The 72089-nt window shown below is 30.5% G+C and overlaps 4 protein-coding genes and 1 pseudogene across 13 annotated transcripts; 3 read left to right on the top strand and 2 right to left on the bottom strand.

The window, feature by feature from the left end:
* The first annotated feature begins 16340 nt into the window (after positions 1-16340).
* Positions 16341-17123, top strand: LOC149877957 (uncharacterized). Its single transcript, XM_090073566.1, has one exon. The coding sequence runs from the start codon at positions 16341-16343 to the stop codon at positions 17121-17123; it is 783 nt and encodes a 260-aa protein (XP_089929692.1).
* Positions 17124-21135: 4012 nt separating this feature from the next.
* On the top strand, positions 21136-22978 carry LOC149877956 (uncharacterized; annotated as a pseudogene). Its single transcript, XR_016447947.1, has 3 exons — positions 21136-21229; positions 21400-22146; positions 22473-22978. The product of XR_016447947.1 is annotated as an uncharacterized LOC149877956 (transcript).
* Positions 22979-28371: 5393 nt separating this feature from the next.
* Positions 28372-30727, bottom strand: LOC149877955 (uncharacterized). Of its 7 annotated transcripts, none has more exons than XM_090074247.1 (6): positions 30268-30726; positions 29830-29994; positions 29430-29678; positions 29195-29272; positions 28664-28965; positions 28372-28537 (listed from the first exon to the last, which is right to left on the bottom strand). In XM_090074247.1, exons 1-6 carry the CDS (start codon positions 30341-30343, stop codon positions 28517-28519), a joined length of 891 nt encoding a protein of 296 aa, XP_089930373.1. In that variant the 5' UTR covers positions 30344-30726; the 3' UTR covers positions 28372-28516. The 7 variants fall into 7 exon arrangements, 6 of the variants coding, with proteins under 6 accessions (XP_089930373.1, XP_089930374.1, XP_089930375.1 ...); XM_090074248.1 differs by having other exon boundaries at positions 29195-29236; XM_090074249.1 differs by having other exon boundaries at positions 29496-29678; positions 30268-30725.
* Positions 30728-36176: 5449 nt separating this feature from the next.
* LOC145191664 (integrator complex subunit 10-like) lies at positions 36177-51694 on the bottom strand. Of its 2 annotated transcripts, none has more exons than XR_016447945.1 (21): positions 51380-51694; positions 48536-48603; positions 47247-47350; positions 47027-47083; positions 46785-46867; positions 45359-45440; positions 45125-45198; positions 44687-44943; positions 43940-44079; positions 43477-43564; positions 43317-43353; positions 41408-41462; positions 41011-41100; positions 40713-40795; positions 39581-39619; positions 39383-39442; positions 38813-38920; positions 37922-38001; positions 37627-37795; positions 37068-37152; positions 36177-36779 (listed from the first exon to the last, which is right to left on the bottom strand). XR_016447945.1 is itself a non-coding variant. In XM_090073973.1 (21 exons), exons 1-21 carry the CDS (start codon positions 51515-51517, stop codon positions 36629-36631), a joined length of 2037 nt encoding a protein of 678 aa, XP_089930099.1. In that variant the 5' UTR covers positions 51518-51694; the 3' UTR covers positions 36177-36628. The 2 variants fall into 2 exon arrangements, 1 of the variants encoding a protein (XP_089930099.1); XM_090073973.1 differs by having other exon boundaries at positions 38824-38920.
* An 11029-nt stretch (positions 51695-62723) lies between these two features.
* LOC149877954 (angiotensin-converting enzyme-like) lies at positions 62724-70530 on the top strand. 2 transcript variants are annotated; one of them, XM_090073841.1, is made up of 6 exons: positions 62724-63651; positions 65547-65769; positions 68809-69032; positions 69394-69637; positions 69829-69951; positions 70158-70530. In XM_090073841.1, the coding sequence occupies exons 1-6, from the start codon at positions 62826-62828 to the stop codon at positions 70456-70458; spliced, it is 1941 nt and encodes a 646-aa protein (XP_089929967.1). In that variant the 5' UTR covers positions 62724-62825; the 3' UTR covers positions 70459-70530. The 2 variants fall into 2 exon arrangements, with proteins under 2 accessions (XP_089929967.1, XP_089929968.1); XM_090073842.1 differs by lacking the exon at positions 62724-63651 and adding an exon at positions 64449-65115.
* Positions 70531-72089: the final 1559 nt, after the last annotated feature.

The raw sequence follows: 72089 nt of genomic DNA, 5'->3' as shown, positions 1-72089 counted from the left end.
CGAATATTTTATCGATGATCTGATCTCCTAGATTAAGGTCGAGCTCGAAGTTAATATTTTATTTTAGTAAGAAAAGAAAGAATTTTTTAGAAAGAAAAGAAGAAAAGTTGAAGAAAAGAAGAAAAGTTTATTGAGAAAGAAGAGAAGAATCTTACTAAGCTCATAAACCCTCCAAATTTTTTACATAAACCAAATTTTTTCACTTACAAAACATTAATCCTTCTATCATATGTTTTTAAAATTGATTTTCCATTACAAGTTGAAAGATCTAGAAGAGTTAAATCATCTTATCTAGAAGAGAAAAATCATCTTTTGTCATCGAACTCCTCCGCAACCAATTGATCTTTAATATCCAATAAATAACAAGGTCATTAAATGTGTTAACGCAGCACTTATTTTAAATAAACTAGGCTTAGGGTAAACGTGTTTTTATATGAAACGCTGTTGGAATGTTATTGGTTTCAGAAAAAGAACTTTAAATTTATTTTCATTTTAAATGTTTTTTTCAAGCCATTTATTTAATCGCTTAATAGATATTTTCAAGGCATTTATTTAATCGCTTAATGGATGATATTTAATCGCTTGATATTTTGGCAGCCTTAATATTTGGATTTCTTTCTATTAGTAGCTTGAACTTTCATTTCATGTTCATTTTTAAATCGTTTTTCTAAAACACAAGGAATAGAGTTAACTGACCAACATCCCAGTGGGCATGCATCGTCCGCAAGACGTCCCACGGACGTCCCTAGGACGTCTGGACGTCTTATGGACGTCCTACGGACGCCGCGTGGACGATGCATGCCCACTGGGATCTAGCCACATCGTACTTATTGTTCAAATATAAAAATTCATGTATTGTTACATGAATAAATAAATAGGAATAAATAGGCTTATAAATAGGAATATTTAGGGATGGATATAATTCATAAAATTTTTAACAAAATCAAGCTTGATGTGTTTTAGCATCAGTTTTTGAGATACTAGCTAAAAGACTTATTTTTGGCCGCTGAGACTTAATTCTAGCCGCTTCTTACCTAATTCTAGCCATCGGTTAGACTTAGGCATAATTTCTTTCATAAATTTCATGTTTTTGCACAGAAAAAAATTCAACTGAAAGAAGAAACATGACATAAGCAGGAAACTAAAACAACAATATTCAAGTTAAAATAAAAACAGCAAAATAAAAACAAAAATATATTAAATTGTTCACATTTTTTATTTTTTTAATTTTTTTTTTCAGTTTGGAAGTTTTAAGTTTTTTTCTTCCTGTTTTTTTCTTTTTAGAATAACATTTTCATTTTTTAACAAGCATTTTCAAAATAAAAAAAATGCAGTTTTCGTTTTTTTATTGATTTTAGTGGGATATTTTAAAACATTAGAATCTGGATTTACTGGAATTTTATATATCTTAATTCATTTCCTGGAATTTTATTTATCTTAGTTGATTTTTAAATGGAAATTTTTGATAGACGCTTGAACCTGTTATTTCTATTTCTTTCATGGCACCATTTCCAGTATTAATATTACCTGAAGCTACATTTTTTACTGAGGATGGATCAGGAATATTATATGTATAGTCAAAACACAATATTAAAAAATAGAAATAGAAGCCACCGTTTTGCCTTCGCTTTACAAATTAGTTAACAATTATAAACATAGAGAATGAAGTGCAACATTTTATTCATTGATTTTATACATCTGTTTATAAACTAAATGATGATAAGCGAATAACTAAAATCCATAGAAACTAATTAAATGTACTTGCTGAAATACATTTTTTAATTAAATATTTCATAACGTGAAATGTTAAAAATTAGGCGTCAATATGGTATCTCAAGTTTCAGTCTCCAGAACGCTGTTAAGAACCTTGGTTTGTTTCACTTAGAACTCTTATAAGGCTATGAATGAAAGCGAATGCTGATCAAACGATGGTTGAAGTTTATGGAAAGTTGCTGAGGGGGAGAGGGGGGAGGGAGGAGGGCTGATGAAATTACCTATTTGGTTGAATTTGCATACAAGATAAAAATTTATTTACAGAATCTACGTGAAAAAATAATTACCCATCATCATTTTTCAGTATTGTATCTCGATGTATAATGCCGCTATATGCCAGCATGCGCCGCTAATCTGAAGAGGAATCGTCACCATTCTGGCGCATCACTTGCCAGTATGTATTATTTTTCAATTTAAATAGTAAGAGCGCTCTCAAAAAAAACTATTAATAGTAAAAACATTTGGAAACAACGTAATAGAAAAGATAAACGTCTCGCTTATCCAAGTTTTAAAACATAAAAAAGAAAATACTATAGAATGAAATGTCTTAAGATAGAAGCAACTGAATACATGTGAAACTTTACTTTTCAGAAATTTTACTGAAAGTAGAAACATGACATAAGCAAGAAACTAGAACACCAATATTCCAGTGATATTTTCATTAACGTGAAGTAAAATTTGAAGTAAAAATAATTGATTTCGTTAATGTGAATAAAAATTTAAAATTAGGATATAACTGAAGAACGAAAACTGAAATAGAATTGAATATAAGCATCAAAGAACGAAAATAGGAATAGAATTAAGAATTATTAACGAACGAAAATTATCGAATATTAAAAAAGTTTTGATGCAATAATACTACTAAGACTTGCCGATTCTGGCGCATTTCCATTTTCTATAGAAAAAATGACATATCGGGTTCTGACGCATTGACATTTTTATAATTCTGCATCCTGATTTTCTGCAATCATGAATTGTGTATTCTGTCACATTGTGATTTATAAAAATACCGCATTAGTATTTTTATAATATAGTGATTTGCTATAGTTAATGAATTCAAGATGGCGTCGTGTTTTTAATTTTTTAATTTTTTAATTTCTGCAATCATTTTTGTTGACTTACCTTTTTTGTGTCCTCGTGTTCTAGACCAAAGAGTTGATCATAGTCCATAAATGTAAAGCACGGTTTTAGTTTGTAATGCCCAATAGCCAAGGTGTGAATTCCGTCTTGCAAGATGTGTCTTTTGTCATCGTTAGCGCTGAGTGCGACTTTGTTGATCTCTTCGGTGTAAATGTTATGCTGATGAGATCGGATAACGTTCATAGCTGCAAGCTTTTCATTTCCACTGAATAAGCAGTCTTTATAATCTTGATGAGTGATGCGTTTATCAACGACTTTCTTTTTAACCCCTTTGCATTTTTTGTGTTCATCTTTAGCGATCTTGTAAGAGTAGAGCTTAGGACGAAGTCCTACAAACTCTTTAATTAGTTTTCCACCAGCCTCGTCTTTGAACATACCGATAATCTTATTATTTAACCCTACTTTAAACCCAACGTTTTCAATAGCAGGATGGTCTTTAGAAAAGTTGCTCGTGTCAAATTTGGTTTCAAGATCGTCAGAAATGTCTTGATAAAAATCATCCGTTTCGATTTCATAGATGAGCGAGTCAGTATCGGTCATGAGTAGTTTCGCGCGATCTCCGTATTTAGGTTTGATATAGTTGTAATTGAAATCAAACATCAAAGTTTTGCTTATGTCTAGAACGCTTAGTCCTAAGTAAACAGGCTTGTTGTAAAAGAGTTTTGTTCTTTTCATATGAACTGCAGTAAGGTTTTCATCAAAAATGGTATTTCTATCATAATTAGACTTTCTTGACAATTTCAAGACTTCTTTTCTTGTGGTGATGAGTTTAATATCAACATGCTTTCGAATATTCTCCATGGTTTTTCCAAAGACAGAGTTATTCATGAGTTTAAAAAATTCTTTTTCAAACTCGTTTTTAGCTTTTGCTCTTAATCCAGTGTTGAGATCGATGTATTGTTTCATGAAGGATTCTTCTTCAAAGGTGACACCTCGATGAATTTTAGTAGTGACCAATCCAAGTCGTTCATAGAGCTTTAGGTTTTCATGATGAATGACGTATTTTTCTTTGTTGTTTAAATTGGGAACCAGCTTGTCCACTTTATTAATTTTTAGTCTTTCAGGAGCTAAAGGATAGTCGTTGTGTAAATCGTGTAGGCTTTCGGGATAGGTTAAATCGACTTCGAGAATGCAAGGCATGGATTTCCAATTAGCGAGCTCCTCTTCAGTCATCCATCTGAATCCTCTAAAAGGAAGAGGCTTACACATAGCCCATCCATATAAATTATTTGCGTCTAAATACTGAATGAATTTCGATGGTTGTGAAGGATCATAATCACTCATGTATTTGTTATTAGCAGTTCCATGTCGTTTGCTGATCATGCAAATTCCACCGCGTATCCCTTTTTCTATCATATGAAGCATATCAATATCAGACAGAAGCTCTAACCGAATTCCAGTGAGTTTCAACATACCATCCCAACCCAAACCAGGTGAGGTATAATACCAAGCAGGATCAAGCTTGTAATAGGTACGGCACACGTCTCTGAAATTTTCAAAGATATCAGCAAGTATCAACACGTCTGACTTGTTGTACAGTTCTTGATAATCTTTAAACGTTTTACATCCAAATACATCCCAAACGTTTTGCGCATGCGTATAGTCTTCACAGCTTATCCCCTCATCATTTAGTTTGGAATAGAATGCTTCAATAGGAGGTAATTGCGTTTCGGAGAACTTTTCAATCGAGTTCACCCAGTCATAAGGGTAAACTCCTTTTTTTCTTAATAAATCAAACTTTTCTCCAGAGTAATATTGAGCAACGTTTTTGCATTGGTCGTTGTTTAGATTTTTAGCTAGATCTTCTAACTTGAAACTCATGAACCTGTAGCTGTCAATAAACCTTAATTCTTTCCATACTTCACGAAGTTTACCCTTCTTATCAGTAAATTCTCTCACTTTGATGCTTTTTGTGAAGCTGATATATTTTTCTTCATTGTTGGGTATGCAATTGAGCTTTCCACCTAATTTCTTGATGAACAAATGGCTGTCATAGCCAGACAAATTATGGAAAATGATGGGTATGAATTTTGGAAGTTTATAATTCAAGTTGCATTTGTTATGAGCAGCACCACGATACTTTCCGGTTAAATGACAGTGATCCCACACTTTGTCACTGTTAAGATCATCTTCGCAAATATGACACAGGGTTGCAGTCTCAAAATTCTTTTCATCCTCATCCGTTACCACTTTCTTTTTTACTATATCAATCTTGTCAAGAATCTTTATAAGGTCAGCTTCAAGCATGGTTATAAACTTTTGAGCTACGTCATCCTCTTCGCTTTCAGCTGTGTACATGACTGGTTCTCCTTTGTAAAGGCTATCGTCAAAGCATTTGATATAATAGCAGAAGGAGCTTGGAACGTGCTTTTGATATTGTCTGGTGTACGACTCTTTAGAATTCGGTGTGCAAGTGTTAAGAGGTTGGATGAAACTTTCAAAGTCGGCATAGACAACGTATGGAACTTTCATACTCCTTTGATAGTTTTTAAACCGAACCGTCGTCCCTTCTTTAGGAAGTTCGATTCTTACTGCATCGTTGTCATAACAATAAGGTTGATGCTGTTGAAGCTTTTCTTCCTGGTCATAGCCTTGCAAGCAATTTCTGCAATAATACATTTTGTGCTGATGATTTGATGTTTGTGTAGATAATAACCGACTCAAACTTTTAATGAGACAGTAATGGTCAGTGTCTTCGTTTGAAATAAGCAACAAATCAATGCAGTGCTTTCGATCTACAAAGTCAGATATTTTCAAAGGGTAAAGTTTTTTATTTTCATACCCAAAGACGTTGATGCTAATCGTTGGGTTATTCTTTTCAAACTTATTGATTTTATTAAGCTTGACAGGAAACTCCATTCCTTCCCAATTCAGTTCTTCTGATTTTAAAATAAGATCATTGTCGATTCTTTCGTTGTCTCTATTTTTTAAATTCAACGCTCGAGTGACTGACCATTTAAAGCATTGATCATCCTTGTTTTCCATGTTGATGATCGCCTTTTTGTCTTTCAGCTCTTTAGGCAGCTCCATATAGGAAGAACCGCTGATAGGTTCGTAATCAGTAAAGTTAATGTCCATCCTTATAATCTTAGACAGGATACTATTAGATCCTAAAGCATTGTATTTAACACTATTTTCCAAGACTTTTCCTTCCATTTCACCCATGAGCTCTCTTACATCCGTAGTCGCTAGAACAATCTCTGATCTTGATGAAAAGCTCGCTTCTCGAGTCACTTCTTCACCAGTCATCATGCTTACAGATTTCATTTCACACGTTAAAATAATTCTTACTCTGGTGTTTCTTTCCCCCTCCATGGTTTGAATGGCAGACTCTCTCACCAAATTAAAAAAGGATGCGAGGTCTTGGTATTGAGAAGAAGGTCTATAAGAAAATTGTCTTACAGAACTCTCTGCTGAATGTTCAGTCATTTTAAACTTTACTTTAATTGGTTTTGGCAAGGGCTGTTTATACTCTGTTTTTAATACAAGCGATTTGATAGACTTTATTTTTTCATCGATTTTGGCCGCTGCTTTGCTTACCTGATTCTTGACTACTTCAGGAACGTAAGGCTCCACCCATTCTTTAACATCATTAAACTTAGTTTTAACATACGACGCCACACTTTTTACAGCCGACGTCAGACTTGAAAAAAATGAAGGTCTAGGTGGAATGACTGGTTTTGGTGTTATAGCAGGTGTTAAATCTGAAACAGGTTCGTCAAGGATAGGTCTTTGCAAATGAGCTGGTTTTGGAGCAATAGGAGGCTTTACCACAGGTCTTGGTGGAATGATTGCTGGTTTCGGAGCAATAGGAGGCTTTTGCACTGCGGAAGGAACAATCCTTACTTTTGTTGGCTTTATTGAAACTTTTGTAGGTTTTACAGAAACTTTTACAGCTGGCTGAACAAACCTCACCACAGTAGGTCTACGAAAAGCAGCAGGAGGTTGTAAAACCATTAAAAGATCACCCTTTCTCATTTTAGAATACCCTCTTATTTTTTGCTCTTTAGCAATTTCTTTTAATTCTTTCAACGTTTTGTTTTCCATTTTATTAACACAAGATTTTTTATTTAAACCATTTTCAATTTTTAAATTTGACATATATCAAATTTAAAATTTTCTACCTCCAGAAATCTCATATTTGTAACCATCTATCACTTTTCCATTTCTGCATTCAAAGTACTGCCAGCTATGTCCTGTCTTTTTATGAGTCTCGTAAGCAGACTTGTACTCAGCCACCTCACCAGTATCCACATGAGTTATTTTCAAATGTAAAGGATTATTTCTAATTAAACCAAGTCTAGCATATTTTGGATCGAGAGGTTTCTTTTCTTTTTTCTCATGTATTCTAGGTCTTCCCACTGGTCTCACCTCTTTTGAGTTTTCCAAAATGACATCTTTATCAATCAAGTTGTTCTCAACAGCAATCATCATGAGCGACATTTTATTGTTTGACGTTTTGGAAACCCCATTTTCTTTCAGCAATTTTTTCAAAAGTTTTCTTGTGTATGTCATCTTTTTTATTTGTAAAGATTTTTTTTAAATCAAATTCGATTTTTTAAAATTTATGTCATTGATGAAAATTATTCTAAAGTTTTCATACACAATGTCATTGGAACCAAGCGAATGATTTAAAATTGCGCTTTTTAGATTTCCAGAAATCTTTTTCTTCTCCTCGAAATCACAATCCAAACCAAGCACATACTTGTCAATCATTCTTAACTTTTCTTCTTTAGGCAAGCCTTTCCAAGTACTGAGATGATCTTTGATTTTCTTTTCCATTCGTGAATATTCAGTCTCACCACTCCATACAAGTCGGTAAAGCTTGTCTCTCTCTCCATCACTGTACTCTTTTGGAATATTAAAATCTCCGTTTTCAGTGACGTAAACAGATTCGCGAAACACACCTGTTTTTCCAAATGCAAGAAGCTCAAGATGTCTTTTTTTATTTATGTCAGTCTCTTTGATACTACATTCTAGAAAAAATGGAAAAAACTGTATCATTTTATTCTTCTTTTAACAGATTTAGATCCTTTTTCGGTCTACCCACAGGTCGATCTTCCTTCACGTCTTTAATCAATATGTTTTTATCAATCAAGTTGTTTTCAATCGCAAGCATCATGAGAGACATTTTATTGTTTGACGTTTTGGAAATTCCGTTTTCTTTCAGTAATTTTTTCAAATCCTTTTTCGTATATCTCATTTTTTATTTAAAAAAAAATATTATTTTGAAAACATTTCAATAAACAACATTCATTCTGCTTCCATCTGATTTAAGTCTGAGCAATTTATCGGAAATGAGAACGGCAAAGGCTTGAGTGTTTGCAGGAACGTTTGCATTGAATGTCGCTTTTATTTGTACATCTATCACTGAAGTTTTTAACCTCTCAGCTTGCTTGCTTACGTCAAAAACAAAAAGAGGACAAATGTATCTATAATTCATAGCAGATATATTGGGTTGAGCTATAATTTCGTTTGTTCCATAAAGTCTATTGTCAAACTTAGAAGCATCTCTATAAGCTCTTGAGTATTTGTTGTTATTAAAGTCTAAATTGTAATCCACAGCGGGATACCTTTCACTGTTTAAAGTGACATATATGTTCTTCAAGTCGCAGTGATTAAAGACTGCAGGATTCTCTGTTTGACTTCCAGATTTATTGGTTTGAAATCCGACAACAACATACCTAGGCCTTTCACTAGCAGATCTTGCGCTTAGCCTCCAACTAAAGTTGTTGGATACAGGAACAGCGATGGTGTCGCATTGTCTAGATCTGAACGAAAATGGAACATCTACTTTTGATTCAATGATTTTGTAAAGATTGTTGCTAGCTGCCACAGAGGGTGTGACATGAGGCATAAACAAAGATAATTTAGTTAGATCTACTTTTCCTGCAGCTGTTGCTTCTGTTCTAAAAATAACATCACTATCGCTTTTTCTCACAAGAGCAAGTGTATGCTTAAATCCATAGAGCACTTTATCGTAATCGTCGCAAAATCCAAAAATGTGTTTTAAAGGGATGCAAAACGAAAACGTTCCTTTTTCTTCAGTTTGCTTGATGATGTAGTCTTGTCTAGCTTTAAATCCAGAGTTGTTGACAAGATCTGCTAAAGCTGTTGTGTCTCTTTGCCACAGCTGATTCATTCCTTCAGACACTGGGAACTCTACTGGATATTTAAGGTATCCAATCATGGTGGTAGCTTGTCCAGGTTCGTAAACGGTCTCCACCTCTTGATTCGACAACTGATAAGAAATCTGACTGAACATAAACATGATACCGTTGTTAACAAGAGTAACGACATCTGCATCAGCGTAGGAAGTTCCATCCGCTTTTAAAAGTCTTCCTTCAACCAAAAGGTATGCCTCAGATGGAAGCGTGAACAAATCTTGCTGCTCAATATTGATTCTTATTTCTCCATCCACGTTTAGATTCTTATTCACTGGCTCGTATTCGTGAAACTCGAATCTCTCAATTTCTTCATCCACAATAATCTCTTCTGTAAAATTTAAAACATCGGAATTTGCCATTTTTTATACATCAAAGAAAAAAAATTTTTACATCCTCATGCAATCAAAAGCCCATTTCCTCTTTTTACCAAGTCTTGTATTCTAATCGCGTTGTTCTTCGACAATCCTGATCCAAACATAGAATATTCATCTATAACTGGTGGTGCTGCTACCGCTGCTTTGTTAACAATGCTTGAAATAATTTCCTTGCTTTTAAGACTGAGATCATTCTTTGCAGCTGGCTTTGGAGTTCCAGTCTTGGCATACAATTTCTCAATGGTTTTTTTACCTTTATCAATAGCAACATCTTTAGCAGTGGAAATGGCTGTTGAAGCTAGCTCTTTCCCTGCAGATTTAGTAGCCATGATGGCTTCTCTCCCCAGTTCAGTTTTTGCAATTTTATTAGCCAAAGTAGATGCTGCTCTTGAAGCGCTTGAAGATGCTGCTCTTCTCAAGAAATTCTTAAGCGTGTCCATGATTCCACTTCCACCCACAATATGCTTCTTAACATATCTATTTCTATAAACGATCATTTTTTATTTCCAAAGATTTTTTTTTATTTCATATCGATATACGCCATGATAGCCTTGTACTCGTCTTTATTAATCCTATTCTGTCTCAACAGCTCATCGCAAATGGAAACAGCTACATTTCTTGACCCTTTATTTCCAGCATGCCATGCAGCGATGCTCAATTCAAGCTTTTCCACAAGAGCATTTGGATCGCTCGGAAGAATAATCACGCCATTACCTTTTTTGACTTTGGTTTCACTTTTAAATTTTTCCCAAATAGGCTTTATAATCGTGCCGTATTTTTCAGCTCTCGAAGCTCTTGGTTTGTTTGGATTTACATCAGACTCTATTGCTCGAGTTTTAATAAGTATATCTTCATAATTTTCAAGGTCGTCATCAGTGTACTTGGTTTTATCAGGCTTGGATCTTGAGATCAGCTCCCAAAGTCCTATTGTTCCATTATACTTTTCTCCATCAATAATGACATCGTTTTCATCGATGGTTACTTCTTCTTTACCGATATACAATTTTCCACCTTCTGCATGAATTCCAAAAACTCTATCGCATAATTCTTTTTTCGATGCATATTTAGCCATGTAGTAACTCGCAATACCTCCTAAATTCATTCTTTTAATTGACGACGGCTCGCTTTCTGGATAAGTCAAAGCCAGTGGAGTGTTTTCAACCTCTTTGTATGCGATGCTCTTTAGTTCGTTTTGCATCTTTTCATTGCTTTCAATTAGAGGCTTGTAAAGCTTGCTCAAATCAGTCTGAAGATTAGCATCATAAATATTTTCATTCAAACTATCTTGATAGATTCTTTTTCTTCTTTCAACAAGTTCTTTCACAATTTCATCCCTCTTGTTAGGGTCTAGTATTTTAAAAAAGGACATTTTTTAAAATACAAGAAAAAAAAACGTAAAACACAAACTTATCTGTGTTTTTTTAAATTAGTTTTTTTTAGATTCTTTGAATCCGTGGAAATCTACGATTTTTTAAACAAATTGTTAAACGCTTTTATCGCATCTTCTCTTCCTTTTTGGATCAACGACTCTTTGGTTATCTCGTCAATGTTGATTTTTGTTTTAGTTCTTATTTCTTTCATCAGACTCTTAAACTTTTGAAGCTCGTCTAAAATCAATTCATACTCTGAATCGCTCACAATGTTGTCTACTAATGCCTTTGAAATGTGACTGTTGATGGTGTTCAATTTCGACTCGGCCAACACTTTAATCTTTTCATGCTTCTCCGCTTTTAGTGCTAGTTTTTTGTTGACTTGTCCTCCTACAATGGATAAAAACCCCATTCCAATAGCCACACCTTCACACGCAATCGCAATAGGAGCAGCAGCGATGGTGCTCAAAGTTCCAATTCCAACAACTCCAAGTGCAACGCCACCTGCTTGCAACGTAGAGTCTACAAAAGAAATGATTCTGAAAGCGCGATGATACTTTTTGCTGAGATGCACTCTCTTTTTCCTCTCGTTGTCCATCTCTTTTTGGACTTCGCTTATTTTTTGAAGACGGTAAATATGCCCTCCATCATCTGCAGGAGCTGTTGGAAGACCTGGATAAAGTTTAGATTTAGCATCGTAATTGTATTCCATTTTTATTACAAAAAAAAATATTTTTTTTTCACTCATTTATGAAAATGACAAAGCCTAAACTTTCCCCTTTTTTAATAATGACGTCTTTATCGCTTCTGTTATAAATTTCCATGATCGCATTATCCACCGACTCTGAAAAAATTAAAAAGTTACTGAAATAATTCAGCTTTAAATTGTGTGCATGTCTCAAATTCAATAAAGCTAATCCGCTTTTAAGTTTTATTCCAAACACAAATTCAATCACCTTCTTGGATAAACGGTTCAACGTGATTTCTTTTTGAGCAAATACTTCATACTTACTTCCCACTTTTACAGGAGGATGCTTCAAATACTTGTCGAAAAAAAGATATGATTTATGACGAGCCTTTCGGTCGTTAATAAATAATTTTTTATGCACATGATTCTCCATTTTTATTATCACAAAAAAATTAATTTTTAATACACCATTTTATTCTTTGTATGTGAGGAATAAAATGATTATTGTTTTTAAGCAGCATAAGCACACACTCTATATTCATCCTTTTGAAAACCTTCAATCAACGTTTCAGTCTTTAATCTATTTATTCCATCCTCATCTGTAGTTCTGAGTCGTCTAATAATTATTTCACGTGGTCCAACAATATATTCTCTCTCATCATCATCATCATCATCATCTCCATTGTAAATGGTGAAGTTGTTTGCTCTCGTTTCATTACGCATATCTTGTAAAAATTCATTATATATATAATCATCATATTCATTTTGTTCTTCAACACTCATCGAATTGTAATCTAAAACTACAGGGTCATCCAACATAGACTCATCATCATCTTCAGCGTCAACAAATATAAGTCTGTTTGCACTCGCTTCAATATTATTGTTAGGTCTATCCTCTGGATCATCATCTTCAGGGTCAACCAACATATACCAATTGCTAGGTCTATCCTCAGCAACAAAACTATCATCGTCTTCGCTTTTATAGAGATCTTCTAAAAATTCATTATCTGACATACTCATTGTTATTTTTTATATGAAAAGAAATTTATTTAACTCATTTTCAATTTTTTTTCTTTTATCTGTACATTAGACTCATGGAAATCACTAGTGATTTTTTAAGCGTAATAATAGGCTTGTCCTAGAAGAAGGTAAAAGCTTCCGGATTGACCAACTTGAGCATCACCAGAGTTGAGCGTGACAACGAGTCTTCTTCCAGCTGCAACAGTAGGCATAGAATCTGCTTCTCCAAAATTTCTGTAAAAAGAGATGGTGGTGGTGGAACCGATGGAGGATGTGGATTGATACAAAAGTCCAGTCGATTTGTTGTTGAAGGAAGTTAAATTTGAGCCGTTCCATGAGGACAAATAAAAATCTTCCAGTCCAGAAGAGGAAAAGATGCATGTGCTGTCACCGTCATATCCTGGAAAATACGTGTAATTGTTGGTGTTGTACGGTGTCCAAGGAGTGAGAACAGCGCCGTTACCTGGTGGTAAATTCCCATCGTACATTCTGACTCTAGATTCCCACCAGTTTCCAGAGGCGCCAATGATGTGCATCCTGATGTATTTCAACGACACACCATTTCCTTTTCCGTTGGTGTTCATCAAAACGTATTCACTGCCATAAGTGGTATTCAAATATCGAAACGTCCTGCAGTACAGCTTGTAAAGAGGGATGGTCGCAGGAATGGAAGCAAGTGTGGAAATGAACGGTTGAATCCAGTACGTGATGGCTGTAGCATTTTTGTTGACCAGTTGAATGGAGACGTCGTTTCTGAAAGGCATGTCCAATGTGAAATATCCTCCCAAGGAAGTGGTGTTAAACATGTTGCATCCCTGTAAAGAGTTGGCGTAAAAGGCTCCTCCCAATGGTGAGAAAAGCAAATCGGTAGCAAGTCCTGTTTGATCCACTCCAACTCCTTCCGTGGTTTCTGCATAATTTCCTACATTGATTTCTCCGTCAGTAAAGATTCGAATAAAAACTTGACCGGGAATATTAGTGCCAGAGGTGCTGTATAAAGCCAGCCACAATCTTCTCAGTACTCCAGATTTTCCAGAAAACGTAAACACTGGCGAAGTGGTTAATGCTGCAACTGTCTGAGACTTGAATCCTAAACTGGTAAAACTAGATCCTGGAACGACACTGGTCAAACTCGATTTTTGTAACAACAAGTCTACATAATTCTTTGTTGCTCCATCTTGCGCGTTGACTGGATCAGTCACATTAATTAATTTGTGTGAGTTCAAATCCAAATCTGCATTTCCAACAGTCGTTCCACTTGAAGCATGCGTGTCCACATAATTTTTCGTAGCCGAATCCGAAGCTGATGTGGGTTCTGCTAAATTAGTTAGTTTATGAGCTGTCATGTTAATGTCAGTGTATGAAATAGTGTTGTAAGAGACTTTGGTGTCTACATACCCTTTTGTCGCTGCGTCTTTTAAAGCGGTAGGATCGCTCACATTGATCAACTTGTGAGAGTTCATGTCGATGATCCCTGTGATGGTGCTGGATCCGTCTGTTTTAACACACTGGCTCGAACTCACATCAACGTAATTTTTTGTGGCAGCGTCATGCAAATTAGTTGGCTCATTCAAATTGATGGCTTTGTGAAAATTCAAATCCAAGTCTGCAGTTCCAATCGATGATCCTCCTCCTGACGCATGCGTATCTACATAATTCTTCGTAGCTGCATCGTGTGCGTTAGTCGGTTCACCCAAATTGATGATTTTATGAGAGTTGTAATCCAAATCTGCAGTGATGGTGCTGTTTCCATCTGTTCTGACATAGAGATCACCTGTTATAGTTGTTGCTGAATAAGGATCATAAAAATACCTCCCTAATTCAGTTCTTCCAAATTTGTCAATCATTTTTTAATGATGGAAAAAATTTTTTCACCAAAGTGTGTTAACAACGCTTTGAAAGTCATCTCCTTCCTGTAATTTTTTCAAGACGTAAAGACACAAGTGTCCACAATAAGACGTATCACCAAATTGAACCCTTTCACTGTTGTAAAAGACAGGACTTTTCAAATAATGAACTAGCTCGACAAGAGGTGGCTGGGCATAAGAGTCAAAACTGTATTTCTTATCACCGTCTTTATACCAACACACCCAATGAAACCCATCTGTGCTAGAATCCCCCGTGTTAACAATTCCACATTCTTTTTTTCTTGGCTTTTTAGGTAATTCATCCCTCACAAAAACACCTCTAAAGTTTTTAATTTTGAGCTTTTTCACAGCATCTATTAATTGAAAGTTGGTGAGAGGTTTGTTCGGTAGTACAATTCCTTCAACGTTGATCATTTTTTTTAAAATTCAGAAAAATTTTAAAAAATCGTAGATTTTTCATGGATTCAAAGAATCTAAAAAATTCACTTGTGAAATTCCATGGATTCAAGGAATCTAAAAAAGGTTTTTACATTTCATCATCCTGCTCTATTTCATCTTCTTTCACCTCTAAATTCATGTCTTCACACATCATGATGCTATGAGGTAAAGATGCATTTTTTACGATGACGGCTTCGACCAGTTTAACTTGAATAGACACAATCGAAGGACCAATATACACCCCCTCAATTCTAAGTCCTCCAATAGCATAACATCGTTGGTTGATAAAATCGTGTCCAGAAGATCTAACCAAATTTTTATTACCACGTTCTCCTTTGACTCCATTTTTTATATCAAGATCTGTTTTCTTTCTATGAAATACAGAAGTAATGAGTATTTCATCTTTCACATTTTTAGTAAACGTCTTTGCATAAAAGACTGGTGTAGATTCAACATTATCAGCTTTATATTTTAAAATACTCAATTCTTCTGAATTAATTTGCTTTTTTCTTCCTCCTTTTTTAAGTTTGGCTGACAATTTATCTACTTCACCTCTAATGAACAAAGTAATCTTTTCCATTGTGCTAATAAACTTTGCTTCTTGTTCTGTCTTTCCTTTTTTAGCATCAAAGCAAACAAAGGACATGGAATACCCAGTCAATTTTTGTGTTGCTGGATCTTTATTCTCACACACACCATACGAAAATAAGATGGGAGATCGTAATACAAGAGGACCATCTCCACTTGGATAAGAATATTTTACTGGCACTTTTTGATAGACTACTGGTTTGGTTGCTGCGTAAATTTCTCCAACTGATAATTTACTCTCATCAAAATTTTCAATTGTAATAAAACTCATTTCTTTTATATAGAAAAGAAAATTATTTAACTCGTTTTTTGGAATAATGAAAATCTACGATTTTTTAGATCCATCCATTTCAGGTTCTCCGGTGCTTTTTTTTAACAGATACACCTAGACCGAATTTAGCTTTGGCTTTGATGATGGGAGTGATCAGTTTTCTTTCGTTTATCTCTTTTTGAGTGGGGTTTGGAATGGAGTTCATTTCTTCAAGCATCATTTGATCTGCTACATTTCTGCTTTTAACATCGTTTAAATATTTGTAAGCTAAATCGTGGTGGTATGCTGCATTGTCTACTCTATCCACCGGTTTGCTCCACTCTTGATACATGTCTGTGGATGTGAGTCTTTTGTCTAAATTGGTTCCAGGTCCTGCAAAATTCATTCCTGGAATGTGCATTTCTCCTGGAAATTTTGCCCATGGAAGCTTTATTTTTTTTGAAAAATTGTTGATCGACTCCACCAAGTCTCCTCCATTGACTTCATTCGCAGAAACAAACTTGCATTTGCCTCTTCCGCAGACGGTACAAGTTCCTTTAAGCATATTTCTATTGCTCTTGCTTATAGAATGGTACAAGTTGTTCGTTTCTGTTATTCTTTTGCATTTGACACAATACATTTTTTATATTCAACATAATAAAAAATGGAAGTGATTGATTTGTCATGGAATGTAAATAAAAACAAAAGGAAAAATAACAAGCTTTTACCTAGAAGTATACGTGGAATCATTATTGGGAAATCAGGATGTGGAAAAACAACGTTGCTACTCAATTTACTTTTAAGACCTGGGTGGTTAGACTATAATCATTTGCAAGTGTTTGGAAAATCTCTTTTTCAACCGGAATATAAAATACTCAAAAACTCGTTCGAGAAGAAATTGCCAAAGGAAGTTATTCTTGATTTGTTTAACATTCAAAGCAAAATTGAGGAATTAAACGTAAGCCCTGAATGCGTTATTAATGAAATTTCAAAAAAATGGGATAACACAGAGGATATGGAATGCCAATTTTTCGAAACGGCTGACGATGTGCCTAATCCTGAAGATCTTGATTCATCCAAAAACAATTTAATGATCTTTGACGATTTGCAATTGACCAAACAAAACAAATGTGAAAAATATTACATCCGAGGAAGACATTCTAACGTTGACTGCTTTTACCTCGCTCAAAACTATTTTATGCTGCCTAGACAAACCATTCGAGAAAATGCTAATTTCATTTGCTTGTTTCCTCAAGACTTTAAAAACATAAACCACATTTATCAAGATCATGTATCCAGCGATATGGAAAAAGAAGAGTTTAAAAAGTTTTGTAAATATTGCTGGTCTCAACCTCACGGATTTGCCGTCATTGATTTATCCTCTAAAAAGGATTGTGGAAAATATCGAAGCGGATTTGACAATTTTTATTTTCCCAACTCTATATAAAAAGATGAGCGGATTTTATCTCCTTGCAAAAGCAAAAAAAGAAACTCCAACCATAAGAAACAGCGTCATCCAAACCGAGTTTGACAACCCCATTGAATTTGAACCTAATAAAAAGTATGAAATGGCCCTTGTCGGCTTTGACACTATTCACAGCTATACCAACATCAATTCGACAAATAATGTTTTCAGATACAGTCCTAACGCTGGTTCAAACAGCTACACCATTTACATCGAAGAAGGAGCGTATGAAATTAACGAGATTAATGATTATCTTCAGAAGGAAATGGAAAAACAACTTGGAAACTTGTATAGAAAGGATGGTGTTGTTATCGGTGCAAACCTAATGACTTTAAGATCTACTCTGAAATTTGGAAAACCTGGAGCTACAACAAAATATTGGGTGGATTTCAACGTGAACAACAGTTTAGCTCCTGTTCTTGGATTTAATAAAGCAGAATATACCTATGTAGAGAAAAAAGAAGATCCAGCTAATCCAGATAAAGTCACAAGTTATATTGACTATTACGAGTCTGAAGCACTTTCGAGAATAGACGATGTGACCATCATCAGAATCACAAACGATGCGATCGGAGCATCTTATGATAACGGAAAAAGAACATCTGACATTTACTCTTTTCATCCTGACACTCCTCCAGGCTACAAAATTAGCGAAAAACCTTTCCACTTGATATACTTGCCTATCATGGTGGGTAGAATTTCAAGAATGGAAACAAGAATTTTAGATCAAAACGGTAATTTGATCGACTTTAGAGGTGAAGACATTATCCTCCGATTTCACGTGAGAGAAAGAATAACCTCTGTGCTTCAAGATCTTTTTACGAGCAGCGCTGTTCAACGATAATTTTTTTTCTTTTATTTAAAAAATGAGTTACCAAAAAGTAAAATTAAACATTTCACAAAGTCAATCTGATAAAATTAAAAAAGCGATTCAAGACAAGACTGATGTCAATATAAGACTATCTCATCAAGACTTGAACGGTGAACATATTCTCGCTATCACTCATGCGCAATTGAAAAAAATTACAAAAGCGTATGAAGCTGGTAAAGGTGTTACACTCAAACTGAGCAAAAGACAACTTGCACACAACTCAACCATTGAAGGTGGATTCATCGGTGCTCTTCTACCGTTACTAGGTATGTTAGGTAGCACACTTGCAACAAGAGTAGTTCCTGCTCTCGCCACTGGATTGTTAGCAGGAGTAGGCTCTTCTGCTGGCTCTGCTATGGTTGATAAAATTGCAGGAAGAGGAATCGTTTACTTGAAAAAGAATGGAAGTGGAATGAAAATGACTGCTGCAGGATCAGGAGTCTTTTTAAGACCTTGGGTGAAACCTACTATGGGTGAAGGACTTTTTGTTAAAAATGGAAATGGTTATCAATCTATTGGATCTGGATTATTGCTCGGACCGAACTCACCCTTTAATAGCATTCCCTTTTTAGGTGCTATTCTATGAAAAATGTAAATTTTATATATAAAGATATATAAAATTATTCTTTACTTGTATCTAAATTTGCTTTCGCATTACCAACAATTTCTCCATTATAATGCCGATAAATTCTTTTTACCGAGAAAGCATTCGATAACCCTTTAACCTTTGTTTTTCTCATTTCAATACGATTATGTGTATCAAAAGAATTTTTTAAGAGTATTAAAATTTCTTCTAATGGTATTGTTTTAATCATTTCTATAAACGATATTTTAACACACTTTGGAAGCTTTCGAACGTTTTTTTCGAATTTAATATATTGACTAGATTTATCAGTAGAACATTTCACCTCTTCACCACTAAGCATATTAATAAGATCATCTTTATATATCGCATTCATTTTATATAAAAAGAATTTTATTTAAGTCATTTTTAAAAAATTTTTTTTCACTATAGTTTACTGTAGAATAGAAAATACGATGACGAATTAAAAGAATGAACTATCTCTCATTAAAAAATGAGCATTGTCTTATTAAACACAAAAATTATGGACAAGTTTGACAAGGATAATCTTGACGATATAGCACACTTGAAATCCATATCTCTTCTTTTGGAAAACAAACACGACCTGTCAGATGAAGCTATTAAGCATCTGTTGGAGGCTAAAGAAGAATTGGATAAACGCAAGACCGAGAAAATAACGTTTATCGCTAAGACAAATCACCTCATCCAGCGATACCAAGACATTTTACAAACACAGCTTTCGTTTGAAGATCGTGCTAAATTTGACGAGGAAAAAAACCAGCTTCAACGTCAATATTTTACCATCGCGGAAGAAACGCTTTCTCAACGACAGTGGAACGATATTAAAATCACTCAGACACTTGTCTCACGCACCAAATGCAAGTTTTGCATCAACAACGATCCCAGCCAGTTTGAGATGGACGACAGCAATAAAAAATTCTGTCTCGTGTGTTCAGGTCAGCAAGAAATGTTAGAAACAACTGTTCCCAATAAAGACTACGACCGATCCAATTCGGTGAACAAATACACTTACTCACGCATCATTCACTTTCAAGAGTGCATCAAACAATATCAAGGCAAACAAAACTGTAAGATTCCTGAAGAAGTCTTTGAAAAATTAGAGAAAAAATTCAAGGCGTTAAACTTATTAGTTCATTCTGAAAATACGCATGTGAAATATTCTCGCATTACCAAAGAACACATTTTAATCTTTTTAAAACAACTCAATTATACAAACCATTATGAAAATGCCAACTATATCTATTACGTGCTTGTCGGTAAGCGAGACGATATAGAATACCTCGAAGAACAGCTCATCAAAGATTTCAAGGATTTGTCTTTCTTATACGATCTGGTGTACGGAAAAGACAAACCGAAAGAATTAAAAAGAAAAAGTTTTATGAATGTCCAGTACATTTTGTTTCAACTGCTCCAAAATAGAGGTCATCCTTGTCGTGCAGAAGATTTTTCAGTTTTAAAAACCATTGATAAGAAAAGATTTTACGACGACATTTGCTCCCATCTGTTTGCAAAACTCGGATGGAATTTTACCCCGACCTTTTAATTATAAAACCGTGCTTTACATTTATGGACTATGATCAACTCTTTGGTCTAGAACACGAGGACACAAAAAAGGTAAGTCAACAAAAATGATTGCAGAAATTAAAAAATTAAAAAATTAAAAACACGACGCCATCTTGAATTCATTAACTATAGCAAATCACTATATTATAAAAATACTAATGCGGTATTTTTATGAATCACAATGTGACAGAATACACAATTCATGATTGCAGAAAATCAGGATGCAGAATTATAAAAATGTCAATGCGTCAGAACCCGATATGTCATTTTTTCTATAGAAAATGGAAATGCGCCAGAATCGGCAAGTCTTAGTAGTAATAATTAGTTTTTTTTGACAATTAATTTACAAATTTTACATACTTGGTTTGAAATTCGAGCACATGTTTGACCATAACGATGATATTTGAAATGATTATTGAATGTATTAATGGACCACAAAACTGGTCACGTGCTTGTCATTACGTTAAGTATAAATTCAATGCGTCCAATCTTTTGTTGTAAAATAAAATAAAAATCTATAGATTCTTAAGAGTTTCAAATCAATCAATAACAGAATAATGAGTTTATCAAGGTTGTTGGCTGGTAGGAAGCGTGACAGTCCTGTATGGAAATTCTTCGTTTACGATGAAAAAACTGACAAATCCACGTGTCTAGTACAGGACATAAATAATGAGGGCGCGTGTGGAGCATTTCTTGCCGGAAAAAATTCCAGTAACTTAGTAGCGCACATTCAGAGAATACATAAAGAGACACACAAATGTTACACGGATGAAAAGAAAAAACGAAATGCAGAAAAAATGTTTTTGAAACGTAAAATTGATGAAATCAATTCTACATCTTCCCGAAATAGTGGAAAGACAAAAACCCAGAAAATAAGAGAGAGCTTTGAACACCGAATCACCGCGTGGCCAACGGACTCAAGTGAATATCAAGTGCGTCAGGATAGCGTGATTGAAATGATTGTTAATACCAGCATTCCGATGGTATTGCTAGATCAGCCGTCGTTTCGAAAGATGATAAAAACGCTTGACCCAAAATTTAAATTGCCAGGTAATAATTAACACAACTAAATTTTTAAATTATTGTTTTAGATTCATTCAATGCTAAACATTTTTTAAATGTTTACCTGTAATTATAGTATCATTAATGTAACACTATAGTAACTAACTACACAAACTGATGAGCATTAAATTTTAACTGATTTAAATTTTATATTGCAGGGTCTGCAACACTGAACAAGCGGATAAACGAGCGTTTTCTTCGACAATCTGCACAACTGAAAGACTTGATAAATCGTACACCCAAAGTAACAATTTGTCTTGATGGTTGGACGAAGAAGGGTCTCACAGCATCGTTCCTTGGAATATCTGCTTGTTTCTATGACACCACCATTGATAAAACACGACATGCTTTCCTAAATTTGATGGAACTCCAACATCCCCACACGCGTGAGATGCTTGCCGAATGTTTAAAGAAATGTCTTGACCAGTGGGGTATTAGAGAAAATCAAGTTATGTTGATTGTTTCAGACAACGGGTCGAATATGGTTAAAGCCATCAGGCTCTTACAGGAAGTGCATGCAGCTAAGAAATCTGACGAATCTGAATCTTATGAGTTTGAATCTGACGAGTCTGAACATGAAACTGATGAGGAAGAGATCCAGTCTCAGTCAGAACAAACTGATTTATTCCTACCAGATCATATTCCATATCGTCGAATGCCCTGTATGGCTCACACACTCCAGCTTCTCATAAAACCAGTTTATGAACATTATAGTGCAACCATCTTAGAAACGAGACAAGTTGTATCAAGAATTAGGAAATCAAGTGTGGCAATTGAGAAACTTATTGACAAGTGTGGGAAGTCTGTGATAACTGACTGCACCTCAAGATGGAACAGTACATATCAGATGATTGACCGGCTGTTGAAAATAAAGACATCGGTGAATGAAGTTCTTACAGAAATTGGTACATATTATTTTATTATTTATGTTATTAGTGTATATAAATTGTTTTCGGAAATTTATTAAATCTACAAAATTGTGTCTTACCTTATTTAAACTAAAAAAACGAAAATGTTAATAAATTGTAAGTTCATTAGTCATTATCATTAAAAAACAAGACAGGGTATATAGTCTTTAAATTAGGTTTACTAAAAACACGGAAAGACTTTACCCTGCCTTTTAAATCGCATCACAACAGAATGGAAAAATGAGACGTACATCAATGGCAATTATTAGTTATTACAATTGTTATTAGTAAACTTTAATTACAGATAGTTTACTTAAATTTAGGAATCGACACATTCAAAGCAAGTGAATGGGTTCGTCTTCAAAACATTTCTTCACTTTCGGAACCATTTGCAGTACAAACAGATATACTTCAGACCGATGCCCAGTCTCTTTCACAGGTTCTACCATCTATACTCAATTTGGAATGCCATTTACAAGAATATCCTACCAACAAGTCTTTGACAGCGAATCTTCTTGGAGATCTACGTCAACGGTTTCAATCAATTCTGCAGCCGGACTCAGATACGTTTAATCCTCTTCCGTCTGCTGCATGTTTGTTAGATCCAACCGTTGCTGTCTTTATCCTCACACCGGAAATGGACACCTTGCTCCATGCAGCAAAGATGTATATAATAAAAGTTTGTGGAGTAGAACAAGAATTACAAGCTGCTGCTGAGTCAAATGGATCTGAATGTGAATTTGCTGCCATAAAGCGCTTTAAGTTCTTGTCAAATAAAATCTTTACAAAAGAAGGAAAAATTTATAACCAAGACAATCTCACTGTTGCAAGTCAGCTGTCAAGGTATTTGGTTGACATAAGCGGTGATGAAGCGCTGCAAAGTAACGGCCTGCTCTTTTGGAAACAAAACAAAAGCAAGTATAGCAAGATTGCAATTTTGGCTGAAGATTTACTGTCCGCCCCAGCATCACAGGCGTTTGTAGAAAGGATTTTTTCACTTTGTGGAATTTTAACTGTTGGTCGCCGCAATCGAATGAAAAAATCATTAGAGATGAGAGTTTTTATGAAACTGAACAAAAACTTGTAATTATAATTCAACCAGATATTTTCTTTCAATTTCAAAAAAAAAAATCTTATAACTAAATTGAATCATTGAATGACTATTTTATGACTATTTGTATGGTTATTTAGATGTTTATTATTAAATTAAAAAATTTTTAAATTTTCTTTTTGAAACTTATGTATTACATTATTTCTTAAAACAATGATAGGGGAGACCGGGGCTAGTTGTCAGCAGGGGTAAGTTGACGAATTGCGTTTATCTGCAGAGTCTTTTATCAAAAAGTATCAGAAATCTCAGGGAACTTTCCTAATTGACCATTTCATCTTGGGTCCTATGAATAAAACTACTATAAATATTCCAGTCACAATTGATTTACTATTATCAGTCAGGTTTTTTTAGTAGTTGTCGTTTTTCAGGATCTTTAGGCAGTTTATTGAAAGGTATTTGGGGTTTAATGGAAAAATTTTCACAGGGGAAGCTGGAAAACAAAAATATCTTTATAAAATCAATTTTTTTAAAATTATTATTTGTAACAATATTAAAAAAATTTATTTTTACAAAAAAAAATTTTTTTAATTTATTTTTTACAAAAAAAATTTTTTAGTGGATTTTGCTACCAGGAACAAAGGAGGGGTGTTGTTTTGGCTTCATATTCGAACTACTAACTGCTTCTAGCTCATAGAAATATTAAAAATTTTTTATAAATTTTTACTCACTAATACGTTTGTAATCTTTATTATAGTTTGCGCCAACTTACCACGGGGTGGGGTAAGTTTTTTTTTTTTTTAAGGCCCCGGAAAGAGCCATAAGGTTTTTATTTTTTTTTTTTTTTTGAATGCAACAAGTACAAGTTACCCAAATTCATACACTTCAAGACTACACTTTAATTTTTTCAAAAAAATGTGTCGTTAGGACTACTAATTGCTGTGAAATTTGATAGAAGTAAAATATGAACTGATTTAGAAACTGAAATAAGAATTAAAATGATTGAAATCATAAAAACTGAACTGAAATTTCATCAGAACTGATTCAAAAGAAGTAAAATTAAAATTAGAAATTAAATCAATGCTTCAAGAACTAAGTAAAATTGGAAATTGAAATTATATTTAGAACTTAAATATCACTGCAATATTCAAGTTAAAGTAAAAACACCAAAATAAAAACAAAAGAATAAAAAATTGCTCACTTTTTTTTTTTTTTTTTTTTTTTTAACAGTTTGGAATTTTATGTTTTTTTCCTGGGGCCAATGCTATAAACATAAAAAACGAAGTTTTTTCCGTAAAACACGAAGTTTTTACCGTAAAAAGCGAAGAAAAAAAAAGTCCATTGCTATAAACATTCAAAAAACTCCGTTTTTAAGATAAAAACTTCGCTATTAAATCCAATGCTATAAACGAACAAGGGAATCGCCTTTTCAGATAAAAAATGCGTTTTTTCGAAAAAAAACTTCAGATAGATTTTTGATCTCAATTTTAGATATTTTCTTCGTGATTTTTGGCGGCCATTGTTGGAACAACGTTAGCGCTTCAAAATCATTGAACATTCTTTGTTTGTGTTTTTATGCAGATATTTTATAGATAAAGCTTAAAAGGATTTTGGTAACTTCATAATAAACTAATTACTTAAAATCTGCATTTAATCGATTATTCAGTTCCTTGTTGTGCTTCGTTAACAATGCATGCATGAATTTAAAATTCCATACTTATTTATGAAGGTTTTCGATAGTAATTCTGGTTAAACAAATTTTTCATAGTGTTTGACTAAAGAAAAGTATAAAGAGTTGATAAATATGCCATATAATACACAAATACACAACAAAATAATACACAAATACACAACAAAATAAAATGCTGTTTAAAGAACTTAAAATGTTACTAGCAATAAAGATCAGAGAAAACAAAGCGGTTCTTCTTGGGAAGCTTAGTATGTTTTAATTAGCAAACTATTTAAATAAAAATATGTATTGCTACATTATATTTTATATATATATATATATATATATATATATATATATATATATATATATATATATATATATATATTTACAAATGTTATAGTATAAGTATGTAATATATAGTATATATTAACATAATATAAGTATGTAATCAATCAATCATATTTCTAAATAAAGATTTTACATTCGAGTTTATATACAAATAGTTATAAACTAATGTAAAGTAAGCTACTAACAGTGCTAATGATATATAACAAGGGTAATAATAATGGCAATTTAATCATTCTATTCAAAAACAGCAGAGATATATTACAGTATATAAAATTAACAGTGATAACATGATGTAATGTATAGTATATATCAATTTTATATATATCTAAATATATATATATATATGTAAATATATATATATACTTCCAATAGTTTTATTAACTTAATACACTAACATTGAAAATAGCTTCTCCTACACTGTATAATACGATAAATTGTGTTGGTAAAGATTCCATGACAGTCTCTGAGAACATGAAAAAAAACATTTCTGCCAATAAAATGAAGAAATGCTTAGTATAATGTTGCAAATTGCTTAGTATAATGTTGCAAATCATCTTTAAGCCTAGTTTCTAAAAAATCTAATACAGCTCTTGGGACTCGATACTGCTCTCGAAAAACGTTGTCAGAAACATCTTCGTTAAAAAAGCGACCATTAAACTAAAATGATATTGAAAAACAAAACAAAAATATAATTTCTGCGCCTATTTAGTTTGATTTCTGATTTTGTTCGATAAAAAATCATTATATATATATATATATATATATATATATATATATATATATATATATATATATATATATATATATATATATATATATATATATATATATATATATATATATATATATATATATATATATATATATAGTAATTTTAAGTAATGTTTTAAACACCAACCTCTCGAGGCAATCGGTGGCGAAGCTAATTTTCTGCAACTTCGAAATCTAAGTCTTCGCCCGAAAAAATTAAATTCATGTTCCTACTTTAATTTTACACAGCTTTTTTAAACACCAAACACTAGAATGTAAAAATATTCATAAAAGTAGAATAGACAGCACAGCATACTTAATGACTAATAAAATTCATTAATTAGGCCTAATAAATAAAAATTACAATAAAAATTACTATTATATAACTACTATGTATTACGGATAAAAAAGTTCGTGAATTTTAGTGACGCATACGTTTTATGCTTTATAGCAATGGCCGAAAAAAATACAAACAGCGATAAATTCTTCGAGATTACGAACTTTTTTTCGTACGTGAAAAATTGCGTTTTTACGAAAGATTTTTTTTCTCGAAAAAAACTTCGAATTGTTTATAGCATTGGCCCCTGTATTAGATTTTTTAGAAACTAGGCTTAAAGATGATTTGCAACATTATACTAAGCGAAATAAAAGCATTTCAGTACGTTTCCAGATAATGGTATTTCTTCATTTTATTGGCACAAATGTTTTTTTTCATGTTCTCAGAGACTGTCATGGAATCTCTACCAACACAATTTATCGTATTATACACAGTGTAGGAGAAGCTATTTTCAATGTTAGTGTATTAAGTTAATAAAACTATTGAAAGTTTTACGTTGTCATATAAAGTTGCTTATTATTTTTATTTTAGTGTGAAAATTAAAAACTAAGTTTAGTAAAGAGAAAAATTGTTATCTTATAAGATTAGATTCGACAAGAGATCATAAAATGGCCGAATGATTGCTCCACTCTTCCACAAAAGTTTATGGAAATCGGAGGTTTTCCGTGCGTATGTGGTGTTCTGGATGGGTCTCATATACTCCTTTCTAACCCTCCTCAAGCAGATGAAGATTCTCTAATCAATCGCCATCATGTCCATAGCATAAATGCAATGGCAGTATGTGGACCCGACACGTCCATATTTTATGCATCGACCAACAGTCCAGGAAGGTGGCATGATGCACATGTAAGCCTGTCACTAAGTTATATTTTACAATTGTTAGTTCACTAATGCTGGGTATTCAACTAGTACGTGACATTCTTCGGTATGTTCATATTGAACATACTATTTGAACTATTATGATTGCTAATTAAAATGTAACTTAGACTAACTAATATAATGTATTATAATGTAACTTACAGTAAATTTAAATATTGTGATTTTACTACTATTAGGTTCTAAGAAATTGTAACCTATGGAACAAGTTTGAAATTGGAGAGCTTCCATTTAATGGAGCTGTAATTTTGGCTGACTCTGCGTACCCATGTCGAGAATGGTTAATTCCACCTTTTCCTGGTGATCCAGACGGAGCTCAAAAACGTTTCAACAAAGCACAGAGAAAAACTAGAAACATAATTGAGCGATGTTTTGGCATTGTCAAAAACAGGTTTTATGCTTTGAAAACTGGAATTCGTTTGCATAAGGTCGAAGATGCCTCTAAGCTTATCATGTGTGGATTTGTTATCCATAACTTTTGTATTCAACATGAAGACAACGGTAATGACTTTGAAGAACGCGAAGAAGAACAAGCTGATGAAAATCTAGCTCAAGAAAATCAGAATGATGGAGCTTTGAATAGACGATTACAGCTACTTAACTACTTTACTTAAAAGTATTGTTTAAAAATTCATATACAATTTGCTCTAGAGCATAGGATCTATCAAAATAGTTTTGACATGGATCATAGATTTGTGCCTAAATTAGTTGAATTAAAATTGGAAAAAAATTCACACAATGACTTTTTAATAAATGCAAGAAATTTTTATAAAATATTAGACCATAAAAATATATGTTTATATCTGTTTTTATATAGTATGTGTATTTTGTTTTTTTATAGAACACGCTTAAAAAAAAATTAGGAGATTTGTTAGCTTTTGTTGTTAGGAGCAATTCTTATTAAGAGTATTTTAAAAAGGTAAAAAATGCTTAATAGCATAAAATTAAGATATGATCGTATTAATATTAAACTAGATTACAAAATAAATTTAAAATATGAAAGATATTGTTTTGTTTAAATTTTAAAATCAACCACTAGCCAATGCAATACCTTATATATAGTTATATATAGTTGTGATGCTTGTATCTATTTCACATCGCAACAGCATTGGTCTTAATGTTTGTGTGAAGTTTTACAGAACTTATTACTGTAAGGTAATGGTGATAAAAAAAATGAAATAACAAGAACAATTTCAGGTTGAAGTTATATTTTTATTGTTACTAAAAAATGTAATTGGTCATGGCTTTACAGTTAAATACCTTCAAGGTGAATGTTTAAATATAGTTATACAACATTTTTCGAAATTTAACATAAAATTATGATGTAGCTCTTCTCTTAATGCTCAAGAATTTCCTCCTAAAACAAAAAAAATTTGTTAATGATAAAGTTATACTAAATACAAGCTACAAGTTATACTAAATACAAAAAATTTGTTAATGATAAAGTCATACTAAATATTATTACAAATTAATTTTAAAATACCGTTTCTGTATTTACAAAATGTTGCTGGTTTGAAGGTTGCAATTTCTCATTCATTAGCTTTGTTGCTGTTGTGTAACATATTGTTAAAGCCTTTTCTTTTCGAATTTGCTGTTGTCTGAGAGCAACGTCCAATTTCAGAAGTTTTACTCTTAATTCTTGTTCTTTTTTTAATCTTTCTTTTTCTAACCGTAAAACACTTACTTTCAATTTTTTAAAACTTCCATCTACCAGGAGACTTTCTCTAGCTTGTTTTCTTTTTAATTTTTTTAATGCCCCCCTTGATGGTTTATTTTGAATTGAATCTAAAATTTAATTCTAGGAGTCAAAACAAGATCAGTTAACTAAAATAATAAGAAAGGTGGTTTAGATTCCTTTAAAAATAAGAAGTTTTTAATGGTTTTGGAAATACTAGTTGTGTAAAAATTAAGCACAAATTGATGTTGTCTGTTATATAATTATAAGTCTAAAACCTACAATTAACTAAATTAAACAACTGAGATTTAAAAAAAATTAATTTATAAATTGCATTACCTTGAAGTATCTGACAACTGTCACTAACAAGAGTGGTATTGTCTAAATTAGGGGAGGACATACAATCAAATCTTGCATCTAATATAAACAATCAATTAACTCTATAAACTATAGAAATAGAAATATATATATATATATATATATATATATATGTATTTTATAAAATACATATATATATATATATATATATGTATTTTATAACACAACTAGTCTTAACCAACAAAGAAAAATATACCAGACATAGACGAAATAAAAGAAGCTGTATCAGAAGATTGTTTCAAAGTAAAGTCTACTTCTTTACTTGATGAAGAAAGGGTGGCAGTGGGAGTGGAAAGTTGGTTGGGAGTGGATGACAATGCATCATCTGTTGTACAAAAAGAGATATTAAAATCAGGAACATCGATTCCAGATACATTTATTGACTTCCTGTCAATAATGTCTAAAACAACATTATCTAATTCTGTTAGTTGTCTCCCTGCAGCACCTTAAAAAAAAAAAATTATATATATATTTGTATATATAATATATATATACAAAAATATTTAATTATATATATATATATATATATATATATATATATACATATACACACACACAGACATATATAAATATATATATATATAACAAAACTATACCTGTTTTTAGACTCTTAGCAAAATTTTGCATTGTAGCTCTTCGCAAATAATCCCACTCTCTACTACGTAGCTGGTTGATATCTTCAATTTTTGCCCCTAAACTATTTAAATGTGACATTATGTCTTCCCAAATTCTATTTCTATGCCTCATAGTAATAGATGGACCTAAAAGTAGATGAAATAAATAATCAATATATAGTATAATATAGTCTTATATAGTAAAATACTAAATATTCTATAATAATATATTATTTTATAATAGGAATCATACCTAAAAAAGCTTACCTATATATATATATATATATATATATATATATATATATATATATATATATATATATATATATATATATATATATATATATATATATATATATTTATATAATATAATGCAATTATACATATTTTTATTTAAATAGTTTGCTAATTAAAACATACCAAGCTTCCCAAGAAGAACCTCTTTGTTTTCTCTAATCTTTATTGCTAGTATCATTTTAAGTTCTTTAGACAGCATTTTATTTTGTTGTGTATTTGTGTATTATTTTGTTGTGTATTTGTGTATTATATGGCATATTTGTTGACTATTTATACTTTTCTTTAGTCAAACATTATGAAAAATTTGTTTAACCAAAATTACTATCGAAAACCTACATAAATAGGAAATGGAATGTTAAATACGTTTTAACGAACCACAACAAGGAACTGAATAATCGATTAAATGCATATTTTAAGTAATTAGTTTATTATGGAGTTACTAAAATCCTTTTCAGTTTTATCTATAAAATATCTACATAAAAACACAAACAAAGAATGTTCAATGATTTTGAAGCGCTAACGTTGTTCCAGCAATGGCCGCCAAAAATCACGAAGAAAATATCTAAAATTGAGATCAAAAATCTATCTGAAGTTTTTTTTCGAAAAAACGCATTTTTTATCTGAAAAGGCGATTCCCTAGTTCGTTTATAGCATTGGATTTAAAAACGAAGTTTTTATCTTAAAAACGGAATTTTTTGAATGTTTATAGCAATGGACTTTTTTTTTCTTCGCTTTTTACGGTAAAAACTTCGTGTTTTACGGAAAAAACTTCGTTTTTTATGTTTATAGCATTGGCCCCAGGTTATATAATTTTTGCCGTTTTTTTAGCTTTCGACGTCACTGTGCGTCGTTTGCCAGACAAAAAAACAACCTCTAAAAAATAAAAAAAAAAAAATCAAATTAAATAATGTTGAGTTTTTTTTAACCGTTGAGAGAAAATTTAATCATAAGCCATTTTTTTATATTTATTATATCTCAATTTACGTTTTTAATTACTTTTAGCTTGAAATGATTTAAACTATAAAAAATCTCAAATGAGACGGGTTCATCAAATTAAAACCTTTTTGATAGAAACTCAAAAAGAGGCTGTCTTTTAAACTCAAAAAGAGGCTGTCTTTTTAACAGAATCTTTTTCAAAAGAATTTTTTTCTGTTCAAAAAGCAGCCCCTCTTTCTGTGAAAAAGCAAATGATGAAGAGCAGACCTTGTTTTTTTTAATAAGAAAAAATGAAAGTAAAAATAATTGTTAACCTTTGCTTTCTTCATATATTTTCTTGCCAAATCAAAAAATCAATGAGCTAAAAAATGTAATGTATCTATTTGGTTAAAAACAAGTCGATTGATGGTTGTTAAAGACTAAGTTTCTGCTTCTGTGGTAAAAATCAAAAATGATCAAAAATGATCAAAAATGATCAAAAAAGATCAATATACTTTTGCGAAGAAACGTTGTTTATATAGAAAATAGTTTGATCAATGGCGAACGGATGATACCCGAGCATTTCGCTTATTTCTTTTAGTTTTTCCTCGTCATTTCTTTTAATATTTCTCTTTATATAAACAAATCCATCTTGATGTTAAAAAGGATTAGTTAGCACTTGAAAATTTGTATTAGAGAAATAACAATCGAGTTACGGTTTTCAAATTCGTATATTTTTTGTTCGATTTTGAAAGCCGTCAGTTTAGTGACGTTTCTTAATTTAAACAAAGTTGAAATCCGTTAAACTTTGAAAAAAGTTAATTACACGATGTCGAAATCCATTCAACTTCGAAAAAAAATTAATAAAACGGTTATGAAAGCCGTAAAAAGTTGTAGCTTTAAATTTTAATCGACATTGAAAACCTGTAAAAGTTGTTAAAACTTAAATAAAATGTTTGGAGCAGCAAAAAGTTGTAAATCAAATTTTTAAGGTTATGAAAACCGTATAAATTTGTTTACAATTTATTCAACGAATTTAAAAACCTTATAACTTTGTGTATGTTATTTATTATGATTTAAACATCGTAAAACACCAAACAAAAATGCCAAAGAGCCGTCGCTCACTGGTTTGGCAGTACTTCCTGAAGGAATACAGGGGAGAAAAGGCATATGGTGTGTTCAATATCTGCGAAAAGGATCTAAAAATGAATTCTGGGTCATTTTGAGAAAACGATTCCGAGACGCAGACCCTTAGTTCTATGTTAAAAACCCAGGTTTGTTTTGAAAGAAAGTTTACATGGATGCGAACTTAGAATTTCTTTCAACAGCAATTTAACCTTTTTTTTTTAACAAATTTAATGTTTCTCAAACTTATCGCATTTTTTCTTGCAACAACTTTATAAGATCGTTTTTTTTAATAAAACACTTATTTTCAGTGATAAAAATTTCAAAAAAAAAAAAAAGGAGAATGGAACAGAGCTTTAAAACAATTCGAAATGTCTTCCTCCTTAGAGAATACTAAAGTGAACATTTCCAGAGAGTTTTAAGCGATTCACACGATTGCTTCAATAGAAATTATATTTTTAATGACAATATGTTTAGCAAAATTCAAAAACATAGAAAAATACAAAATAAGATTAAATAGTAAAAAAGAAAAGATCTCTACAGTTTCAAAAACTAAAAAAGCTCAGCAGACATGTTTTCAGTTTTTCAGCTTCCTTATCATAAAACCCTTTTCATTGGTGGCGCAAATTCTATCGTCGAACTTATGCAGTTAGATAAGACCTAATTGTGCATTTTCTAATTCTGCATTTATTGCAGTCAATTAATCCAGTGAGGGAAATGTCCCATTTTTATTCCAAAACTTTTTAAAACATCAATAATTCGATTTTACTTCATAATTTTTCCTACAAAAAAAACTAGAAGATTTCTGACATGTTTCAAAAGTTACCAGTTGCAAAAAGTACAATAAAGTTCCCAGATCAAATAAAGTTTCATTCTTTTTGTTAGGGCAATTTTGTATGAAAATTATTGAGAAGCAACAAGTACCATTCATAACTTCTTGAATCATTAAATAAAAGTTAATTATAAAATTGAAATCATCAATGACAACTTATGGAGTTTATTTTTGCATTAATTTTTGTGGGCTTTTTTTTTTGTACAAGGGTTAACTTCTTGCGGTGTCACTGTTCTTTATTATTGTAATTTTCGTAATAATTCATGCCTTGATAGTTTTTTTTCCCCCTTCTTACATGGGACCTAGCCATTTTTAGGTTTGTGTTTTTAGAGAATCCAAGTCTTTTTAGTAAGAAAAAATAATTTTTTTCCACTCATACAAACTTTCAAGCTATTTAACAAATTAAACACCGTTTAGCGACATTTTTTTAACTTAAACTTGAGAATATGATAAAGTAAGACTTCATTGAAAACATGTTTTAGCTTGTAACTTATCAATTGAAGACCGCATTAATCAAAGAACTATGTTTTGCGTTGCTAAGGTCATTGCTATGAAACTTTTTCTTAAAAAGTTCATTTATTCCAAAATCAAAATCAGTTTTGAGAAACCACTTTTTATGGTTTTTTATTCTTTAATAAATTACCAATTAAATGATCCAAATATCAAAAAGTTATTATTATTTTTTTTGCAGATTTTTAGAAAATAATTGGTGGTTGTTAATTTTTTAATTTTTTTAATTATTCGTTATATTTTATACATGGAAACCATGTCCATTTTTGCATTTGATAACTATTGTTTTATGTGGCTGTTACATGCAAAAAAATGTAAGTAACGTTAGTTACACCACGTTTCCTTAAAAAAAAAAAAAAAAAAAATCATACCGGAATCAATTCAAAATTTACTATTTTATGAAAATTACAATTTTTTGCGAAGGTTTGACATAACAGTAGAAAAGTTAAAAAAACCTTTTTTGTCAAGTCATCGTGGGATGAAAGAGAACGAACTTTTTCAACAGCTTGATGGCATATGTAACAACCCTATAATAATCAAATATTCGTTGACAAAATTCAAGGCATTAAATTTTAGTATATTAGAAAAGCATCGGCGTTTGGTTTTTATTTGTTAATAACGAATCAAAAGGATAAAGTAGATTATTAAGAAGATTGAGAAGATACTTATGCATCATTTATTAAACCTTAATTTGTAATAAATTTAAATTGCTGACCTAACTGAAGTGTATTCTTTTTAAACTAAATTAAAAAAAAAAAAGCAACCTTTTAAATTAAAATGTGATTACAAAAGAGAAAACGTATTTAAAACAGATTTTAGAAACACTTTCTTTTAATCAAATACCCAATTACAGAATCAAATACCCAGTTGTAGTTCATGATTATGTTTTCCAACTTTTGAATCAAAAGATTTATAGATTGAGAAGCGACGCGACTTTAAGAGTTTGTTTTTCAAAATTCAAAAGGAATTTTGCGACAAGTGGTAATCTGTTTTGCACATTTGTAGTTGATGTATGAACAACATGACCATGTACCTTTTTTTCATTTGAATACAAAAAAACCACGATAAACTGTTACTTTTATGAATACAGAAAATATATTACGTCCGCACTTTTTTTTATGTAACACCAATTTGAGGTTTCTCAAGAAAGCTGAACAAATTTGAAAGGATTACGTAAAAGTCAATTTTTAAATTAAATTTATTTACGTAAATAAAACATGAATAACTTTTAACATTAACTGCTCATCATTATAATATAAATGCTGTATTTTTGAATCCACGATAAATATGAACTAAAAATTTGATTGCCATACTTATCGTATGTCCAATGAATGATCCATTTATAGCTTTTTACTGTGAGAATAAAAATATTGTATCTACAATAGCCCGATAAAAAAAAATTAGACACTGGTAGCTGAAAACAAAGACTTCAGTATACAGGTAGTCAATTATGTGCAGCTATTGATGCTGTTAAAAAAGGTATGATTATGTACGCAGCATGCAGGACGTTTGGAAAAATTTTCTATCGAACTTAGCGAGTTTTGCTCTAAAAATAGAATAACTTTTGTTGGTTTGTTTCCAAATGCGACATCTTGCAGAAACTCAATGTAGCTGTTTTTGGGCCTATGAAAGCAAAGTGAAAATCCATTTGCCGACAATGGCGCATTAACCGTGAAGGATAGGAAATAAACAAGAAAAATGTACGAAGAGCTTTAAATTCATGTATGACCGATCCTTCTATGAAAAATATCAAAAGCGGTTTTAAAATCACCGAAATTTTTCCATTCGTTACTTATAGCGTTGACTACATAAAAGTTGTTCAAAGATTCACTCTGCCAATCGCAATTGAACGCTCTAACTACTTATTTAGAGCAGAACCTTTCAAATGTGACGTTATCAGCTTCTTTTCACATAATCTTTAGTCCAAGTATTTTAGAGCAGTTCAAAAGCAGTTGACGATCATTTAGGTTGAAAAAGTGATCTTTAATACCTACAGCCATATCATTTTTGAAAAAGAGTTTTATCCAAGACAAGAAAAACCATAATTTTATCTGATAACGTACAACATAATAATGAAAATTGGTCACCAAACCATATTTTAGAAACGTACAACAGGTCACCGTTAATCACCGAGCCGTAATGCAGCAAATGTGCAAATTATAGCCGATGTTGATTATAATGTTACAGCGACAACAGAAATCGTCAATCTCATTGAAAACGTTTTAAAATGGTCAAAACAACCAGTCCAAATGTCCAAGCTCAAAATAGAACGTTTACCATTGGTGCGACATCTGAAACGTAGCAGCAAATTCAAAACAAATGTACAAATGAATTAATCTTTCAATTGGAACTACGAATACATTAAAAATCAGACACAAAAGCAGATTTTAAGACAAACGATAAGTGTCAACACTATGTTCGATAAGTGTGAAACACATACAGAAAGACAAGAAAGCTGCGTTTCAAAAATTTGATCAAAATAAGTTTCAGGGGGAGAACAATATTAAAAAAACCCTTAAAATATTATGTTTGTGGTTGCAAAAATTCATTTCCAATGCTTTTGCACTTTTTTTAGTAATCTAACATAATATTATAACTTTCGCTAGACTCGTGGTGCGGAAACGAACCTACGGTTTAATTTTCCAAAAAATTTGGGGTATTTGACGTGAATTACCCAAGCGTTATTTTACAGTTAAATATCACTTCAAATACATTAAAAACTGTTACTTTAACAGAAAAATGAACATAAAGCCCATGTTACATTTTGAAATACTATTTAAATGTATAACTTCAGCAAACTCCGATGAAAAGATTGTGTAATTCCAGTTTTTGAAGAAAGTTTTCAAAACAAAACATTGACTATTTGCGTGAACTTTTCTTTCTTGATTTTATAAATTTTCTGCTGTTTAAATGCAAAAGCGAAAGAAATCCGATTGATGTTGATATAGGGAAATAATATCAATGGTTGTAGTTTAAATCGGTTATTCGTTGAAGTGTTATATGTCAATTTTTGACAGGGTTGTTACATTCGATCGTTCGATCGATTTTCGATTATTGCTACACATCACACAAAGGGTTGAATTCTCCATCAACATTCTGTTGTCACATCACTCGTAATATGGCTTCTTTTTCGTTCCGTAAAAAACGAAAAACTAAGTTTTTGATAGGTTCGTTACTTCTGGAAACTTGACGCATGATTGCAGTTTTAAAATCGTTATGTGCTCCTTTATTTACACCACGTGTAATAGTGTGTCTAAAAAAAATAATATCTAAAGTTTAATAACTTAAATATGATAACATTAGGTGTAAAGTTAAGTATTAAAATAAAAAAGATAAAGTTTGTAAGTTGTAAGTACAAAATTTATGAACGAATTTAACTTCGCTAAAAAAATGACAAGATTAGAGTCGACAAGGCGACATTTTCTTGGGGACGTTTCTACCATGAAAATCCTTTGAGAAAAGACACTTGTGACAAGTATTAAAACACTTGACACTTGTTAAAAGCAGTAAAAAGCAAATTTATTTTTTAAAACATACTTACTTCGTATTTTCTTCGGGATAGGAAAGCTCCAAAGGAACAGTTTCTAACGAGTAAAGATAAGCAAATTCTTCAAGAATATCAATTTCTACTCAAACGTCAAGCGAAATTTTTAACACACAAACCAAATAAAAAACAAAAACAAATTATCATGCGGTGTATTTGATTTTATTTCAATGAATGGACCGAATTAATTGCAGTAGAAACTATTAAATTTTTTAGCTTCTCTAGAGGATAAAAAGTTAATGAATAAAAGTGTTTTCAACAAAGTTTTGGTCGGAGATAACGTCATCGTAAGGTTTCATTTTTATAAATTCCAACGCTAAAAGCAATGTTGCTTGTTAAAAGTTTTATGTAAGATTTACACAAAAGATTAAAAAAAGCCAATCTAGCTGAGTATGATGATCGAATCTTATGATTCAGTCAATTCTGAATCAATCAAATGTGAATTATCTAAGTTTACGTTATTTCAATTTTTTAATTCATTTAAATATATTTTTAATTTATCTATCTTTAAAATATGTAAAAATAAAAAAGAAACGGAAATAAGATAAAAAGATACGCGTGACGTAGGTAAAAAACAGAGGGTACTTAAAGCCCTTTTCGTTTGTTTGTATAATCCTGAGCAGATACAAGAAACTATCTTCGTTCTTCGACCACATCAACTGCGATAGAACAATCAAGTGTCCAATAACCATATCGCGATGCTCATCATCACCGTATAATCGAGCCTATAAGATAATCGAGCCTATAAGATATTTCATTATACCAACAGCAAGAGAAACTTGTTTAAACTTAAAATTTTCAGCATAACATTACAATAACATAAACAACAATTATTTATATTAAGCAGTTACCTTGAGTGATGCCGATATAATCTGAACAGCATAAGTAAGAATGTCATTCGGGCTGCTAGAAAGCAACAGCAAACTTCTACCTGAAACAAATAAGGTTTAGATGATCTCCTTTATTCCTTTGACTGAAACGACAAAATACAGGTCGCTAAAATTTTCCAAAATTTTTGCTCAGGCAAAAACATTTAAGGAATTTTTTTTTTTGTTCCCCAGCGTTGTATCCCCGATTTAAATTTTTTGAACGTTCGAATGCCGCTTTAAAAAACGCCAAAATGTTATGTGGTTAGTTGTTAAGTTTTAGTCGTTAAATAAATTAAAACGTTAAATCTAGAAATGTTTTAAATAACTAAAAAAAGTATTTCAAAGCTTTACTATTGATACAACGCTAAAACTTATATGCTGAACCCAAATAATAATTAATAATAATAATAATAATAATAATAATAATAATAATAATAATAATAATAATAATAATAATAATAATAATAATAATAATAATAATAATAATAATAATAATAATAATAATAATAGTAATAATAATAATAATAATAATGATTATAATAATAATAACATTTAAACATAAATATAAACACACACACACATATAGCATATGGTTTCATCCATAAAGCAAACTTCAATTCAAAACATGTTGCAAACTGCATGCAACATAACTTTAAAGTCTTAGACTTAAACAGTTAAATGGTTTTTTAAAATACAACATGTGAGGTTTTAGTGTTATGAATACTCAAATCTGTATAAAAAATGTGTTTTCCAGTGCTAAAAATCATAAGATAAAAGACTATAACAATTATTTATTTAAAAATAATATTGCAACAAAATAATATTTATAATATTGCAATAAAAAAATGTTGAAAAAATTGCAATACTTAATACTTAGATCAAACCTTCTGGGTTTGAGTATGCTTTGTCATCCAAATGCACATCTTCAAATGCGGAGAGATTCAGTTGATCAACAGTCTGAAGCACAGTTTCACATGCCATCTGAAAGGAGCAAAAGTTTGAAGCAATCACTTTTTTAAATTCCATGATTTAAGATTTATAGTCAGTAATATACAACTATCAGTAAGATGTTTGTTTGGGAAGAGTTATTTGTGTCTCTTTTGTTGATAATTTGTTTACAATATTTGATGATGTGCTATTAGAAAGATTGCGCTAACAAATTAAGATTCCTGATACTTTTGCCTAATCTATTGCTCGTCCTTAAAGATCAAATAGCAAATTTGCTTCAGAAGCTTTTTTTGTCAAAATGAAACTGAAGATTTAATGACATATAGAATAACTTTGAAAAAATCGCAACTGCAAAGGCTAAAGTACTAAATGTTGGAGTGTTGAAACTTTCGTTTTAGGTTTCTACTGGATGCACTACAAATTCACTGAATTTACCTTGAAATTACAGTTATAAACACACACACAAATAAGAATAAAAGCATACAACTTAATTACCTTATGATAACCTGAAGAGAAAAGGGCAGATGAAAGCTGGAGAGTTTTTTTCAATGATAGCTGGAGAAAAGTTATAAAAGTTAGTTATAAAAAAAGTTATAAAAGCTATCAAAAGTTTGTAAAAATGAGAATATATCTGTAATTATAAGATTGCTGCTATCACAGTGTAAGATATGTAGATTTAAACAACTATAATACCTGATGCTTTAATGCTTCAATAACCTTTGCATGCTTTCCCTACCAAACAAAAACACATTTTGAATGAAAGATTTATTACAAAATTTAATTAGAAAGAAAATTATTTTATTGTTGTTATTTAAATTATCTTTATCATTACCAGTATTACATTAGTAGTATAACTGAGTTTTTATTGTTGTTATTATTGGTGTTATTAGCAACCATTAAAATTATATAACAACATGCTAAAGTTTAGAAACACCAATTTTTTTTTAGTTTTTAAAGCATAAATTTTCAAACTTTCTTAAACCAGCTGAAATTTTTACCAAATAATCTTTATATTAATTTAATTCATAATACAAACCGCAAATGTTAATTACAACGGTTAGCTAAAAAATTTTTTTTGTGTGAAAAGGTTTCTGCGCAAAAGTTTAGAAACAGTATCATATCCTGCAACTAAATCAAATTTTTATGTACAAAAGCATTATTAAAGGCCAAAATATTTATGAAAGTTAATAATTCAATTACTTTAAGAAATTTTAAAAGCAGTGAAGTTTAACTAATTGTCAAAATATTTGTCAATTTGTTAAATTCAACTACTTAGTGATATTTTCAAAAGAGAAAAAAAAAAAAAAAGAGATAAGCAAAAGAAAGTTTCAAATGAAATAAAGAAATATTTATAAAAGCTTTAGAAAAAATGTCTACAGAAAGATTTCTAAACTTTATGATGTTTCAAAACCAGGAATAAGCATTATCATCAAGAGATTTCAAGAAATTTTTTCATTATATTTTTATCAAGAGATCTCGTCAGTGCAAAACTATTGAAAACAAACCTTGTACAGGAAGACCTATAGTTACAACAGAAAAGGATTCAACCCAAATTATTATTTACCAACTGTTAAACATTGTGGAGATTTAGTTATCACAATATGGCCCATTTTCAAAATGACCCACTTATCGCATAGAAGGTTGTACCTGAAAGTTTATTTAGACATCATGAAGAATGCTGCCACATGCAAACAAAATTGAACCTTAGCATAAAGAACATTTGTTAAAAAATTTCAGCTGATTTGAGAAAGTTTGTAAAAAGTAATGATTTAAAACTGAAAAAAATTTGATGTTTCTAAACTTCTGCACGGTACTGCATATATACTTGAAAGAGTAGTGCATCAATTTCAAATGTGTCAGTCCATCTCCAACTATTCATCTTCCAGTCTAAAAAGATTTGCTCGTACTCTAAAAAGAAAACAAAACAAAAAAAAAAATCCCTTAAAAAGAAAGTGTTAGAAGAATAATAATACAAATAATATAATAATAATACAGATAAAATAATACAAATCATAAATAATACAGATAAAATAATACAAATCATAAATAATACAGATAAAATAATACAAATCATAAATAATACAGATAAAATAATACAAATCATAAAAATAAAACTTAAAAACCTGCATTGAAAACTGCTTTTAGAAAATTTTGTGTATCAATAGCTACTTGCAGATACTCCCCAATGCTTTCATTTATGTGACCCATCAAGTCTAACACCATTTTAAAAAAAACAAACCACATTCATGTCAACTCATCATAATAATAATTAATAATTAATATCATAATTAATATTAAGCAAATGTTAAAAAACAAAACAATTATTAGCATTTACAAAAGTAAGAAAAAGTATGAAATAAAATTCAAATAAAGACCAGCACACCAAAATTATCATGAATAATCTTAATAACAAATAATAATAAATTATCATAAATTTGCAACTTTATCCTAAAGAAAAACTTCAAAAATTAATGAAGCCACCATCTTTGGGGTGTCATAGCAATCAATTTAACAACATACCTGGATGAATGACAATAGTAACATCTTCACTAGAAGAATAATGATCCGAAGAGCTCTGAAAAATTTTTGAACTTTAAATGTAAAACCCCGATAAAAAAGCCGTGAAAATATTTATAAAACAGGTTACAAAAAAAATCAAAACAAAAATAAATGTAAAATTTCATAGTATATCAATAAAAAATTCATCAAGCTAAAAAAAAAGATATTTATCTAAAAAAAAAAGATTTATATATACTTCAATCTGTAAACACAGTCTATTCTTGTGAAAGTGGCTGCACCTAACTTAGAGATGCAACTCATCTCTATTTTCTTTACTGATCCTCCCTAATCTTTCAAGTATGTTCTATACTGTTCTACGCACGCTTGTTTTAACAGATAATTTAGTAATAATAATAATAATAAAATTTAGTAAAAATAATGATATAAAAAAGTTCACGCGTATTTCACTTTTAATCAAATTTTCATAACAAATCCAGTGAAAATGGGGAGCAAATGGAAATAAAAATATGGAGCACAAGTAAATCATCTACATCGTGAATTTAAAAAACAACTGAAAAAACAAGTTTTAATGGGTTATTTGCAAAATAATACAACCCACATATCAGCAACCAACATTAGGATCTATTTTCCGGTCTTTTTTGTCAACTTATTATAATTATAATTTTTTAGCTATGTTTCGATAAGGTTGCAATAAACTACGGCTAGCTGGATATCTATATATTGAGAAAATTAAACAAAGGTATATTAAAATATGATTAATGCCAAGTAAATATAAACTCATACTTGCTAATTGAGTTATCCTAAGTTCAGTTATGTTTTACAACTATAAAAGTATATATTTATTAGTAGGTCAATATTAATTAAAACTATCTATATATGAATTAAATCTACCTATGTCTACACATGTGTGTGTTTGTGTGTGTGTGCATATATATATATATATATATATATATATATATATATATATATATATATATATATATATATATATATATATATATATATATATGCACACACACACAATGAATCCATTAAGTTTCTGAGGAAATGCTCTTCTCACTAAGCTACATTTGGTTGATCAATTTTTACAATGAAACAGCTACAAAACAACTCAAGACACTTGAGCTGTTTCTCCACAATGAACAATACTCAATACAATGAACAATACAATGAGATTTAAATACTGAAAACAAATTTTATGAACACAAATAAAATGAACACTTGAAATTACAGTTGAAGGCATAAATTTTATGGATTAAGCACTTAAAGTGCCTGTCTTTTTTTTTTACTTTTAAAACCCTTGGTAATACTAATTGAAAGATAAACTCTTTACCACCAAATAAAATACTATAAAACGAAATAATAAAAACTGAAGAACTGAAAATGAAAGATATCAACATCTCCTTAATTAAAGTCAACGATCCTATTTTGCAGGGAAAATATTGTTTGTTTGGGTAAAATGACAAATGGTTGATTTTAAGTGATTTATATTCAATATAATTGTTAGTAATATATTATCTATGTAATGTCTCTAATATAAAGTAATTTTCTTCAGTTCTTCATATTGAGTAGATAATTCTAAAGCATTGAACTAAACTGTTAATTAAAAGTCAATTAAAAGAGGAAATCTCGAAAACTTTTATTGAACTTTTGACTTTTTTTAAATTTCTTTTAAGCATGGCTTAATACTTTTTGAAAAAGTAAAATAAGCAATTTTGTGATTTTGAAATTCGTTTAAAGAAAAACAGAATTTTAACTTTAAAATAAAAATTTTAACTTTAAGATAAAAAAAATAGATTTTTCTTTTTTCAAAAAGAAAATTAAAAACTCTTCAATACATAAAAATACTAATATATAAATTTAATATAAAGACTAATAAGTAATTAAAGTTAAGAAAGAATTAACTTACAGCTGAATCTTCTGACTTTTTCTTTTTTTTCGGTGTCCTAAACACAAAGCTTTGAAAACATTTCTGTCCTATAAACCTAGTCATAAGTTCTTAGGGTAAATGTAAATGTTAAGCTGATCCAGGCCAGTTTTATGACACAGGAAACTTGAAGTACGCATACCTTATGCCAGTTTTTTCTGTAGCTTCTTTACGAGTCATGTGATCAATATTATCAACCAAAATACTTTCGACTGCACTTGGAGATAAAGCTATAACGAGAAAGAAAATTGTTTGATAACAAGAATGGATTTACAAGAATGGATTACAATGGATTTACAAGAATGGATTAAAATGGATCACTTGATTACAAGAGAGGACATTATTTGATAACAGGAGAGGATATCAGTGAATAACAAGAGAGGTATTATTTGATAACAAGAGAGAATATCAGTTGATAGCAAGAGAGGATATCAATTCATGATAATAGTGATTACGTTAATGATGACTCTGGGGAATAATTCAATTTTTTTTTTTAATAATTTAAATTTAGTTTAAAATTTGACTGCTTTAAAAAATACGAAAAATTTTAACAAATAATATTTATCAATGACATTTTATTATGTTATCAATTATTAAAGCCATACATTTTTCATTAGACTTTAGAATAATGGAACAGTATTCAAGCATTGCAAAGATATGCAGTTGCAACACTGCATAGAACAATCCCAAAGGGTTTCTTGTTTCTCTAGCTTTACTTAATGTTTTCCAGCGACTTTTCAAAGGTCTAAAAGAAAAAAAAAAAATCATGGTTTATGAAATAAACAAAATTCTTATTTTATTGGTTGCACTCAAATGCTCCAAAATCTGTGTTTTTATTATAAAAATTACCAATAATAATAGTCAAATCAAATCTGTTTTAGTAAACTTAATTTTTTTAAATTATACAAAAAGTATAAATTTTTTAATAAAATGTTTAAAACTTATTTAAAAAATCAATTTTTAGTTTGTTTTTAGTGTTAAGTTTTAAATTTTCATTTAAATGAATAGTTTTAGATTATACAAAAAAATAAATTTCATTAATTTATGTTAATTTATATTAATTTCATTAATTTATGTTAACTTATATTAATATCATAACACCAAGATTTAGCTGCAGTTTTATAAGGATTACAAAAGTATATTTGAGTTTAAAATGAAATGACACAATAATTTATCAAATTTATGAAAGCAGATTTCAAAACATGAACAAATTTTAGATTTTAATTTTTTTAAAGGTTGATCTCTCTTTACAAAGTGAAACACATATTCCAAATAAAATTTAAATGTAAAAAAAAATTAAACTGTTGAGATGTTTCAACGTTTATATTAAAAGTTTAAATGTAATGATATGCCTATTTTTGGAGGGATCAATTTTATCTTTGAACTTTAGCACATTGCTCCAACCAAGTTTTACTGCAAAACATACAAAACTTTCATGTAACAAGCTCCAACTAGATATAGATTCATCAATGTCAAAATCCTCTTTAAGAGTAGCATCAGTAGCGCAAGGAAGAAGAGAAGATTTCCTGATAGCATATGCAACAAAGAACTCCATTGTCATATTTAAATAATTGATCATTTGATCTTCGCTTACAAGAAGACTATCAGCCTAAACGCAGAAGACAAGAAAATAATTCACTGTCCTCACAGTAAAAAACTGTGCATTTTGTTTTAAATTTTTAAATTTGTATACATCTCATGAGGTACCATTTTATTTTAGGTGAAAAAAAAAAATTCTATCAAAGGTGAAAATGAAGAATCAAAACTGTTGAACCGATGAAACTAGATACCTGATATTTTATAGATTTACTTTGCAGAACTTGTGTGTTTGGGCTCTTTATTATTAAAGGCAGAACTTCACACACTGAAAAATACACACCAAAAAAACAACATGACTTACATAGCAATTGAGTAATTATTTTTGTTTAATCACATCATTTTATCAAATACTTTTACATACACATTACCAAGTATTATGATATTACTGTTGAAAACAGGTTATGATTCTTAACTATTGTACCCACCAATCATCTTTCTGTAAGTATTCAGTGGTGAATCAGCACATTCTTTGTCTTCAAAGTTTTTTAAAGTTGAAATAAGCTTTTCCTGTTTTTAGAAAAAAGACTTAATAAAATCAAATCATAAAATCTGTTACATAAAAATAACAAACCTGTTACACCAGCCATATAATATTTCCATTTACAGTTTTATTCACTTGCATCAACACCACTTTCAGATAATTCCAAGCAAACAAACTCACTAGAGCAACAAGCTATGTGTTGGCTTTCTTTTGGAATAATTTAAACATCATTTTAGCCAATTTCATGAGTTTTCAATGAGTTTTCAATGAGTTTTCACACATTAAAGTACAACTTAAATGCACTTGTAGATTTTATGTTATACTTTTTAAATTAGTGAAACTTGAAAAGGTTTTATAGCAATAAAATGTGACATTTGAACTTTTTTCTGTGTGGTTATTGCTGCATTTTGTTAAATCCATTTTTTTTTCCAGAAATAAAAATGACACTCAGCTCACTCAGAAAATGAAGAGACGTGTTGCTATGGTGATGCTTTAGAGGATATTCTAACGCCAAGAAAATTGTTTAATAACAAAGTTTTTTCTCTCCCGATGATGTGCTTAGTTTTTTTGGCCAAAGATCATTGCGAAGTATTATTCTCTTGTAAATCATTTTATATTCAAAATAATCGTATTTTCAGATAAACGTTAGAATGTTTTTTGTTTTTATAATTTCATTTTTGTGTAAACAAATAATAAAACAGTTTTTAATAAATAAAACTTTCAGCTAAAACCAGGCAAACAAAGTAAAAGGTAGAAAAAGAAAAATTCAAACAAAACATGAAAACCTGTCTCTATGGTGGTGTTATGAAAGAGTTATGAGAGTGTTATGACGGTGTTATGACGGTGTTATGACGGTGTTATGACAGTGCTTTATGACAGTGTTATACTTCAAAACAAAACTTTTTTGGTCAAAAAATTAAAATTACTTTCAAAGACTTAAACTAACAAAAAGGTTTCAAAAAAGTTTTTGACCAGAAATGTTTTTGACCAGAAGTGTGAACTTTTGTCATTTTAGTTATTATTTCTTTTGACCAAAATATAAACTAAAGATAAACATACAATAGACCATTTTAAAATATTTACAAAAAAAGATTCAAAACATCTTTAAATATAAACTAAAGATAAACATTCAATAGACCATTTTAAAACATTTACAAAAAAAGATTTAAAACATCTTTAAATAAAAATTAGGCAAAAAAATGAAATAAAATTATCAATATCATTATAAACAATGTAATTCTGATACAAGAATTGAATAATAACTAACAATGACTGGTAATTACTTATCATTTCAAATTCCGTAAGGAAATCTGTTTTACAACTTTAGCAATTACATAATTAAGTAGAATAACAAGAACAAAAAATCTCACTGCCTGATCCTTTATTGCTCCTTTGAAACGTTTTAAAACAAGGAGAGATATGCGACATTTATCAATTAAGTCTTCTTGGTGGTCTAAAAAATAAACTTACAATCAAAGCAATTTCCCAAGGATAAGAAATATTTAGATCGTTAAAAAAAAATTAAAACTTTTTTTAAAAAGTTAGTTTTAATTCAATAATGTAGACTTTTATTAAAAAAAAAACATGTAGAAAAAAAAAAAAAAAAACATACTTGCGTACTTTAACAGCAGCTCTCTTTGATGCATTACAGAAAGTGAATCAAACATTTCTGAAAAGGATTCATACATAAATACATACATACATACATACATACATACATACATACATACATACATACATACATACATACATACATACATACATACATACATACATACATACATACATACATACATACATACATATTCATACATACATAATGTAAATTATACCTTTTAGAAACTTATTTTCAGGCTGTGTCTTAGTAACATCTTGTGAATAAAAAATCCTTGACAACTCCTCCCACAACACAGGCTCTTTTGAAAAAGTTGTTAACCTAAGCAAATAAGAAAGTTACAACAATACAAATAATTTATGAACATATTAAGGGTGACAATAAAATTGTTTGATTTTCATAAGATCACAGCTGCTTTGAGAGCTTGCTGCTAATTAAAATACACTAAAGCTATTTGTTTCCTGGTTAAATGTTGTAATATGCAAGTGCTGTTTTTTTACTTCATGCTTATTAAGAAAGCTCATAAAAAGATTTAATTTTCACAACTCACAGCTTGTTCTATTTGAGTCAACTTCTGTTAAATTTAAAGGTTCTTAATTTTTATTAAGAGGTCACACGACGAGGAGGTCAAGTCATATTGATACTTCTACACTTTGAACAGTTTTTACAATTTTTTAAATAGTTTTTTAGAATTTGCATTCAATAAAATGCACAGGTATTTAATTTTAAATTAAAAAAAAACTCCAAGGATTAAAAAAAACTCAGAAAATCATAAAATAGGAATCAAACAGAAAATCTCAGTGTAAAAGTGGAAGAAATCGAGAATAACAAACTGTAGTAAAATATATGAAGAAACTTTTGCTCCATATGTTCTGACCATTCCACTGACTTTAAACTGAGCATTCCATTTATCTAGAGCTGTCAGGAAGGCTTGGTTTTACACCTATTCAGCAACCAATTTGTTTACTTTTTGGTAGCATTTAATCACCAAATCAGCACATCACACAAAATCAGCAATTCAATCAGCAGTATTGATTAATATCTGGTAACATTTTAACAATCCAGTGTGATTTGATGATACATTTGTTGATATTTGCACCAAGTTCTGGTTAATAGTTTTTAAAGCAAGAATGTTAGATGGAGCTTTATGAAAAAGTCATGGTATTTCATCACTTAGTTACAACAGAATTTGTGGCACCTCTATAAAAGTTCTGCAAACTAAACTTTTTTCTCATCAAAATTTTTCTTTATAGTGAAATATTTAAAAAGCAGGAAACAGAAAAAAATTTAAAATTTTTAGTTTTATGAAAATGAATTTCATTGGAAATTCAGATTGTGAGAGATCTTTAGTAACTTCAGTTAATATTTTTACACAGCAACAATAAAAACATTACCTACAGTAAGGGCATAAAACAAATTATTTGAAAAAAACAACTGAGAAAGCTTAAGTTTTTACATACCATAGAATAATTTACATATCATAGAATAATTTTCATATTTACATACATATCATAGAATAATTTTCCACAAACTTGAACATTTCCAGCTTCTCTTTCCATCAGAAACTCTTCATACTAAAAAATTACACAATACCAATGTAAAAAATATTTAAACATACATTATTTAGATCAAAATATATTTTATATACTATATTTTATATAATATACTTTATATATTATATTTTATATATTATATTACATCAAATAGAGTATAAAATAAACATTCATTCTGTAATCTCTTATAATCTCATCTGCTAATTCTCTTATAAAAAACAAATTTTAAATACCCAAGCCAACTAAAATATATAATGTAACTATGTTTCCTGCAGCATCAAATATTTCACGCCTAAAAATCTGGTTTTAAAGATTTAAAAAATTTTTGTTGATGAGACAAATCTTAAAAACCTTTAAAACCCAGGGTCATTTTGAAAGAAAAGAATGGAACCGAAATGAATTTGAAAGAACTCGGATGGAAGATCTTGTTTTTAAAGACATTTCAAAAATCCCATAACTTGGTGCAAAAAAAAAAAATTTTGAAAATCATATTTTATTTAAAATCATAAAATCCACTGACAAATGATTTAAAATCAAAAAAATTGTTGCAATATTAATCAAAGAGACATCAGCTCAGGACTATTGAAAAAAGAGTATCAGTAGCCAGTTATCATTTAATAGGTGGTATCTGCATCTGTATAGAATTGTTGACAGGTGAAACTACTGTTATGCCGCTGTAACCATAGTCATCTTAGCTGACAGCTGGTGTTTCTAGCCTGTCTTCTTGTTCAGATGCCATGTTCAATTATTTTTTAATATAGTTGCTGAAATAAACAACACCTGAGTTACCCTTTACAAGAAGTTGGCTCAACCCACTTCAATTTAAAACCTGGGTGTGACACTGCAGCCAGCACTACTTTAACTCTACTTTCAGTGATGTTCAAAATAAAAAACTGCCCTAGCCTTTTTCCAAACTGTCACATGCATTCTGTTTGCGTTTTTTGTGCTTATTACTTCAACTGAATACACTTAAGCAACAGCATACAAAAGTAACAATCTTTGTCACCTTGCAACTGATCTAGTGTCACAGCTAATGATTCCATCATGGTTTCGTATTCCATCAAAAAATCAATTTCATTTCTGGTTTTTTACTTGAAAATTGCAGTACATCTGCTAACAGGTTTATCAGGTTTATCTTATCTAAGCTCTGGGCCATCTTCATGTACACAGAAAAAGCCTTAGGAAAGTTACATACATTGTCAGCAACTGTAATGAAAATTTTGCAAACATCAGCTGTTGTGCAGACAGCATCTGCTAGGTAAAGTTCCTCATGCATTTTAGGCATCAATTGATCTTCTGTCAGATAAGAATTTTCATGGCATTACTTTAGCTTTCAAGACTTGGCCCCCTGTGCCACAAATGCATACATTTCAATTAATGGTACAGGGAATCAATAAAGTAGTCTACAATCCAAAAGCTGCCTCTCTGATTCAGCTGTGACTTCATGGATATGATAAACAGCTTAGTCTGAATTGCACTTTTACTTTTAAGGTCACTAAAATTGTATTTATTCTTTTGTTTGTTATTGTTGCCAGACTTCTCTTTTTTGTATGTCTCCAGTGGTCTGTGTTCTTTTTTTAATTATTTACTTAATCAAATTGAATATTAAAAAAATACTATTCTCTCTACCTTTACTTTTACTCTAAAACTCCAATATTATATTTAAGAGAAAGATAAATAATAATATTACTAGCCTTCAAATGCCACATAATATTGCTAATTCTGGCTCCTGATAACTCATTGTTGATGGAATTGACATATTTAGCAATAATGTTATTGTCTTTTACTTGAATTATTTTTTAAAATTTCCATAAAAAATAACTGGTAAACTTTTATTATCAGCCATCTTGCAATATAAATTAAATGCAAACAATACAAATAATAAAGATATAAGCAAAATATACTAGATGAATAATAGCTGTAGTAAAATTAATAGGAAGTTTCAAAGTTTAGTGAAAATAATATAAATATGACTTTAAGGCTTCAAAAACACTAAATCATCCAAATTATGATTTCAAATAAAAATCAAAAATCACAGTTCATGATTTAAATCACATGATTTTTAATCTTATCGAACACTGGCAACCACAAATGATAATTAAAAAATGTTTTTCATTTCAGTACATGGTTTGATTTTGTTTATAAAAGTAACTTTCTTTGTTTCCTTTATAAAATTAATATTGAGCTTTAATTTTGTCTCAGAAAAAATATAAAGAAACTTATACAACAGAAAATTTTCACTAAAAAATGTCAATGATTCACTAAAAAATGTCATCGATTCACTAAAAAATAAGGAGTTATCTGCAAAACAAGCTGATGAAAAATTGAAGAGGATTGATTATGTAAATGACTTGGCTTTTGAAAATACTGACCTTCAATTGGAAGATGAAAATTAGGGATTTATGAGTTATGATTCCATTAATGATTCCATTATTGGATTGTCACAAATTGGAAACATATCAAGCTAATTAAAAGTGAAATTACAAAATATTGGGAACTTTAAAATTAATACTAAAAAATCTACTAAAAAAATAATAGTAAACCACATATGGACACAAAGCAAAGCAAGCTTTTTATCAAATTCTAGAGTGTTTTAGCAAAAAAGTCAGCAACATAACATTATTATAGCCTCAGTAGTTTTTTCGTAGTTGGTGTACAAAAATTGAAAATTAGTATGACTACTTGAAACAATATCTTGTTATTCATTTTTATATTTTCATTTCTTTTCAATCCTTAATTTCTATTTACAACTTTATCTTTATTTTTTATTTACTTTATTATTATTTTGTTTACAAACCTGTATGGAAAAGTCAGCAGGAAACAATGTTTTAGCAGTGAGAAGCCAAGCTTTAGCAGCAAAAATGTCTTTGTCAATAACACATTGCTGGGCGGCATTTACAAGCCATGACGCAGAATGTGATTTTCCTTTGACCATTTTAGATTATAACATTTTTCTTTTTAGTACATTACTTATACTCGTGTAATTTTCTGTACCTATACTATTTTAAAAAATGTAAAAATGTTAATGCTCATGTTTTATGTTACTTTTAATGAAAAAAAAAAAAAAACACAAACAATTATAGGTAAAAATTCAAATTTTAGAACCCCCTCAACATGAATACCTCTTTAACATTTATAAAATATATTTTGTTTTATTTGGTTTAAACCTATATTTCCATATCAATAAATATGTACAATTTATAACAAAAATTAAACTTAATTTTATCTTCAGAGTAAAGTATTAGTTATAAGTTCAATGTTTACATTCAATAATTGTAAATGTTGTAAAACCTTAATGCCAACTGCATATACTATCAAAATGGACTGTGTGTGTACTTTTTCCATATGTATCTAATGCCTGTTCACCTTTTACATTCCACTTTGAACTCCAGAAAGACCAAGTTGCTTATCCACAGGTGGTCCTATTTCCATAAAAACAGACATAAGTCTGTGATTTACTGCAATCATTTTATCTGCACAATTATTTACACATGATTCTTCTTCTTGTGCAAGTGTCTTATGACTCATATCAACCACACATGATTCAAAACAGTTCTGAGCTATTCGATTATAAAGCCCTATAAACTCTCGATAGTTCTGCAAAGCCATTGCCTCCATTCTAGCCATCTAATTTAATTAAAAATTACAACATTACAACATTTTAACTTATCATATTTTTAAAAACAAGATCTTAAATAATGAGAAAGATAATATATGCAAGTTAAACTAACCAATGTTATTACATATTTATTTTTACCTCAACACCATCACAAAAACATTATTTTAATATATAAACAATATAAAACATTTATGTATATCAATAACAGAAAAAATAAACTCATCTGCTCATAATTGTTACCCTAAATATCTTAAGACAAGCATTTAGGATAGTAGGCTATAGGTACTTGCTATACTTATGCAGTTTTAAACTTTTAACCATTAAATCTATAATATTTTAAACTCTAAAAATTCACTTAATTATTTAAAATTTACACACTGGATTTTTTACGGAAATAGCTACTTAAGTTAATGACAAGTCTGATTTGAACCTAGCTAGACTAATTGATCTATTAAAATTTGATTTAGAGTTTGTTCAAGGGCACATACTTTTTTTGGAATTACTTGCAGGGGACTTTTTAAATAGCCTTTTTAAATTGGCAAGTAGATATTGTGTGGATTCATGTCATGATAAAACAAGAAAACGTCGCAAAAAAAGTTATCTTAGAAACTTTAAAAGTTATTTTTACTTTGTGACCTCTTCAAAAGAACAGAAAATATTCAGTAAATGATTGCTAGTCATAATTTAATGATCAGACGCTCAGACAAAATGATATGGGTCACCATAAAAAAATTGCAGCAAGCTGTGATAAAAATATTTTTCTATATTGATGAATGAAAAATAAATGAAATATATTAATTCAAATAAATGGAAAAAAAAAAGAAAAAAACAACAACAATGGAACCGGCATATCAAGTTCATTAACTTTAGTTTTTTTTGTTAGGTACGTATGGTCCACGTGCCCTTCTTTATTGAGGCAAGTCCAGATTTTAGTTAGCTATCACAATTCACTGTGAGTCAGAAAGGTAAAAAAACGGCAAAAAATTATACAACCATAAATATGTAATAAATCAATATTAGTATTCTTGGGTCAGAAAATTTAAATTTGTTATTAGAAAAAAACTTTACGCGTACCTCAGACGCATTAATGTACGCGTACGCGTTTTAGTGTTGTTTAAGCGCGCAAATAATGATTTAAATAAAAAATTAGGGTTACTTGATCCCAAATACCATACAATATCACGTATACAACATATATCACGTATTTTTTAAATTAATTATACGTGTATCTAACTCATGTACCACACACGCGTATGCTTGATAGAGTCTTTTACTCGCTCAAAAATTGATATAAATAAAAAAATTTGGGTTCCTCAAACCAAAACGCGCTCATATACTAATTAAAATAAAAAGATTTTGATTTAAAAATTAAAATACCGTATTTTCTTATCTTTCTTTTTTATGACCAAAACAAAAAAAGAAAAAACTATTATTAGCAAAAACAATTTATTAGGTCATTAAAGAAGACGAAACATTAGGGCTAAGTGTTTTCCATTTTCAGATTGGTAGGTTTTGAAACTAATGCGGTTAATGAAACGAACATTTTCAGGGTTTGTCTTCTGCTACTTCTAACTTTACCTCAAACTCGACCAGACAATTTATTTCAGCTTTAAGATGTTCATCTTCATTTCTGATCAACTTTTTCGTTTCCTTTTGATACTAGAGATGTAGGGTCTACAATAATGTGTACTAAAGGACTACTTGTTCAACCATACTGTTTACTTCATGATAATTAATTTAAGAGGAACAATAGCTGTCTTAAAAAGAATTAGCTTGTTAACTTGGGCCTCACCATTATTTGTATCAGTATATTTTTGTTTATACACCCTTTGGAGACACCATCAAACCCCCTATAAAGTGATGTACGCTTTCAAACTTTCCCCCACTCTCATCAAATATTCTCATAGAGTTTTGTCATTCAGTAAAGTTAGTATCCTTGTCAAAGTATGGTTAAATATACTCTGTAGAGGAGTTGAAGCAGATATTTCTGTTAGAACCTTGAGGATAAAATTTCTGTCTTTCATTCTTAATTTCATGAACTGAAGGATAAATATCTGCATTCTGTATTATGGATGAATTTCTGATAATTTGGTACTGTTCATCGGAAAGATCAAACATAATCTTTAAGCTCAAGCCATCTTCAACATTCATTTTAATTGAAAAAATAACCTCCATGCTTTTAACTTTTCCAGGATTTGAAGCATTTTTTTATGGTAAAAACAAAATCTTTCTTGGTAGGATCTCCAGAGGCTTTTCTTATTGACACTAATACCAATACTTCAACAGGATGCTCAGCCAACTTGGTAACGTTAAAAAACATAATCTTTAATATTTAAGTGAGTAAACTACTTTTTGAATTGGTTTGAATACCATTGATTTATTACTAAGATCTTTTTCTTCTCTCACATAGATATTCCCCCTCCTTTTTCTTTCTACCTGGACCTGCTGCAATGTCTTTTTTGTTAACTATTATTTCTTTATCCAACCAAGTTCGCTCATGTTCCAGAAGTCTTGAGAAGGTCCTTGAATGTTCAGCAATTTAGATTTGAATTTACATTTAAATATTGATCGAATTTTTATGAGATTTATGATTTCAGGTTTATCATTATTTTCATGGTCTCGACCCCCCTAATCTACAAAACTCAAGTCCGGGAGCCTCAAGTAAATTATGATAATTAATTCCTAACTCTTCTTTTCATGATAAAAATATATGCAATGAACTGTTATTCGTTTATTTTGTACGCAAGTTTTATTTTTTAAACGTTTAATTTAGGCTGTAAGCCGACAAATCATGCAATTTATGGTTTTTAAAAGTTAACATAACTTGTTTGAGCATGAGTTTTTGAATGCTGCGTTTTGAGTGATAACAAATTAGCTCTGTAGTGCTAATGTAGTGTGAAAAATGTGAAAAATCTTTGGAATGGCAATCTAAAATCAAAATGCAATGTTAAAAAATATTGTTTATAGTTACCAAATATCTTAAGCATATACCTTCAAATTGCACTTTTTAACGCGATTGAAGTTCAAAAAAACTGGGGGTTCACCAGTTTTTTTGAACTTCAATCGCGATTCCTAATGGGTTGAAAACGAAATATGATTTACTTCCCCAGAATCCGATATTTATTGATTCCAGAGTTATTAATAAACTTCTAGATTACGATTTTCAAAGTATTTCACTATATTAGGGAGTTCGTTGACTCTAAAATGATTAAACTAAACGAGGGTTTTCTTAACTAACGTCCCCAAGATTTTTAGCAAAAGCAAGTCTTTCCGCGCTATATTGGGGAGTATGATTAACCAATCAAAAGTCTTTCTGCGCTATATTGCGGAGTATGATCCAATCAAAATTTTATACAAAATTAAACATTCAGTTCACGCTTGTTTATCTAATGATGAGTTCATCTTATGATGAGTTGGGCAGATTAAAAACGATTATGATCTAGTTTTACTTAAATTTTACAGTGGTAAGCTATGGTACTTTCATCAAGAGTGTGGTACTTTATTGGTATGGTATGGTTATGCTAATGTAGTACTTTTATCAAAAAAAACCTTTGGCGGAATTGAGCTGTTAACAAAAGTCGCCAACAAAGGCGGAGTTGTTTGCTACATGAGCGTCGATCGCTCATGTAACAAATAACTCCGCCTTCGTCGGCGGCTTTTGTTAACAGTCAATCAGAAAAAATTTCAGAATCAGAAAATTTTTTTGTTAAATTCAGATAAAATTTTTATTAAAATCAGATGAAACTTTTGCGTATTTTTGTCTGGATTCACGTTTTAAATAAGAAAATATAAGGTTTCTCTTTTTCCCGCAGATATTTTATCTGAATCTTTATCACCTTAAAAATATTCAAAGATGTTTAAAAGTTTTTTTCAATCACATACAGCGCTGAACGTTGCAAAGTTCTTGAAAAGGCGCCATTACATTAACTGAAATGAAATGAAGTGATGGCTTTCGTTAAGAGGAGAATTTTTACTCATAAAAGTTGTCTAATGAAAGTTGATAATAGAAAAGTTGCCTTAGAAATGGCAGCCATGATACATCTTAAGGCGCCTTTTCCTTAGTGCTTTAGGTCCAGAGAACTCGGTCCTTGCCACAACTCATAGATCCGAATCTGTGCACACATCATAGAAACATTTATATTGTTAAGAATTAATATATCATACCAGAAAAAGACAAGCTCTTGAAAGAAAAGAATTTTAATGGAAAAGCTTGTTAAAGCCTGTTAATGAAAGAGCCTGCTAATGGCTTGCTGAATCATATTTTAATGGACGACAGCAATAAAACAATAGATTTTAAAGTAAAACAATAGATTATAAATCTTTTAGTCTGCAATGAAACTGGTGTTAGCCCGTTAATAGTGGTGAAGCCACCATTAGTCCGACGTATATCAGAACTAAAATGTTTTTCGCTACTCATCGCTTGCGTATTGTTTGCAGATAACAGGTCTGTTGTATTCCTGTTGTATTCCTGTTGTATTCCTGTTGTATTTTAGTTTAAATGATTTTCGAGATTAAACCCCAAATATTGACATGGCAAAAATTTGGACTATTTAACTTAGTCGTCTCAGGATCTCAGTTTGTCTTCAAACAAAACAAGCGATTTCCAATTTACTCGCTGTCATGTTGAGTTTAACTTAAAATAGATTAAGAAAATATAAGTTGATAAAAATGCCTGAACTTGAAGAGCATTAAAACTCTATTGATAATAGTTTTAAGTTGTAACTCTTTGCAAATGCCCCACCGACGTATACCAAATATAATTGATTAATTTCGCCAAGAAAAATAAATCTAAGTAATTTTACTGTAAAAGATACCAAATAAAAGATTTAAAAGATTTAAAAAAGATTTAAAAGATTCGTCTACAGCATCAAAGTATAAAAGAAAATAACTTCATTATCATAAAATCATAAAAGTGGTGTGGTATACAAAAAATGGTTCTTTTCTGATTTTTATTTTGAGATATTTACTTATTTTAAACAATTTCATAGCGTTTTTAAAGATTTAGACGAACGCATGTCGTGTTTAAGGATTTAGACGAACGTATGTCGTGTTTGACTTCCTTTTTAATATCAGGGTAGCAACAAGTTCATTTGCTATGGGTGCTAGCCCGACACTATAATGTATACCTTTAAGTGGTCTTCTGTATAAAAGAGAAAGGAAGTTTGGAAGGGGGTAATAGGGTAACTTGCTTTAGATATTATAAACAAAACCTTAACCACAGGAACAAAACTAATATCAAATCTCTTGCAACGTATTTTTTTACAATGGATGATGAAACTCTAAAAACAATCATGAAAGTACATGACAACTTGCTCAATGTCAACGCTCTTACACTCGCCACTCAACGCTCTTACACTCGCCACTCGCGTTGCTGCTTTTCTGAGCTCGCTTCACCTGCTCTCCTAAATCGCCTCGCTCGATATCAACACAATTGGTGTCCCAATGTCGCACCATCAAATCCCACCGATAGTGTATTACCTATCATTGCACGCACTTCTTCGCTGCACGCTCAATTTCATCGTTAACCCGACATCTGCTCCCGCAATATTGATGATATCAGCGCTGAAAAAGGTATGCAAAGCTGAAATCTCTATTGTATCATTAGACTTAGTAGAAGCTTTAAAAGCAAATAGGTATTCAAACAACCAGTGACATTAAAATATTTGTTTCAAACATTACAGATGATTTATTTTGAATGTTACTTTTGAAATGAGAGCTGCTGATTTTATGATAGCTGCCAATTGGTTGAAATGTAATGCAGCAAAGAGTATCAATGAACCAGCATGCAACGCAAGCATTAAATCTGAAAGCATAAAATCTGATCAGCTGAACCAATTAGAACGCGCATTGCATTTTTATATTTTACTTTTCAACGCGAAAGCAAATAAGTCCATGGGAAAGGTAATTTGTAATATAAATTTTGAAATTTTTGAAAAAACAAAAGTAAATCAAAGTTGCATTATTCTTTTTTAGCATGTGTCCTCCATACAGGAGATCAGCGGAAGTTTTTTTATATTGTCATAGAAGGAACAAAAGCATGCTTGAATATCTAAATGCATGTTTGGATGATATCTATTTTTTGATATACATAAAAAAAAAAGGGCAGGCATTCTTTGAGGTATTGTATTTTTATTCTTAATAGATTTTCAGAAATATTATAAATAATTCTAATAAATATACTCTTTGGTTGATGAACACCTTGATTTACACACAATTCAAATATTCTTGAATAGAGCTCCAGGCCATTAATTCATAAAGCTGCGGCCATACTTGGTCGCAATTGATGGATAGCTTTTATTGTTTACTTTTCATGAAGTAAGTAAATTTTTTAATCAGAAAATAAGTTCATTTACTTTTTGGCTTTAAAAATAGTTTAGAGTTAGGGCAAACGGACCTTTTAATTGCTACGTCTTATTGAGAGCCAATTTTTAGCCTTGTATCTACCACATTTTAAAATTGGAACAACGAGTAGTTGTTTGGGACAACGAGTAGTTGTTTTAATTTTTATGTTTTACTTAATCTATCTTTAGTAATAATTTCCAAAAATTATTAAATTAATTTACTCAAATTTTATTGAGATTTTTTGTTGTTGTGGTGAAATTTGTGTCATAAAAAAACGTGCCTTATTTAAAATGCAAGCTTACACCGATTGCAATTTTAACTCATTATGAGTCACATATTTTTATTTAAAAAACGACGTGCCATAAGGAAATGACTCGTCGTATCTACATCATCGTTCTTATTTAAAAACAAGAAAAAAACAACTAAAACCAAAAATGCATGTTCATTAAATATGAGAGTGCTGTACCACCATCTATTGCTGATGGTACAGTGTTTCCGCATTTAACAACTAAATCTAGTGCTACAACACAAAACTACGAGATCTATTCGTTCATCAACGGCAAAAGTTGGAGCGCCTACCAGACTGGATAGATTAAACAAGAGGTTGAATATCTTTGGCTCGCAAAGGCTTTTTTTACCAACATTGGTAACAATAGAGTTGACGGGTTCTCAAAACTCAAGATAATTCTAAATTAAATATATTGTCGTTATGGAGACGGTTTAAATCACAAATTTAAAAAAACTACCAACTTTGTAATGAAGGATTTAAATTACAATGCGAAAAATCGTTTAACGAATCGTTAAATCGTTTAGGTTACGTTTAACTACTCCATACGTAATTATTATGTTTAGTTATCAGATTGTTAACCCACTAAATAATCAGTGTCAAACAAAACCATTGTGAATCAGTCGTCGATTGAATCCATTTTGAATCAATCATTAAATGAATCGGCCGTTTGTCTTGTAATTAATGAAAAGATTACTGATACAAAAAATACAAAGCGAGTGACTGAATTGGCTCCGGTTATTGATGATAACAGTAATGGTTTGACCAAATATTCATGTTGTCATGTTGACATGACAACATGGAAGTAATATTTTTAACAGACTTTTGCTTTTAATTGTAATCATTTGCCATCTCATGGCTGCTTTAAGAATATAAATATGCAAACTCAGGTTTTCGATTTTTTTTTGTTATATTAAGCAATTAGAAAAGTTACTGTCATAAGTTCGAAAAAAGAGGTAAAGCTGAAGCCAAACTGAAATTTGATCCATTTTCTCAAAAGATATTTTTATTGCCAGAAAAGTTGGTTTAGTCAAAAAAAAGTTCATACGAGAAGACTTGCTAAGTTCATACGAGAAGACTTGACCAACAAGAGAAGACTTGACCAACAAGAGCAGACTTGCTAAGGAAGTATGATTATCTCTGTGAAATGCTGGACCTCTGGTCGAAACTTTGTTGCCTCTCACCAAGCGGATTTTGTTGTTAGAGTACAAGATAAACAGGAAAATAACTAGCCAGCAGTTTTTGGGTTCAGTGGAGCAGCATAGTATCAGTGCTACAACCATTGTGTCAGGCGTCATCTTGTCCAGTCAAGACTCGCCGCTCACTGATTGAGGAAGAAGTCTTTATTGATCAATAAGTAAAGACCTAAACGTCTCCAGAGGTTCATGGATCACCAGTATAGGGTTGCTGCTAATTAGAGCAATTAAGGTCATTAGGTAAATTGAGTGACTTAAGTCTGTTTTATATCCTTTTATCGGATTATCACACTTTTTTGATATTTTTACCTCATACGGTTTTTATTGTAATTTTTTCTTTCGTTTTGGTCAGCGAGCAAGAAATTCTTTCGTTTTGGTCAGCGAGCAAGAAATTCTTTCGTTTTGGTCAGCGAGCAAGAAATTATAAATCAATTAGATTGCGCCTGACTCAACCGCTAGAAACCTTAATATCATGCTGCTCCAATTTTTTTTTTTTAATCTGCTTAACTTTTTGCTTATTGTTCAGCGGTGTTTTTCCTGCGCTCCACCATCGAAATTTGTTTGGTATCGGAAAATGTAACCAAGTTTCTGACTGGAGGTCCAGCGCTTTTGAAGCACTGTCAGTCTCAAATCAAGCTTTCTCTTGGACGTTATGAGCTGCTTTCTGAGTGAGACCAACTTTCTTGGCAATCTCCCTTTGAGAGAATTCATAATGATTTAGTAGGGCTCCATTGTGTCTTCTCGGACTGGGGTCAGTGACTTTGCCTATTGATGAGCATCAAAAAATGCTTAGTACACAAAAAACTGTCCCACAGTAGAAAAATAACAGTAGAAAAATGATAATAAATGTCATTCGAATGGCGTATCTTCAGACAACCTGCACATTTGTACAAAAGATAAAAAACCAGACAAACCAGGCAAACCAGGCAAACCAGACAAACCAGACAAACCAGACAAACCAGACAAACAAACTAAAAATCATAAAACTTTTGATAAACTGGTTAAAATCGCAAAACTTTTGTAATTTTTTACAAATAAAAATAAACACTATTTATATATATTTATATATATATATATATATATTAAACATATTTATATATATTAAACATATTTATATATATTAAACATATTTATATATATTAAACATATTTATATATATTAAACATATTTATATATATTAAACATATTTATATATATTGAACATATTTATATATATTAAACATATTTATATATATTAAACATATTTATATATATTAAACATATTTATATATATTAAACATATTTATATATATTAAACACTATTTATGTATATTAAACATATTTATATATATTAAACATATTTATATATATTAAACATATTTACATATATATATTGCTGACTTTATCTAAATATGATAAAAAAACAAAAAAAAGATATTAGTAACTAAGTTTATGAATAAAAAGAATTAGTGATGTAGTCTATAGAATTGTAAAGGGTTGGTCTGAATTGTATGTTGATAGACCTTTACAACATCGATGTAGGCACGTTACATACAAAAAGAACAAACTGGAATAAGAGTAAATCATTTAGCTTCAAACACAATTATTTAAAGAAATATTTGAATTTTTTAAATTTCATTTTATTGAGAATTTTTTGTATAATATAAATTTTTAAAGTTGAGAAAAAATATTTAAAAAAATGATTTTTATGGGAAAAAAGAACAGATTACTTTTCTCCTTTTGATGAAATTTTGGGGACAAGTTAAACTTTGATAACAATTAAAATTTTGTTATTAAGAAAATTAGGCTAAATCAATTATTAATAAAAATAAACTTATTAGATAGTAAATATTAAAAACACAAACGATTAATTAGTAAAATTTGAGTTGTTTCATGGTCAAAAGCTGGTCTCCGGTATTTTTTCATGCAGAGAAGTTCTTCACCAATTTTTTATTTTTTAAATAAACGCAATTTACAACCCCCCCCCCCCCCCCTAAGACTTTTAACTAGATACTTCAAATTTATATTACATGTAGTTTTAAGTTGGCAATTCTTCTTCCCAATCCCAGAAATCGGTTCGGTGCGCTCGTGTGCCACTCCAGCTGAAAATGCATTATTTGCTTAAACTTTAAAATTTGGGTGGATTTTGGTTCATTGAAAGTTTCCTCCTCCAAGGCCACCCTAAATCGTTACATGATCTCCACCATGTTTTGACGTTTAAAAAGTTCACACATTCCCCGACCTTTCTTCAAATATATTGGCTCGTTTTATCACAAAATGAACTCTCTGGCGCACCGTTTTCATTTTGAAAGCATGAAGTTGTTAGCGTTTGTTATTAAATTTATATTTTATTTGGTCACATAACTTAAATATGTTTTCTTAAAAGCTCCGGTCTTTTTGTTTTCTCTATTTGTAAAAATTTATTTCTTTGTTCATGGCATTGTTTTTTTAATAACTCATTATCTAAAGCAGAATTCTAACAATTGGTTCATCAAAATCTTATGAAAATATTACCATATGTAACAATGTAACAATCTTGACTGGATTTCCATTCAACAGTTAATGTTTGATTTAAGGCTTAAGAGGACTTCTCTCTCTCCTACAATTTCATAAAGATGATAAACAAGAGTTTCATATACGTTTTGCTTTGATTTGCAGGTTTTAATAACGGGAGAGAACGTTTTGACACAAAGTGTAACTTGACCCAATTTAATGCATTGCAAAATAGTCCAGCAGCTAAATTGCTTGCTGTTGTTAACTTCGTTATAACTGTTTGAAACGCATTGCAGGGTGTCCTAAAAAACAATTTTTAGGACGCAACATGATGCTAGCAGTTTTTTTTGCGCTACTTTTTGGATGCAATGCACAGCAGAATGCAACCGATTTTCTTAAAGAATACAATGAGAAGTCAAAAATAATTGAATATAACTATGCCGAAGCATCTTTTATAAAAGCCACCAACATCACTGATTATAACACAAAGCAAGCTGAAGCTGCCTCTATTGAATACAGTAAAATTATGAAAGAAATCCGTCAAAATGCTTCAAAAATCGACCTTAAGAACGCTGACGCTGACACAAAAAGACAGTTTGAAATGCTCCTTACCAATATGGAGCCAAATAATACTGAAATAATGGAGAACATCACTGTAATTGCAGGAGAGATGGAGAATATTTACAGTACCGCTACTATTCCTAACAACCAATCTATTATTAAAACGATAATTTCCAAAAACGATAGGCTTAGCCTTGATGAGCATCTTAAAAAAATAATTGCAGAATCGCGAGACTCAGAAGAGCTGCTCTACGTCTGGGAAGAATGGCGTAAAAGCGTTGGACCACCGCTTCGCAATTTATACACGGAATTTGTAAGACTTAACAATATCGGAGCTAGGGAGAACGGATACAAAGATGCGGGAGATTATAAAAGAAAGGTTTATGAAATCGATAGCTTGGAAGAAGTTGTGGAAAATTTTTGGGAAGAGCTCAAACCGTTTTACCAAGAGGTGCATGCATATGTGAGGTATAAGCTGGCTGCTCGGTATCCAAAGTTAGTCAAAGATGGAGAGCCGATTCCAGCCCATCTGTTGGGTGATATGTGGGCACAGTCTTGGGCAAACGTATTTGATTTAGTCATACCTTATCCAGGTAAATATGTTTAAATAGTGCTGTAGAAAAGTAATATATTTCCGTAAATTTTTCATTTACTTCCGTTCAGTTTTGAACTATCTATGCATACTTGTGAATGTTTTCATAGATGTGTAAAACTTCTAAGTCACCCAGATTGTTAAAGTCACTCCACTTGATTATACTTAAGATTAATACTTTCTGTAAACTCATTTAACAAATGGATGTATCGAAATTGAACTCGATTTTATTTGCTTTAAATGATAAGTTTTCTGGTCGTATAATGAATAAGTTAAAAAAAGATAACTGATTTGGAAAGCCCGTTGAGTTTGAAAACATTTGACAACTTAGGTCAACACCATAGCTGTATTACCAACTTTATTTACTTTTTATGTTAATGTTAGTTGCTAATTAGGTTTTAATTGAACATGTATGAGACTGTGTTGCGAATATTTTTAAAAAAGTTCTTTTATCATAGAATTAAAAAATATTCAAGTGATGTAATGACTGATTAATCATTACAATTAGTTTTTGATTCTATCGATTAAAAGTCAAAAATGGGAAATATCTAGAAATATCTCATACACCAAATTTATTAACTTCACGTAACAAAAGCGGAGACACGCGATGAAATTCAATACGTTTGAAAAACGTGTGATTGCTGATCTGTTGTTGTATTGCACATCGTCTATAATATTTAATTCAATACGTCAATCTGCTATTGACCAATCAAATAAAATGTTTTTCAAACTACAATTTATTTTTAGTCGTGGTTTTCAGTATTTATCGTATTTTTTGGACATTTTACAAGTTAGATCCGAGTTGAATGAGATTCAATCGGGTTGAGTTGAATCAACATATTTTTAAACCGTCAAATAACAATACGAAAATGTCGACCTACAATAATATTATCAAGTTTCAATTTCCTTCATATATATTTGATTTCACACTCTGTCAAATTTTCATTTCGAACGACAACTTTAACAAATACACTTAGCCAATTATTAACAAATTGTTACTTTGGTTGAAAACAAAATATGTAGATAAACGTTTGCAATAAAATGAGTAGGTCATAATTAGTGACGATGTAAGTTTTACATGAAAAAAGTTATCGGTTGAAACCTGAATTATGTTAACAATTTAATTTAAAAGTAGGCTTTAATACTGTTGACCGATTCTTTTAGCATTTTGTCCAGTAAACTATTTTTTATCCCTCAGATTTACAATTCTGAATAAAACATTAGTGTAACCAACTAAATGTTATTTGCGCGGCCATAAAACACTAGTTATAAGTATTTTTCAACTCAAAAGTGTCATCCTCTTCTTCCAGAATAAAGTGAGTTTATGAATTTCGTATACATTTCAACCGTTATTTGTTTCTTGACTTACAAAAGTAACAACTTAATGTGTGGATATGTTAAACACCATCAACAAGTTAGTAAATATGTGAACTCCTTGTTCAGACATCTAGCACAGGAGTGAAAGGTATGCATAATATTTTGGATAAAAAAATACATAAGTTTTCCATATTATGGTCAATAAAAGTTAAGGATTAATATGGGAAACATACTTAAATAGAAAAAAAAAATCATAGAAGAATAACATTTAGTAAAGTAGATTTGCAAGTTGAAGCCATCAATGCTAATTCAAATATCTCTTAGCCTTTATTATGTAGCAAACTTATAATTTATACTCTCACTAAATAATAATTTTGAACTGGAATCAGTATTTAAGGTTTTTTTTTGTGAATTGTAACACATAAGCATGAGAAACTTGAGGGTAACATGGTTATAATTGTTTTAAAAGTCTTCTGAGTTTACTATGGCTTTTGTCTGCAATTAAAATTTTCTAATTGTTTTTCCCTAAATTGTTACATTTTCAAAATTTACAATCATATCTGCATCATTTTATTTTAGGTGAACCAAGCCTTGATGTTACCAGTGAATTAAAGAAACAGAACTATAGTTATCTTGAAATGTTCAAAAAAGCAGAAACATTTTTTACTTCCCTTGGTTGGCCATCATTGCCAAATAGTTTTTGGGAAAAATCAATGTTTGTGAAGCCAAATAACCGCAATGTAACGTGTCATGCTTCTGCATGGGACTTTTCAATTATTAAAGATGGAAGTAAAGATGTTAGGCAAGTCTTTATCTCTTAGATTCTTACAATTATAGCATATTCTGTATATATAGTATATTATCATCTGATTATCAACTAAAAAGAGCACTGGATCTATGACTTGTGGAAGCAATTAGTAAGATGTAAATGAAGATTATATATAGCACTTTTTTGTATATGTACTGCATAAACCAGGTGAAAGGTTGCACTTGAAAAATTTTTTTTGTTAAAATGAGCATGATTTTCCTAAATTTCCAAAATAACCTTCTTTTGTGCTGAAGAAAAAACATGTTGAAATACAATTTTTTTTTTTTTTTTTTTTTTGTAAACTTACATTTTTGCACAAACATTTTTATTGAAAAAGAGATTAAACCAGATGTTGCACTTATGACTCATAATAGGATGTAAACTAGGAATGTACATAAAAGCTTCTTTATACTTCGGGGTAGAGTTTTGAAATATGCTTTCAAAAAATGTAACTCTTTAAAACTCAAATCACAACTCTATAGAGCTGCAGTTGTATGAAATTTGCTTTTGACTGGATACAAAAAAAAAGATTTGAACAAATTGTTTTTTGGTTCTTTCCAAATGAGAATGGCATTTAAATAAAGCCAAGCTGTTGTCTTGGTATAAGCCAAAATAAACCTGTTGTAATGTTGCCATAGTTGGAAATTACCAACAAGATCACAAAACCTTGTGCCATCAAAAGCCTCCATGGTGGCATCAGACAAACCACTTCTGTTGTTCAGAAATGTTATTTGGATTTTTTTTTGTGTGTGTATTAATTGATGAGAAGTTAATATTATCAAAAAAAAAAAGAAAAATGATTAAGGTACAATTCATTAGTTCTCTTAAACCAATTTGTTGTATTGTGAATTGGAGGATCGGTTGAGTTGGATTAGTTGAGGATGAGTATGATACTGACTTTAGATTTTTTTGTAGATTTTGTATACTTTTACTGATTCTAAAAATATCTTTTTTTGCTGGATTTGTTAACCAGACTGTTGGGCTGTTTCGAAAGTTTTCTTTGTTTAAAAAACAGATGATTCATGTATATTTAACCCATAGCGCAATAATAAACTGCACAAGTTATTTTTTTGATCTTTGACTTTGCTGCAACAGTGCAATGGCTGCATCATAATTGCATTCAGATAATTGATCAACTAGTTACAAACAATATTTTTTCTGACAATTAAAACATCTGGTTTTATTAACTACACCAATTAGAAAGGGAAATAGCTTTAAAGAGACAAAATGAAGACATCCCCAAAATATTACCCTTACTTTTGTACATTTTTCTCTAATATAGCTAAGTCAATAGACTTACTAATTCAAACCTTTTCTTAACTTTGCTTTAAATTATCCAGTGGATTTAATTTTATAAAAAAAGAATAAAGGAAAATCATGTGGTATTGCAAGTCCTAATGTAACCATCATACCTCCTACCCTTTCTGATGTGCATAATTTAATGTCAAAGTAAAGCTTAGAGATTAATCACCAGCTTTAACATTGGTGCAAAAATTATGGATTGGTTGTAAAGGTGAAAATTCCAAATGATTTGAGCCATGTAATGATGCAGAAGATGTGGCATTCATGTACAATATAATCAAAAGTTTAGTTACTCAATATGGTTAAGTCATTTTAAGAGAAATCACTATAAAACTCTGTATGATTTATCTAGGCCTGCTGTTCTCCGTATGGTCCATCTTGATTTTTTTGCGATAGCAAATCAATGGAATCAAAATGATAATATTTAGGTCCATAACAATTTGTGTTTTTAACTAAGTTTAGTATTACTCTGCTAAATAACATTAAACTACCAGATGGAAAAGATCAGTCTATCTTTGGTTATATTATTGTGTTGATCAGATATTATCCGATCTGATCAACACAATAATAGCCATTTTAACCGTGATAAAATAAAAGTTGACAAAAATCAAATGAAATTTAGAATATTTCTTTAAAAAAAAAAATTCGACTTAAATCACACTGAGAGTGAGTTGCAACTGATTATTGACAAATATTAATTTTGGAAGCTGTAAAATTCTCTATATTTAAATAATCTAACATTATATCTAATATAATAATAATCTAAAAGTTATTTATTTATTACTTATTTTATATTTAATTACATTTTATATTTATTATTATTATTTATTTTATATTTAAATAATAAAATTTAAATAATCATTTAATAGTTGTACAACTGTTGATCATCATGAATAATTGCATCAAAATCTAACTAAACATATTTGTTGTGGCCCTGAGAAAGCAATCAAAGCAGTTTTGTTCTTTTAGCAGCAAGAATCATCTTTTGATAGATCTTTTAAGTAACTGATGCACTAATTAGCCAAGACTAAGTTAAAGTTTATGATAATTATTTACTTTACTAAATAGAAAAAGTACTTTTTAAATCAGTAGCTGATTTTAATGAATACACCCTGTTTTGTGATTTTAATGAATACACCCTGTCTTGTGTTAGCCTGAAAGCATAAACCAACCACAAGTTTATTTCTGAAGTTCAAATGCAAAATAGGGTTGTTTAGTGTTCCTGGTAGTAAACATTTTCACCAGCCTGTGAGAACTTTTGTGAGGTAATAACAAAGTTTTCTGTAAGTGGTAAGAGAGTACTGATAATTAGCTGGGTTAAAATTGCTTAAGAATTAAATTTTTTAATCTTTGATGTCTGTTAAACTCATGAGGACGCAATGTAAACAAGTCTTTATGTGCATCAAACTGCTGTCAAAGTCTACACTTGACATGCATCCAAAGGTTTTTAACGTTTTGTGAATGAACAGAAAGAAAGTTGCTTAATTTAATTTTACACTTAATTAGAATATTGATAAAAAGGTGTGTGATGTAAACTTTTAGAAAGCCAGATACCTAATCACTGCTAAGGGAACCAAAGTTTGTTTGGCTTACAAATGAATGAATAATTTTTTCTGTAACAAAAACAGTTTCAATGTATATACTGCTTATTTATTTTAATAAATAAAATTTTTTTTTAATAAATAAAAATTTATATCTGTATAAACATTAAAATGAGATAATTATATGCAGAGTGAAAATGTGCACTGAAGTAACACAAGATGATTTCAATACCATCCATCATGAGCTTGGTCACATTTACTACTACTTATTGTACTGGCATCAACCTGCTTTATATAGAACAGGAGCAAATCCTGGTTTCCATGAAGCAGTAGGTGACACATTGGTTCTCTCAGTTCAAACACCTGACCATTTAAAAGAAATTGAAATACTAAGCAACGTATCAAGCTCAGAAAGTATGAATTATTTTAAAGTAATTTTTTTTGCAGTTTATGCTTCCTGCTCAATCTTTTTCTTTTTTATCTCCAAAAGTTGCTCACCAATTTCATGATTAAACTCAAGTATTCCGCCCTAATAATCATTCGCAGCATTTACTTTTGTATAGTTTTAGTAGTTTATTATTTTTTATGAACTATTGATATTATTTCCTTTTTTTTTTTTTTTTTTTTTTTCTGTAAATTAAATCTCTATTTTGATTTCTTGTAAAAAATATTAATGCAGTTCCTTTCATAAATAATGCTTCAAATATTACAATCTGGATTAAAGTAGCCATAAAAATTTGCTTCTTTGAAATATTTGAAATGATGCTTTTTTTAGATGCAGATATTAATTTTCTTCTTAAAACTGCAATGGAAAGAATTGCCTTTTTACCTTTTGGTTATCTCATGGATAAATGGATGTGGGGGGTTTATGGGGGAGAAATAAAGCCATCAGAATATAACAAAAAATGGTGGGAATTGAGGCTAAAATACCAAGGTGTTACACCTTTAAGCGTTCGTGGTGAAGAGTTTTTTGATCCTGGGGCAAAGTATCATATTCCTGCAGACACATCGTATATCAGGTAACTTCTTTTGTTTTTAATCTATATAGTTTTAATTTGTGCAAGTGTTTTTATGTTTGTTTATTTTTTAATTTTTAGCTTTAACAAGTTTAAGTAGAGTTGTTTTATAATTGTTTACCTCGTCTATGATTGGTCAAAATTTGTCAGAATTGGTTTTTTAAAAAAAAATAGTAGTTTTGATTCTTTTATAGATATTTCTTTGCTCACATTCTTCAGTTTACATTTCATAAACATGCTTGCATAGCAGCAAACAATACAAAACCTCTCCACAAGTGCTCAATATACGATTCTAAAGAGGCAGGCAGAGCTTTCGGGTAGATATATTTGCAATTTATTTTTAGCATAAAAGTTACATAAACTATAAAATATCTGTAAACTGTTTGTCAATTGTTAACTAACGTAAAGTGTCTTTTGAAAGTAAATCTTGTCTTTTATGAGTAAAGCTTTTACCTCCCTCTAATTTTGATGGGCCTTTGTTTTTTTGATTGTCTATTTTTTTTTTTTTTTTGTTTTATTTTAGGGATGTGTTGGCACTAGGAAAAAGCAAGACATGGCAAGTTGCTTTAAAACAGTTGACAGGATCTGAGAAGCTTTCTGCTGATGCGATCAAAGAGTACTTCCTTCCGTTACAAAAATGGTTAGAGTCAGAAAGAATTAAAAACAAATACACCCTCGGCTGGGAAGGTGAAACACCTTCCACAGCACCTCCCACAGCACCTCCAAAAACACCTCACAACAACACCTCCAGCATTACTCAACAATCTACCATATTATTACTTGTAGTTTTATTGTCTCAGTTTTTTATTTCAAAATTTTGTTAGTTGATGTCTGCTGTTTTTGTATTTAAAAAAAGCATCAACATTTTATATTAAAGAATAAAATTCTTATAAAAAGTTTCCCTCTAATTTTTATGTTGGATATTTTTTATAATTTCGATCCGAGATTGAAAAGCATTGAAAATCCAATTTTCACCATTAGGTACCGTTTCTCATTTCTAGTAAATGTCCCTTGTTGTAAAAAGCGTTCAAAGCAAGTTGTCTGAAAATGCTGGCAAAGTTCAAGTAAATAGATTGATTGCTGGTTTTTCCTATCGATGATCTTTGAATGATTTTGATCCGTTTTTAGTTGCGGGTTTCACATTTTCAAGGTTCTCCGGCTTCTCCGGCTAAACTGGTATTGAAACGTTTCTTGTCGCAAATTCCGTTGTGACGACGACGCGACATAACAGAATTTTCGACAAATTAAACTTGATTAAAGAAGACCTACTAAAAAATCCGAAATAGTCGTAAAGGAGCTCAAAATGAATCAGAGAGCAATAAGTTTACATTATGATTGTTTTGATGGAACACCTCGAGTGGTTATCGTTTATTTCGTCTCAAAGCATGGCTTGTTTTTAAAGACAATTCAATCACAGACGCGATGCCAAAAGAAAAAAAAGGTAATAAGTTGAATTTTAACTTTCCAGAAAATTAAAATGGACAGCGTCTTGTTTCCACGTGAATCACTCTGTCTCTAGCACAACATTTAAACGATGAATCGTAAGTTATAGAAATTTATGCAACTCAAGAAATTGACTGGTAACAGGGCTCCGCTCCGCGAGCCAATTACTTGGGGCCTCAGTAACAAAATTTATTAAATATGGCGGCCAGAGTCGGTTAATGAAAGTTAGGGGCCCCCCTACTTCAGATGTAACTAAAGACCTCAAAACCGCGATAAAAAATAATATTTTTTCTCAAACTATGTTGTAGCTAAAAAGGAGAACGGAACTCGCAAACAAAAGCGAAAAGTGGATAAATGGGAGATGAACATTTGAAAAGCAAGACATTTAAAAGAGGGAGCTCATGTGAGCTTTGTTAGTCGTAAAAAAAAAATCCTAAAACGAATTCATTCAACTCGCAAATAACGAGAAATTTGCAAAATAATTAAGTTTAATCAAGTGAGACTATTAAGTGCGGAGGTCGACAGTTGGTTTGACATCACATTGAAATATTTGAAGATGACCTTTTAATGTTAAATAAAAAAACACTGATCAAAATGTGCTGCTCTTTGGTCTTAAAAACATAATTGGCTTCTTGTTATAAACTGAAGCAGAGCAACCTTAATGATTTATTGTGTAAGGTGAGCCCATGGAAAAGAAATTTCAGCAGTTAATGAGAAATGGAAGAGAGCCTCCAATTTTAAAAACATGTTTTTTCATGATATTTTATTTCAATCTCATGACATAAATTTTTAATTTTAACATTATTTTAATTAAACATAACGTGCTGTGAAATTTCTAAATATTCCAATCTGATGAAGTACTTGCAGACGTTTTGCAATTGTTGAAAATCACATTTCTAAGTTCGGGAAATATGATTTTAATATAGTCAAATCTTTTTTTGCTGTTTATACAAAAATCCATAAAACGGATCAGCGTATATATGTTTTGATCTAACATCTTTGCTTAAGTGGT

The sequence above is a fragment of the Hydra viridissima genome, unplaced genomic scaffold, assembly GCF_058129835.1.
Source record: "Hydra viridissima isolate aposymbiotic clone 2 unplaced genomic scaffold, HvirCarnegie_v1 scaffold_16, whole genome shotgun sequence".
Classification (NCBI taxonomy): domain Eukaryota; kingdom Metazoa; phylum Cnidaria; class Hydrozoa; order Anthoathecata; family Hydridae; genus Hydra; species Hydra viridissima.
Note: the sequence above shows the minus strand (reverse complement) of the source record. Positions and strands in the feature narration are given on the sequence as shown.

What these genes read in the sequence shown, in the direction of transcription:
- LOC149877957 (XM_090073566.1), top strand. Translation starts at nt 16,341, where the DNA reads ATGGAAGTGATTGATTTGTCATGGAATGTAAATAAAAACAAAAGGAAA.
- LOC149877954 (XM_090073841.1), top strand. Translation starts at nt 62,826, where the DNA reads ATGATGCTAGCAGTTTTTTTTGCGCTACTTTTTGGATGCAATGCACAG. An exon ending in GATGGAAGTAAAGATGTTAG is followed by an intron (nt 65,770 to 68,808) that starts GCAAGTCTTTAT and finishes AATTATATGCAG; the next exon opens with AGTGAAAATGTGCACTGAAG. An exon ending in GAGGCAGGCAGAGCTTTCGG is followed by an intron (nt 69,952 to 70,157) that starts GTAGATATATTT and finishes GTTTTATTTTAG; the next exon opens with GGATGTGTTGGCACTAGGAA.
- LOC145191664 (XM_090073973.1), bottom strand. Translation starts at nt 51,517, where the DNA reads ATGGTCAAAGGAAAATCACATTCTGCGTCATGGCTTGTAAATGCCGCC. An exon ending in GGAAAATTATTCTATGATAT is followed by an intron (nt 47,351 to 48,535) that starts GTATGTAAATAT and finishes TTATTTGCTTAG; the next exon opens with GTTAACAACTTTTTCAAAAG. An exon ending in AAAAGCAGTTTTCAATGCAG is followed by an intron (nt 40,796 to 41,010) that starts GTTTTTAAGTTT and finishes TTTTCTTTTTAG; the next exon opens with AGTACGAGCAAATCTTTTTA.
- LOC149877955 (XM_090074247.1), bottom strand. Translation starts at nt 30,343, where the DNA reads ATGCTGTCTAAAGAACTTAAAATGATACTAGCAATAAAGATTAGAGAA. An exon ending in TTTTATTTCGTCTATGTCTG is followed by an intron (nt 29,273 to 29,429) that starts GTATATTTTTCT and finishes TGTTTATATTAG; the next exon opens with ATGCAAGATTTGATTGTATG. An exon ending in CAGTTGTCAGATACTTCAAG is followed by an intron (nt 28,966 to 29,194) that starts GTAATGCAATTT and finishes ATTAAATTTTAG; the next exon opens with ATTCAATTCAAAATAAACCA.